The following is a 72089-nucleotide window of genomic DNA, read 5'->3' as shown; positions in this document are numbered from 1 at the left end:
TCCATTGACATATTGCTTTCATACATGTATTTTGCTTCTTAACCAACATGACCCCAATGTATAAACAAAAGCAGATAACTGTATCAAGCATTTTGTAACAATTATGGCCTTTTTTTCACTAAGAATAAGCATATAATTGATAAATCTATTTTAAAGTTTGCGTACCACCTTTAAATTGCCACAACTTTTTTATTATGCTCTCCCCAAATTTTTTAAGGGGGGAGCATATAGTCGCCGCTTCGTCTGTCCGTCCATGCACAATTTTTGTCCGGACTATTTCTCAGCAACTAATGACTGGAATTCAATTTAACTTAATGGGAAGCTTCACTACCAAGAGGAGACATGCATATTATCAGCCGGTTCTGGTCAGATGATTTTTCACAGAGTTACAATGTATGGCCCTATGAAATTTTCCATTAACTGTACATATAACGCGATCTACCTGTTGGCGTATTCGCTATTACTGGGAAAAATCTAGTTTTTGATTAAATCACGAAAAAGTGGTGTTTTTTATTGCACAATCGCTATAAACATGTGGCTTGGCCGGAAGTACATGTAGCCTTAATAGCAACCCCAAGACAATTCACCCCCAGGAGACAATTGACGGGCTAGACAATTCAAATTAGATTTTTCATACCCCAATTTTTCGATTTTCGTAATCATTTTTGTCGTACCCAAATGTTTTTCGTACCCAAATTTGTTCGTACCTAAAAAAAAATTCGTGCCCATTATTTTCGTACCCAAATGTTTTTCGTACCCAAATTTTACGTACCCAATTTTTTTCGTACCCCTTTTTTTTCGTGCCCAATTTTTTTCGTACCCATTTTTTTCGTACCTAAATTTTTGTTCGTACCAAATTTTTTTCGTAACAATTTTTTTTTTTCGTACCCATTTTTTTCGTACCCAAATGTTTTTTGTTCCTAATTGTTTTCGTACCCAATTTTTTTTTCGTACCCATTTTTTTCGTACCAAAATGTTTTTCGTACCCAAATTTGTTCGTACCCATTTTTTTTTCGTACCAATCTTTTTCGTACCCAAATTTGTTCGTACCCAATTTTTTTTTCATACCCATTTTTTTCGTACCCAAATAAAAAATCGTACCCATTTTTTTAGTACCTAAATTTGTTTCGTACCCAAATTTTTATTTGTACACATTTTTTTCGTACCCAAATAGTTTTCGTACCCTATTTTTTTTTGTTTCCTTTATTTTTTTGTACTCTAATTTGTTTTCGTAACCAAATTAGTTTTTTTTCCTGCCCATATTATGTTCGTACCCATTATTTCTTCGTACACAAATTTGTTCGTACCCAAGTTTTTTCGTACCCATATGTCGTACTCAAATTTTTTTCGTACACAAATTTGTTCGTACCTAATTTTTTATTCGTACCCATTTTTTTCGTACCCAAATAGTTTTTCGTACCTTTATTTTGTTTGTACCCTTTTTTTTCGTACTCAAATTTGTTTTCGTACCCAAATTATTTTTTTTTCGTACCCACTGCCCACATATTTTTTCGTACCCAAATTTTTGTCGAAATAATCGGCTTTCAATTTGATTTGATCTCCCCACTCATTCCATCCCGCGAAACCCTTAAGGTGTCGCAACTCTAGTATGGAATGAGTGATATATTGGACGTCATCATTGATGACGTTCAATCGAACGAATGATAAAGGGGGCTAAGTTTTATTAAGTTGGTGCATATAGTCGCGATTTGAGAGTCTTGAAAACTGGTCGGTAACTTTTGCTTAAATTTGACATGTATATGAACAAGAATGCGATCTACCTGTTGGCGTAGGCGTTATACCTGGGAAAAATCTAGTTTTTGATTAAATCACGAAAAAGTGGTGTGTTTTTATTGCGCAATCGCTATAAAATGAGTTCTCGCCTGAAGCCGATTCACCCCAGGAGATAATTCACGCGCTAGGCAATTCAAATTTGATTTTAAATACTGTGAAACCATTTATTTTCGACAGCACAAAATTTCGTCATTTTTAAAAATGAAGATTTCGTCAGCACTTAAATTCGCCGATTTCTGATTTTGAATCTTAAAAAAATGCGTCAGTTAATATCCGATTTGTGTGTAATACATTTTCGCGATCAATCGCAGTTGCGAAAAATCGTGGTACGAATGCGGGAACACACTTGAGAATCATGCCAATTAACTAGTCTTTTGTTATCAAGGGACAGTAATGGAACCTCTTAATGTATGCCATTCACACGTTCATGGTTATGATTAGGGGACAAGTGGGATCGAATAACCGTTAACGAGTGTTTGTTAAAACGAAGCCAATTGCCAATTAGTCTTATTCTATTATTATAAATGCCATACTGATAACAATCGTACCTTTATCGGCACCAATTAGGGAAGGTGCGAACAAATTTATAAACTCTATGTGTGTGTTTGTTCTTAAAAAGTAAACTACTGGTATATAAATCAATAATGTCAATAATTTTAAAATAAATAAATTGATACATATAAAATAGTAATAAGTGTGGTTAAACGCAAACAATCAAACAACAAACAGCAATTAAAATATTCTTTATTAATTTGTGATAAATACGCATGTTGATCACACATCGTCATCTTTTCATTTGGTTTATTGTCTTTCATCGGCATTCGCTGCGTGATGGCTAATATGCAACACCCCTGAAAAGCACAAAGCACCAAATGGGTAATAAAGTTATAAACATTTAGCGCTAATTCATTACCATTCTACATAAACGAAGTCAACGCATTCGATACAGCTGTACTGCACACGCGTTTTAAAGAAGTGTCACGTGTCAGTTTAGTACCTTGTGTAATCTACATCCCTTTGTGTCAAAACCGGATTAATCTTGATTACGAAACAGCAGTGAATGTGTGCATGGATTATGTTGGAATTTAATGCCTCGTGTATACGGTAAAGTTTTTAAATATTGTTCAACTTAGTGTTTGCTTTTGTTCAAACACAGAGCATGATTGTTCGTTAGGATCTTAAATTCGCCAATCGGTCGACTGACGAAATTTATGAAAATTAATGCCTGACGATTAATAATGGTTTCACAGTAATACATATTGCGTTTTATTCCCAAATTAATTAATAATTTCATCTTGCGTTTAACATACATTTTAGAAAATATTAACAAAACAAACAAAAACCAAAAAACCGTTAAATTTTATTGTTGTAAATATGGTAACCTGATTACATATCCACTAGCGTCTATGCATATTTACACATAAAAAATAGTTTGCAAGTAAGCAACAAACAATCAAATTTAAACGCAAATTATTTAACAAAATATATAAATTTAAGCTAGAAATCGAAACTTAAATACGATTTCTGCACTAAAAACACAATACCAATAGTTTTTCCAATAACACATTCGACATGTACATGTATCGATACTTCCAACAACACGCCAACCGCTATTTTCAAAGCGACATTTCAAACAATAAAGACAAAATGGAACTGGAGTTTAACGTAGTGCGCAATTCGGAAGTGATTAGAGTAATTTATTTTTCAACTTGTCAATCTCCGTAGTATATGTTTAGTTGTGAGATGTTAACCGTTTCCCCCCAAAAGAACATGCCTTCGCTGCGAAGTCAAAGTGGGTGGGGAACGAGACTGCTTGTGGATTTCGAGTTGCTGGAAGTTTGTAACGAAGCTGCTTTTGTGCAATATTCAGCGATTTTGCAAGCTGTGTGTTTGAAGTCGGAGATATATATTGCTGACATTAATGATGTTGTGTACGTTCTTGTGACCACTGATCTGCATATGATACCAGTGGGAGAGCATACTGAATCCCACATACTATGTGACATAGTCTGCAACAGATGTTTCCTGGTCGAGTGGTTGGTAAGTTTCATCGTTATACATGCATATTACACATTTTACATTATTTGTGCTATTTTTGACACCCATTTTTCATGCTGATGAACCAACATTCAGTGCCAGTAGTCCTACTGTCATTGGTCTGTGTGCTTGTTGAAAGTACATGTAGAAAGGGTTGTTTAGCTCCAATAAGCCATGTTGCTATTTTTTGGATAACATTTATGGCAGTGGGCTTTTTATCTTTGTGCAGCAACCTCTGCCGCCTCATTTTGTGAAAACATTAGGCGCACACTGTTCATATTGTGGTAAAAGGAGTCGCGCAATGTTCAAAGTGAGAAAAATTGGTGGTGACTATTCAACATTGTGAAAATTTTGTTGCTCATTGTTTAAAATTCCTAAAATATCAGTAGCAAACTTTTAAAAATTGTGAAAACAAGTGTCTCGCAATGTTGAAAATTGTGAAATATGAGTCGTGCAATGTTGAAGATTAAAAAAATGAGCCTCGCAATCTTGACAATTATGGAAAAATAAGTTGCACACTTTTCAAAATTGTGAACATATGAGTTGTGACTGTTGAACATTGTGAAAATAATTAATTGAGCATTGTTCAAATTTGTGAATATATGAGTCTCAGTAACGACATCAGCAACCATATGCCACTCAGCGTAACAAAATCAGCATTAGTCGCTAACTGTTGAGAAACGTGAAAAAATAAGTTGCACGCTTTTTAAAACATTGACCATTTGCATCGCGAATTCCTATAATTTGTGCAAAAACAGCTATCACTATTAATAATTTAGGAAAAAAAAAAGTCTATTATAAAAAAGGTTTTCAGTTTAAAGAAATTCGTAATTATTTTTTATTTAAAGTTGTTTACAGCCATTTCATATCACTATCATATTTTTTTATAATGATATTGTGTGCCTGTCTAATTTGTAATTTGTTCAAGTTGTGCTATAAAGATGTTATTTTAATAATCTTTATTTTGACATTTTGTCTCATGTTGGATTATTTGTTATATTTTATTATCATATAAAAATGGCATCGCATGAACCAGTAGTCATAGTATAAGCAACATTGAAGCCTAATATGCATTCATCTATTATTATTTGGGCACAAATAATTTTACCGTGTGAAGACCCTACATAAAAATGCTGATTTTTTTCTTACTTGGTACCTGGCGACACACATTTTCAAGTCTATTTCATTAAATTTGGCATATATATTAATAAAAATGGCATTGTATGAACATGTCGTCATAGTATAAGCAACATTGAAGCCTAATATGCATTCATCTATTATTATTTGGGAACAAATAATTTTACCGTGTGAAGACCATACATAAAAATGCCTATTTTTTTCTTACTTGGTACCTGGCGACACACATTTTCAAGTCTATTTTATTAAATTTGGCATAGATATTTATAAAAATGGTATCGTATGAACCATTAGTCATAGTATAAGCAACATTGAAGCCTAATATGCATTCATCTATTATTATTTGGGCACAAATAATTTTACCGTGTGAAGACCCTACATAAAAATGCTGATTTTTTTCTTACTCGGTACCTGGCGACACACATTTCCAAGTCTATTTCATTAAATTTGGCATAGATATTTTTAAAAATGGCATCGTATGAACCAGTAGTCATGGTATAAGCAGCATTGAAGCCTAATATGCATTCATCTATTATTATTTTGGGCACAAATAATTTTACCATGTGAAGACCCTACATAAAAATGCTGATTTTTTTCTTACTTGGTACCTGGCGACACACATTTTCAAGTCTATTTCATTAAATTTGGCATATATATAAATAAAAATGGCATTGTATGAACATGTCGTCATAGTATAAGCAACATTGAAGCTTAATATGCATTCATCTATTATTATTTGGGCACAAATAATTTTACCATGTGAAGACCCTACATAAAAATGCTGATTTTTTTCTTACTTGGTACCTGGCGACACACATTTTCAAGTCTATTTCATTAAATTTGGCATATATATTAATAAAAATGGCATTGTATGAACATGTCGTCATAGTAAAAGCAACATTGAAGCCTATTATGCATTCATCTATTATTATTTGGGAACAAATAATTTTACCGTGTGAAGACCTTAGATAAAAATGCTGATTTTTTTCTTACTTGGTACCTTGCGACACACATTTTCAAATCTATTTCATTAAATTTGGCATAGATATTTATAAAAATGGCATCGTATGAACCAGTAGTCATAGTATAAGCAACATTGAAGCCTAATATGCATTCATCTATTATTATTTTGGGCACAAATAATTTTACCGTGTGAAGACCCTACATAAAAATGCTGATTTTTTTCTTACTTGGTATCTTGCGACACACATTTTCAAGTCTTTTTCATTACATTTGGCATATACATGTATATTAATAAAAATGGCATTGTATGAACATGTCGTCATAGTATAAGCAGAGAAGCATAATACGCATTCATCCATTATAATTTGGGCTCATACAATTTTACTGTGTTAGCACCATATATCAAGTTGCAGATTTTTAAAAAATTCGTCACATACCCACAGGCATTTTCATTAATATCTCAGAAAAATAGACCTATATATTAATACACATGGCATCTAAAGAACATTTTATCATAGTTAAACATGGTTCCCAGCTAACCTGGAAATCAGGGAAAACCTGGAAAAAGACTTTCACTTTTTCCAGTCAGGGAAAAGTCAGGGAATTTGGGAAAAGTTCCTGAAATCAGGGAAAAATCAGGGAATTTTGCTTGGGCAGACTTTCCCAACTTGTCTAGAGAAGTCCATACAATTAAAACAGCAAATTATTTCCTCTGCATGGCTATGGTGACTTTGTAGTATACATGTAGCTTTAAAAATAAGTTATGTTTGCAACTGCTATTTATTCAGGGTGTCTAAAACAAGAAATAGGTCGAAATTATGATCCTGGACGTTTTATTTTCCATCAGGGAAAAATCAGGGAATTTTGTTCATACAAAAAGCTGGGAAACCTGTAATAAAGCAATCTAGAGGCATGAAATGCATTTTTCTATTATGATATGTCCACAAATTATTACATTAAGTGATGACCCAGCTTGAATATGAGGATTTGTTGAATATTTCATGCTACATGTAACCAACATACATTTTTAGTCGTATATCAGGATTCAATACCTATACCTTAGTGAAAATGGCATCGGAAGAACATTTGTTCATTGTACTATATGGAATGAAACATTATATCTATCCATCTTATAGTTTATTGCAGTTTCAGTAATATTCTGCCTATAAATGATTTCAACATGATATAATTATAAATCATTGCTAGCAAATGTGTATATATGGAAAAAAATAATAAAAATAGACGGTTTATTTTTCCCCATTTATGTATATATATCTATGTATACATCTTTTGTTGTAAACAGTTATGCGACATGTGTCAGAAACGCCCAGTACAAATATATGGACAGAATGATTTTTTCACTTATCGGTATCTGGGTGTATGTTGGCTCCACTTCACAAGATACAGTCATTGTAGTTTAATTGAAAAATGCATCTTACAATGTGAGATGAGTTCTGGGTTCAAGCCCCAGCAGTGGCCTATCATGTGTGATATACAGAGCCATTATGATTAAATATACACAGTTATCTTTTTATGTCCCCCACTATAGTAGTGGGGGACATATTGTTTTTGCCCTGTCTGTTGGTTGGTCTGTCTGTCTGTCTGTCTGTCTGTTTGCGCCAACTTTAACATTTTGCAATAACTTTTGCTATATTGAAGATAGCAACTTCATATTTGGCATGCATGTGTATCTCATGAAGCTGCACATTTTGAGTGGTGAAAGGTCAAGGTCATCCTTCAAGGTCAGAGGTCAAATATATGTAGCCAAAATCGCTCATTTTATGAATACTTTTACAATATTGAAGACAGCATCTTGATATTTTGCATGCATGTGTATCTCATGGAGCTGCACATTTTGAGTGGTGAAAAGTCAAGGTCAAGGTCATCCTTCAAGGTCAGAGGTCAAATATATGTGGCCAAAATCGCTTATTTTATGAATACTTTTGCAATATTGAAGATAGCAACTTGATATTTGGCATGCATGTGTATCTCATGGAGCTGCACATTTTGAGTGGTGAAAGGTCAAGGTCATTCTTCAAGGTCAGAGGTCAAATTTATGTGGCCCAAATCGCTTATTTTATGAATACTTTTGCGATATTGAAGATAGCAACTTTATATTTGGCATGCATATGTATCTCATGGAGCTGCACATTTTTAAACAATACAATTAAATATAAGGAATAATGTTAAAGGGGCATTGCTGCTTAGCCATTTTTGGGATTGTATTGTGATTTTTGGCCAAATTTGACACTGAATAACAGGGTTTATATACATCACAAGCATAAATGCTTCTAAATTTGTATAAAAAAAACAAGTCGAAGTGTGCAGAATATTAAAAATTTGCAACTTTTTGATGTCTAAAGGTCATCAAATGCCACTTAAAGTTTACATGTTTTGTACAAAATGACCCATTTTGTGCTGTCCATTATTGGTTAATGTTTTACGCTGTCAGGTCCAAAAACGCTCATTCTGTAGCTTGTTTGGACTATAATCTATAATGTGGCCAAGTTTCAGCAGATTGGGCCCAGTGGTTCTGATTTTATACGCCGTGCCTAGCTTTTATTAGTCCACTAGCGGTTTCACCGGAGGGGACTTATGGTTTGCGCTCTGTGTGTCCGTCAGTTAGTCAGTCAGTCAGTCTGTCACACTTTTCTGAATCCTGCGATAACTTTAAAAGTTCTTAATATTTTTTCATAAAACTTGAAACATGGATAGATGGCAATAAGGACATTATGCAAGTCATTTCATTTTGTTCCTACGTCAAAAATTCTGGTTTCTATGACAATAAATAAAAACATAAAATAAATTCTGACAATGGTGGAGCCGGAAGGGGACAAATTTGCTTGACAATAGTGTTGTTGAGTATTACTCACTGACTTATGCATATGCGCTCGGCTGTTTTCGGAGAATACCTGAGGTATTGTCATAGCAAGCTCATCGTGTCGTGTCGTGTCTTTTCGCCGTCCGGCGTCCGCCATGCTAAAACCTTAACATTGACCCATTGTACCCACAATTTTCGTACCAACATTTTTTTTCGTAACCAAAATTTTCGTACCCACATTTGTTTAGTACCCAAAATTTGTGTTCCCACATTTTCTTACCCAAAATTTTCGAACCCACATTTTTTTAGTTCCCACTCATTCCATCCCGCGAAACCCTTAAGGTGTCGCAACTCTAGTAAAAGACTTTTACACAGGAGCTCCTGAACTCTGTTCCATACGTGGCTGCTGATAACTTGTGGGACAGGAAGAAGCTGATTGCTCTTATGCAGCCCCATGTGAAGACTGTCTGGCCAGACAGGGGAGGGACTATGGGATTGATGAGGAGACCTTCTGATGGACAATCCTGTCAGTGAACAGGCAAAATAAGGATTAAGAGACAATATGGTAAGGTGGACTACAGACTGAAGAAACTAGGAACACTGTACGCAGTCAGTAGGTAAATAATTTTACAAACGAGCCAGGAGCTTAAGTAAGGGATCGATTCCATCATTTAAAGGTTTCAAGGAAGCAACCCAAGCAAACACAATGTTGAACTCAACTGAAGTTAACTTATCAGAGAAAATTACATTGTGGGGTAGATCAGAAACAAGAGATGGCTCAAAGAAAGAAGAGAAAGAGACTAGACCTGCTGAAAATATTCCTTGTGGATGCACGTCTGAACAAGATTGCAAGCTGCAGAGCAAGTACCACACTTCTGCCTCAAGTTGATCCAATTTTTCATCACCTAGATGATAATGCCAAGTGGAAAGAGGTGGATGAAGACGGTACAGGGGACCGTTTCAATAAACATCGCAATACACACAGGGTTTTTTTTTACTAAGAAAGTGACGCGGATATTCGGCGTCTTCCCCTACCAGAATTTTTCCCCTTAAAATACAATTTCCCCACCAAAAATATCATTTTTCACCAAAATATAATATTTTCTCTCAAAGAAATGTTTATTTTTCCTTGGGGCATTCGACAATTATCCAATTTGCACCATGTACAACGAATTCGCGCTCTCTCTCTCCAGATGAACACACAACATCTGGGAATCCCAGTTATTCTAAATATAGCTCTTAAATAACGTCATGTAAACTGGGCAACTAATCGTAATAATCATGTGACTATTTTACTGGATACCGGTCTTGCGCGAGAAGGGTGTTTCGTCAATTAATTACCGGAAACCAGTCGAATTTTCATCCGGGCTATGTGCAAGCCGAGGTATAAACGTGAAAACAGAAAAAAATGTCTCACAATAAGCGTTCTTACACAAACAAAATAAAACATTCGAACTCGGAAGATACTGAACGCATCGAGGCATTTTTTAAGAAAGAATCATCGAAAACCGTTATAACCCAGCAGGATTCCGAGGTAATCAACATCGAACATTGTGAAAGTGAAAGTAGACAATCGGCAGCTGCCGCTCCTTTCCCTTCCAATACTGTAGCAAATCAAGATCGTCAACCCATTCATCATGAAATTGAAATCACAAAGTTGACATCGTCCCCCGGCCCCAGTACAAAAATATAGTTGAAAACATTTCCCATTATTAGATCTAAACCTGCAACTTTATTAAGGACTTTGACTTTAATACCTGTTAAATGTGTTTAAGAACAAAAAGGACAGAGACAAGTCTCTTTTGATGAGTTATAGACATTGAAATGAACAGTTTTTATTTTTTCCCCTAATATCTCTCTTTCGCACTCTTTTTTTCACCTTTCACCCAGCGTCCAGCGTCTTCCCCTTTCTCTAAAAAAAACCCCTGACACATTTATGATACGATACATTTTTCGAAGATGCATAATTGCTAAAGTCCATATCATAGGTTTATAAATTTTCAGTACTTAATTACTTACGTTGGCATCTCTAGCGCCGTATATATTTGACGAGCAAAGCGAGCTAGCTCGTTCATTATTAAGGTTACAAAATTCTCTCGTAAGTTAACATTGTTGTACGATCGTTTATGAAACAGCCCCGGGAGTTTGGAGGTGCTCTCATAGCACACCTAGGCAAGTAGAGTGCCCAAACCATATAGCAATATGAGTCATTCTAATAAAGTCTTGAAAAGCTAAGAATAAAGTGAATTGCTACTTGGGACTGAAAAGTTAAAGTTCTTTTCATCATGACTCAATACAACCTATTTATTTGTTATTTATTAAGAAATTTTTTAGTAATCTTTTAGTTTTAGCAGACTGTAAGAATGATGAAAGCAGACCATGCGTATAGGTTAACAATATTTGGAAAACAGTAAGAATAGCTTATAACCAGGTTGAATTCACCAATTATCAATAATGAAACTGTTTGTGTTCCTTTTTTTCATTTTTAAGGTGTGTGTGTGGGGGGGGGGGGAGGGGGGTTTAAACTACAGAGTTACTTTAAGGTGTAACATTTTTTCAAGAGTAAGAGTTAAATTATTTCTAAAAGGGTTTGGAAGCATTTCTTCAACAGTATAAAAGCAAACAGTACAAATAGCTTACGAACACCAGGCGGGATAAGTTGAAAATGGCACTTTTTGTGTTGCGTGTTTAAATGTTCAAGGGGTTCGGGTTGTTTTCAAGCTACAGAGTAACTTTTAGTGTCAAAGTTCTTGCATGGATAGTGTTAATCAAGGCAAAAATGTGTGGATTGAAATTTTGAACTTAATGATCATCCCTACATTATTGACATTTTTAGAATGTTATTATGCTTTAAATAGCAAAGGGACTACTGTAGACAATGCAGTGTTTTTCCTCCTCACTTTGGGAATGGTACCGGTACAGGTAATATTGGGAAAATACGCTGCGTTGCCTCATCCAAATTGGGAAATTTATTAATTATGCTGAAAACTTTTTTAAACATGTACAGATAATCAGTTGCACAATAACATCAAAGTCATGAGTGATTTCCTGTGAAATCCCGTTTCTATTAACACTAAACAATGAGTTTATTAAACTTAACACTCTTTTAACTGAAGCCATACTTGAGAGTATAAGCAGTCTAAATTAGGACTCTGAGCCTCAGGTTCCATAGGATAACCTTTCTCTGTCTGAACAAGGTTTGTGTCATTAGACTCTACCCTCAATTAAACGTTGATATAATCAACATCTGACAGCTATGCACTAGACTCAATATTTGATACTTAATCAACTTGTGAACCAGTTTTCAGGATGAACTATATTGAGAAATTTGAGCGCCTGGTGTTGTACATTGGGGCCAGAAATGGGCATTCCTTCAGTTCGAGCCTTAGTAGACCAGGCTATTACTGCCTTCTTTACTTCAGTATCGTGAGCACTCCAAAAGAGTTTGCATATCTAGTCTGCAATGTCCATTTCAGACAATGCTAAATCCTTTGTTATCGATGATCTGGACTTAACCAAATTTTATCCTAGCTTTTATCGTAAGCTTTTCATTTAATCATGAACAGTTTTTGTTTACAGCAGACAGTATTGCTTAATTGTTGCCATATTTTATATGTATATTGTGTATAGAGACAGAATTAAATGGTAGTCAAATTTAATGATTTATAACCTTTTAAACTGGCATAATTACCTTATTAATTCATAAGAATTAAAAACAGCACCAACTGTGTGCAAACAATACTGTCACAAATTGATTGTTTTTGTGCTTCACTGTGTGTTATTGCATATTCTTAATAAATTGGCAATAATTAAAAAAGTTCACAAACAAAAAGTTTATCCAACCTACCTACCCTACTTTATTTGGCAATATAAGTGGAAACCAATAATCTGAACCCTACATACATTATATGCATTAAGCTCCATTTTCCCAGAATAAGACTATTCAATACATTCAACAGAGCAAGTTTTGAATGCTATTGTTTTGACATGAGCATGTTCTAGGAAATCCGCATGCTGGTCTATGATTCTTATATTCATGTTGACTTCGGAAAACAAATTTACAAGGTCAGTTCAATTTGCTATAATTTTTTTTAATCAACAATTCCAATATGACTATGTTCCAATCATTTATTAGGAGATTGGATGTATCACCAAACCTTACATGTGCAGATGTTACTTAGTGTCATGTAACCAAAATATTTCAGAAGTAAATATCTGTCATTGTCTGATATTTCAAACAGATTCCCATAATTCTTGATCGTTACATGCCTGTCAGAGTAGACACACATGTTTTAATGATAGGGAACAAACATTTCTGTATGAAACCACAGAGGCATTAAATAGTCTCATTTTCAGCCTCACTGGCTACGTTCCATTAGGTTCCTCTGATGATAAATAAATGGAAACGCACACCAGAATGCCAGAAAAAAGTGCCACAAAACAAGTAACAAACATTTCACATAATGGGATTGTTGTAAATTTGATCTGGTAAAGAAGGTTCATGTTCACATAAACATTAACAAGTACATTGTTTGTGTTTGATGTCAGGATGATATAGGAGGACATCAATAGAAAATGAACGAGCCATGATAATTAAGGCACCTGTAATCCAATAATGTTCCATTAAAATGTCTTCTTTCATCTAATTGAATTTCATAAGCCAAGTTTTCAATGTGTAAAATTACTTTGATTGGGTTTTTATATACAGAACAATGAGTAAAATGCACACAAAAAACATAGCAAATAATTAAAATTATTACCAGCTCCACCATTGTCAGAAATTCCACCATTGTCAGAATTTATTTTTATTTGTTGCCATAGCAACCAGAATTTTTGACATAGGAACAAAATGAAACGACGTGCATCATGTCCATATTGCCATCTATCCATGTTTTAAGTTTCATGAAAAAATATGAAGAACTTTTTAAGTTATCGCAGGTTCAAGAAAACCACCATTTTCAGCAGTATTTATAGTCTATTTTTTGCCATAGCAACCAGAACTTTTGACATAGGAACAAAATAAAATGACGTGCATAATGTCCATATTGCCATCTATCAATGTTTTAAGTTTCATGAAAAAATATTAAGAACTTTTAAAGTTGTCGCAGGATCCAGAAAAGTGTGACAGACAGACAGACGCACAGAGCGAAAAAACATAAGTCCCCTCCGGTGAAACTGGTAGGGGACAAAAAAAGGCCGTGTCCATATGCACATGCATACCAAATATGAAGGTAACATCTGAAGCGACATAGAAGTTATGAGCATTTTTCGAAACCTAAACGCAGATTTCGAAACCTAAACGCATAGCCTAAGTTCAAGGTCAAAGTCAAAGGGGTCAAAATTTGTGTGCGTATGGAAAGGCCTTGTCCATATGCACATGCATACCAAATATGAAGGTGAAACCTAAACGCAGATTTCGGAACCTAAAGGCCAACCCTAAGTTCAAGGTCAAGGTCAAAGGGATCAAAATTGAGTGCATATGGAAAGGCCTTGCCCATATACACTTGCATACCAAATATGAAGGTTACATCTGAAGCAACATAGAAGTTATGAGCATTTTTTGAAAAGTAAATGGGGACCCTAACTTCAAGGTCAAGGTAAAAGGGGTCAAAATTTGTGTACGTATGGAAAGGCGTTGTATATATACACATGCATACCAAATATGAAGGTTGCATCTGAAGTGACATAGAAGTTATGAGCATTTTTCAAAACATAAATGCAGATTTCCAAACCTAAACGCGGACCCAAAGTTCAAGGTCAAGTTCAAAGTGGTCAAAATTTGAGTGTGTATGGAAAGGCCTTGTACATATACACATGCATACCAAATATGAAGGCTACATCTTAAGCGACATAGAAGTTGTGAGTATTTTTCGACACCTAAACGCAGATTTTGAAACCTAAACGCGGACCCTAACTGCAAGGTCAAGGGGGTAAACATTAGTGAGCGTATGGAAAGGCCTTGTCCATATACACATGCATACCAAATATGTTATGGGACATAGACATTATGAGCATTTTTCGAAACCTAAACGCAAAGTGTGATGGAAAGACAGACAAACGGACGGGCTGTCCGATCACTATATGCCCTCCTTCGGGGGCATAAAAATACATTATAGATTCAGCTAAAATTTATTTGTCTCTCCAAAAGCATGAGGCTTAGCGAGACATTCTTAAATCCAATTTCATGGGTAGAAACAGTACTTAATTTGATTAGAAGAGGACAGTCCCAGACAAGATGGTTACCACAGACTTCTTCAATTAAACCTCAGATTTACATAATATTTCATTATAGCATGTTTAAACTGTGTATCAATTAAATAGCCTGGCCATTTTTAAGCCACATTTTTGAGACCATTAAACAGACCAATTCCCAAAGTGAAATTCCATTTGCCCAAAGCTATATGAAACAAATCAATTGGATTATGTAACCATTTACAAATGCAACCATGTGTTATTATTCACAATGCAACCATGTGTTATTATTCACAGTGCAACCATGTGCTATGATTTACTATACAGCCATTTGCTATTATGCAACAATTGTCTTATTATGAAACATAAGAATGAATATGAACTTAAAATTGGTCATCTCATGCTTAATTGAGAAGTATGTACTTGTCCAAAGAACATGAACATAACTAGGATCAATCCTTTTATGCGGCCCATATACAATTACAAAAAAATACCATGTCAAATAAATATACAGATTACTATCTATGGTATTTGTATATTCCAAGAAAAAATTCCATTAGACCAAAAATACATCAGGATGACCAATAGCTGATCCCAGGCTACATGACACTAATATCAACATATCACAGCATGTAAACAGTGAACATATGTTCTCCTGCTACATAACTGAAGAAATCTATTGAAGGATGCAGCTGTTGACAAGAGGCTTGGTTAAAGAGGCCAGTATGGACAAATATAGAGAACCAATAGATTTATAGCACTTGCTTAATAGCAGACACAGTGAAACGCCTCACAGCTTGTAAAATGTCCCTGCCACATATCCATGACATTTTATTGCAGAAAGAACACCAAATGACAACTTGCAAGGAAATGAATACTGTTTGAAGCTTTTTGGTGGCATGGAGAGTTAATCGGTTTGATTTGGTGTTTGTTTTTTCCACCTCACTGTTCATTTTACTGTTTAAAATTTTATTTATGAAGTGTGCAACAGATATTCATGTATTTCATTTGTAAAAACAATTAGTATAAGCAGATAAATTATGTTTATAACAAATAATATCAAAATTGAAATGCAGCCTCAGGCAAAGAAAGACCTTGTTAACTCTTTAATACCCCCACACACACCAAATTTAAACCCATTTATGCCTAGCGTCTAGAAAAAAGGCCCAAGGCAAACAGCATAGACCCTGATGAGACGCCTCATGATGCGGCGTCTCATCAGGGTCTGCGCTGTTTGCTTAAAGGAATTTCTGTAAGAAATATTCTAAATTTAGAAATAAATATACTAGACATCCCTAATTTTTGAAATAAATTGATCCAATTTAGAAGGATGGGAGAGTCCACTAGGCATAAATGGGTTAATACAATTTGAGGCGTCACTTTTGTCTAACTTATATTGATAGTTCTGTGAAATGCAATCAGCAGAATACTTTTGCAGCTTAACACAATGTCAAAGAAAAGGAAAGCTGAGAACAATTATATAAATATCACTTGTTTTCAACAATATATTCAAAGATCATCATTATTTTTGGTCAAGCTATCATCATACATTATGAGATATAGTTAACCTTTTCCCCCATAAGAAGCAATTTTAGTGGGCATGTCTATGTACAAACAGCATAAAACCAGAACAGCCTGTGAGTAACTCGCTGTCTGTTCAGGTCTTATGCTATTTGCTGCTTATCAGTATCTAAGGGTTGGAAATGAAGCCTTTCAAACTTGAAATGTCTTTAATTTAATTTAACTTTCTAAGGGCTACAATTGCGTAATAATACATACCTAAGAGGTAAAGGGTTAACATACATGCCTTACACTAGGCTGCCTATATGGGGAGACTATATTGATGTTCATTAACTCAATGGGAGAATTTCCGGTAAACTAATTTAACAGTTATTTCTGCTCTAGGTTTTCCAAAGAAAGAGGTCAGTCAGCTGCGAAATTTCATGATCAAACACACATAGTTCCATTGAAATCGTGACAAATAAATTGGAATTATCTCAGTGTCCCAATATTGATTTGGAAAACAATGTGATTTTCTATTGATCAGGTTTCACTGCCATTAACACAGACATTCATCATTTGTCGAAGTGTGAAATAACTGTACAATTATAATAAGGTTATGCCTGCAAGTTAAAAGAAAACTGTGGAATTGAAGATGACAGTAGCAATATAAGCAAACACAAAGCAAGTACAATATAATTGTACATAGCATCCTGTATATTATTTTCAAAGGTGTGAAACTGGCATGCTTTGATTAAGCATGGATAGTTAATTTAAAACAATTTTCTTTTGTCTATTGAGCATATACCGCTAGCTGGTGATTATAAGCCCATGTATTGGATCATGTTGTACTAAGGTTAGATAAGGTCAAGGTCAGACTGGAACGCCATGAGAGGCGTTGTGATCTGGCTGTTAAATGCGACACATTGTATAATGGTGAGGAACGTTTGTGCCAAGTTAAATGAAATTCACTTAATAAATGACAACAGTATTTTCTGGACACGAACAGGATGGAAACATTGTACCATGCACTTTACCTAAGTGTGACCTTGACCTTGGAGGTAGTGCCTGGTTGTTTAGCGTGATACATCGTCTAACAATGGAGAACATTTGTAGCAAGTTTAATGAAAATGGCTTAATAAATGAAGTTATGCTACGGACATGAACCGGATGGAAACATTTGACCACATAGACATTTGACCTATGAGTGTAACCTTGACATTGGATGTGACACATCGTCTTATGATGGGGAAAATTTGTAGCAAGTTTGACAAGAGCACTGCATAATGGGTGCCAAGCTCGGCTGCGAAAGCTTGTCAGAATTTTTATTTTTTTTAGAGGTCACAGTGACCTTGACCATTGACCTAGAGACCCAAAAATTGGTGTGGCATGTAGAACTCCTGAAAATGATGCTACATATGAAGTTTCAAAGTTGTAGGTGGAAGCACCTTGATTTTATAGCAAAATGTGAAGGTTTTAGCACAACGCGGACGGCGGACAACGACGGACACGACAAGCTGGCTATGACAATACCTCGGCTCGGGTTTTCTCCGAAAACAGCCGAGCTAATGAAACTGGCTTTTACAATGATGAAGTTATGCTCCGGACACAATCAGGATGGACGGATGGTCGCGATTCCCATATCCCTGTTGGTGAGGGATAAAACAAGAGCACCGCATAACGGTTGCCACTCTAAGCTGCGAAGGCTTGTCAGAATTTTTTTATTTTTTACTTCTTTTTTTAGAGGTCACAGTGACCTTGACCTTTGACCTAGTGACCCAACAAGAGATGTGTTTGTCAGAAACACAATGCCCCCCACTGTTCCGCATTGAAATGACATTTCAATTCATATTGAATTTCTATTTATTATTTGGCAGGTATAGATATCATCTCCCTTTAAAAGTTATAAATTCCCTTGGGGGGGGGGGGGGGGAGGGGAGGGGGAGGGGTCTCACAGTCAATTATGACCATGTCAGACATCACTGAAAACCAAGGCCAGTGGTTTAAAAGAGATCATAGACAGAGTTTTTTTCTTTTTCATAAACAGAGTTGATCATGTATCTATGGACATAAGTCCACAGGTATGTAATGAACATCAAAGAAATTATAATAATATCATTAAAAAAAAACTTTGACAAATAAATCATTTGGGTTATAAATAATCAAAATAATAAATCTGTACAGTAACTGTGAAATGAACTTCAATTCTTGGTAGGGAAATATATAATATGAGATTTATAATTATATAAATTACTTCCCTTGAAAATAATTGTCTGTAACATATCTCTATTTTAAGTAGCAAATAATAAAAAGCCACTACCGTGACTGTAGATTCACCACTCAAAATGTGCAGCTCCATGAGATACACATGCATGCCAAATATATAAAGTGGCTATGTTCAATATTGAATAATTTTCTCCCTTTTTAAAGCTTATTACTTCCCTTAAATCTGTATTTTTTACCATAGACCGTAAAGGATGACCTTGACCTTGAACTTTCACCACAATGTGTTTGTCAGAAACACAATGCCACCTTCTGTGCCGCATTAATTTATTTAACAAAAATATTTACGTGGGCAGGTCAGATAACTGTCCATTCAAAGCTCATTACTTCCCTTGACTTTTTTTCAACCCTAGACCTTGAAGGATGATGTTCACCTTGAAATTTTACCACTCAAAATGTGCAGCTCCATGAGATACACATGCATGCTAAATATCAAGGTGCTATCTTCAATATTTAAAAAGTTATGGCCAATGTTAAGGTTTTAGCACAACGCCTACGGCGGAAGACGAGCTGGCTATGACAATAGCTCGGTTTTTTTCAGAAAACAGCCTCGCTAAAAGTCAGTGTTTTATGCGATTGCAGGGGTTTTTCACCAAAATTTGTGAAAATGCCAAAACCTGGTCATTTTGTGAAAAGCGGGTCATTTTATCAAAATATAAAATTTGAGAAACACAGTTGTGAAATAAAAAATATCCCGGAAAGAGAAATATAATGCTTTTGAATATCAACCGTACTTTCGTTTTGACAGCTGACGACAGGAATGATTCGATTTATAATGTAAATCTAAATTGATTTTTATGCAGATTTGTTCATATGACACAAAGACACTTATTTTGTTTCACGGGTCATTTCGTTATGTTCAAACAAGTAAAATGGTAAAAGTCACAAATCAATAAGATATCATATTATTTTATTAAAGTGATATGTTGAATTGAGCTGAAAAAATTAACAGGTCAAAAGAGTTTGTTAAAATATGGTTAATGACCAAATATATGCAACGCATCTTGCTACCAGTTGTTTATAAAAAATATATATATTATATTCGATATTTTACGTGACTGGTGAGTCCTCTTAGTCGAAATGATCAGTAAAACAAAATTTTAACACAGTCTGTAGGTATCACATGCAACTTTCTTGTTAGGAGCATGTGCAGAGTTTTTGACAGCCGTAGACCATCCGCCTAGCGCTTTGTGCATTGTTGTGTTTCTTTGCTTGAGTATTTTACTCTTTTTTTTCAAAAATGTTTGATTTGCATTAATATATTATAATGATTTATTGTAATATATTATATTAAGCATTTTCTCCCATAAAATCTATTAATCATCAAATACAGACAAGAGCAAGTCCTTTCATGCTTGATCACTCATGTATTAATATATTCATACGCTAGTTTACGAAACAGCTGTTTCGCGCGTTTTCTAACAGAAAAACATGTCGCCCTGTACCTGTCTTCCTTAACCCCTAACCCAGATATAACAAGGGCTGTTTGTAAAACATGCATGCCCCCCATATGGGCTGTCCATTGTATTGGCAGCCATTGTGTGAATATGTTTTTTGTCACTGTGACCTTGACCTTTGACCTAGTGACCTGAAAATCAATAGGGGTCATCTGCGAGTCACGATCAATGTACCTATGAAGTGTAATGATCTTAGGCAAAAGCGTTCTTGAGTTATCATCCGAAAATCATTTTACTATTTTGGGTCACCGTGACCTTGACCTTTTACCTAGTGACCTCAAAATCAAAAGGGGTCATCTGCGAGTCATGATCAATCTACCTATGAAGTTTCATGATCCTAGGCATATGCGTTCTTGAGTTATCATCCGAAAACCATTTTACTATTTTGGGTCACCGTGACCTTGACCGTTGACATAGTGACCTCAAAATCTATAGGGGTCATCTGCGTGTCATGATCAATCTACCCATGAAGTTTCATGATCCTAGGGGTATGCGTTCTTGAGTTATCATCTGGAAACCATTTTACTATTTCGGGTCACTGTGACCTTGACCTTTGACCTAGTGACCTCAAAATCAATAGGGGTCATCTGCGAGTCATGATCAATCTACCAATGAAGTTTCATGATCCTAGGCGTATGCGTTCTTGAGTTATCATCCAAAAACCATTTTACTATTTCGGGTCACCGTGACCTTGACCTTTGACCTAGTGACCTCAAAATCAATAGGGGTCATCTGCAAGTCATGATCAATGTACCTATGAAGTTTCATGATCCTAGGCCCAAGCGTTCTTGAGTTATCATCTGACAACCACCTGGTGAACGGACTGACAGACCGACCGACAGACCGACCGACATGAGCAAAGCAATATACCCCCTCTTTTTCGAAGGGGGGCATAATAAATAAACATGATGGGTATTGCAGATAATGTAATGGAAAGTTAATCGCTTCATCCCATCATCAGACGTGCATTGTCGAAATAAACCACTGTGGAATAAACTTTCCTCTATTTCAGCAGTGCTGAAATATAGCTGTCACGCGCTGCGAAGAATGGTCATATTACATAGTTATTAAATTATTACAATTTGTACATGAGATTAATCATAATTTCAGTGTTGCCTTTTCTTTATCTCTTTCAGCGCTGGAACATAATTTTTAAGGCCTTAGCAAACAGTGTGGTGTCTCATCAGGATCCAAACTCTTTGCTAAAAATAGTATTCTATGAAAAAAGATCGAAGAAAATGATAGTTTTAGAAATTCAGCAGACGACATTTTAGCAGACAACAAATTTCCCAGCATGCAAAGGGTTAACAACTCAGCCATGAGACAGACCTACCTTGAGACAGCTCTTGAGCAGTTTCCAAACCAGCCTAAAAAGAAGAAAATTACTATATGCTCCACCAAAAATATTTCGGGGAGCAAAAAAATTGCAGCACCATTTCCAGTGACAAGCTGTGAATGCGAAAGGACCATATCAACGTTAGGGAATGTCAAAACAAGTTGTCGCCCAACCATGGGGGAAGAAATACTGACTGGTCTGTGTCTAATGTCAGTGCACAGGGACATTGATGTGAACCTTAGTAACATTGTCCAACAAAAATGCAAGGAAGAATCCAAAACAAAATGAAACTGCCTTGTATTTAAGAGTCTGATTTGAACAATGAAGAGAAGTCTCATCCTAGCACACCCCGAGGTTAAGACAGAAAGGTTCAGGTTTAACCCTATTGTTAAATAAACTGAGTTCTTTATAGTTTATAAAAAGTGTTTGGCCAATTGAGCTTTGAAGCACTCAATTGACCCCGCAGATACTATGTCATACTTTCTATCAATCCTGAAAATTTAGTGTAACTCTATGTAACTCTGTTAGCCCTGGGCAGATAATTTTGAGTTATTTAAAATGTCAACTACAAATATCACTATTTTATGTGTAAGGATTATACTTGGTTAATAACATTATATTTGTTTACAGAAGTTACTTCCCATTGTGTCATTCAGGTACTTCAACTTTCATATTCAATTTTTTTTTTAATGGGAACACTGAATTTTTTAATATTACATGTTTCTTTATTTTAGCAGTAGCAATTATTTATCAGTGGGTTTTCTACGTAGGCTAATTACTTGCAATAGGCATTGTGGATGATTTTTTACTAGATTATAGGATTTGTGAATGCCTTCATTAAAATGTTTCGTTTTTTCTTTAAATTAATAGAATTCATGGTTTGGCCTTTCAATGTATGTTTAACACACACACTGCGTAACTTTCTGTTTTGTGGCAAAAAAGCATTGTATTATGCTTATATGCTAATAAAGGTTGTTGTTGTTGTTGTTGTTGTTGTTTTAAGTTTTCATTGGGTGAATGGATTTCTGTTTCTGGCATTGGACCTAGAAATAAACTCTATTTTAACCATTTTCTCTATATTATAGTTTATTGTTTTGTTCTTGTCTTGGACTTCTCTAAAATAGCTGCTATGTAGCTTCAAAGCGCAGTAGAGGGTCATTTTGTTTTACAATCACAGGTCTTGTTGGAATTGTATCATTCTCAAAAAATAAAATAACAAGAGGGCCATGATGGCCCTGTATCGCTCCACTGTTTTTTCTTTGCAAAAAAAACGTGTAATGCGCATGGGTTGAAATGTACTCAAGCATGTGACTTTCTCTTTCTATCCCTCGTCCCACTGGGTGCTTAAAGTTGGAAGGGTGAGCATTTTTATATATGGAAAAAGTAACTACCGTGTTACCTACACAGACTAAAAAGCCTGGGAATTGTTGCACAGGTCCTTTGCTTATAACGTAGGTACATTTATCTCTCCAAAAGATATTGGCGTTCTTTCTATTTCACATATTTTTAGATGCTGAAGATCAAATCTACGCATTTGATTTGAAACAGATTCACAAGACCCATAGAAATCAAAATGCCTTAACCCTTTACCAAACAACACATTTTGGACTTTCCCAATTTGAAAGAGGTTGCAGACTTCAATTGAATTAAAATGGAATATGAAGGAAATTATCAGGTAGGGTAGAAATAATTGTGATAAAAGGAGAAATTGCTCATCAACCCACACATCCCTAAGACCAACAGGCCTGAGAATATGATGATAATCTAAAGATTATTTCTTTATATTTATAAATGTATTTAATTAAGTAATACATTTGACTTCTAAGATCAATTCATAACTTATATTAAGAAAATTATAAAATGGTCAGAAATATTTATGGATTGTTGAGCAATTGACAATCATTTCAACAATTCATGAGTCACGATTCACAAATGGAACAATGAATCATAAGTTATTAAAAAGCAGCATATACGATAGTTAAGAACATTGCACTTCATTAATTTCAACACTGATTAATTTCTCTTTGATACAAAGTTTGAGTTTACTGTGCAGTATCATATATTGACTTTCCTTGAAATAATTATGTTCATGGAAGTTGTGTTTTTAAAATCAATAATATATTATTAAACTAGTTTTAACACTACAAAAAAGACATGAAATTAACATGTCATCCAAAATATTTTCATCCGGATATATGGTCACTTTCGACATATTTAAATAAAACCCGACTTTTTTCAGTTTATAAGAAAAACATTCATAACACATGTTCTTACTTCAATGCCTTTGTAAGCAGTCATCATCTGACCCAAATTGGCACTAAATGACAGGGTTTTATCTCATGTTTACAAGATGTTGATGTTGTTGTTGGTCACAGCCAAACGGCCGCAGTAATCTTCACTGGTAAATGTCATATGTTCAGTTTTGTGAAACCATAATCAAATTTCAAGGGTTTGGAACTAACTGATTATTAGCACCATGTGTCGAAAAGAGAGCCCAGAATAATGGAAGAACTAGTTCAGGCAATTAAAGCTTTCTTGACAGACCACATGACAGTTGAGCAGTGCAACCTGTACATATAGACCACTTGTACAAGGTCGTACCGATTTGCATTAGTTTGAATGGATGTGATATCGGTGACAACCACAATAGAATGTACAATCTAGGTACAAGTCTAGGGGAAAATCTTCCTTTCAAAACCCTCTGGACAATTATAAAGAGACACGTGCCAAAGCTTCACTTCAAGTTCATAATCTATGGATTCCTAAAGTGAATTACTGTAAAACTGTTATTATTTAAATTGTTTTTTATTACTTGATATGGAAGTTGCATGCACATCCTTTTAGTGAACAAGAGGTTGCCAAGCAATATGGTCCCCTACCAGCTCCACCATTGTCAGAAATTCCACCATTGTCAGAATTTTTGTTTTTTTGTTGCCATAGCAACTGGAATTTTTGACGTAGAAACACAATGAAATGACGTGCATAATGTCCACATTGCCATCTATCCATGTTTCAAGTTTCATGAAAAAATATTAAGAACTTGTAAAGTTATCGCAGGATCCAGAAAAGTGTGACGGACAGACTAACAGACAGACTGACAGACAGAGCGCAAACCATAAGTCCCCTCCGGTGAAACCGGTAGGGGACAATAAATATGAGCCAAGCTCTGACAAAAGGGGGTTTAATGACATTACAAAGGACAGGAGGTCCTGGAACTAAAATTTTCCGGACCTGACAAGCTTTTACCGGACCTCGTTCTTCTTCAACCAAACACAAACGCAAGAAAATACCATTTATAGAGTTTATTTTATATAATTGTGACGATCACAAGATTTAACAGTTTTTAATACAAAATAACAAAATAAAAACTTAATTTAAACCCGTTTAAACATGGCAAACATCTTTCGATCCGGGGGCATAAAAATATACTTCCAGACTTGACTTTCAATTAAAATCCATGTGTGCAGATTTAATATTTCCCACTCCAATTTTAAGCTAGAATATCCTGCGAGGGGCTGCGAAATCCAGTTAAATCAACACAGCAACCCCAATCCAATCTAAGCATCCTGAAAGATGGCAGATAAGCAAATAAAGACAGCCAAAACATATCACAAGCTTGACAGCTTGCAACCATGTATCCTTATTAAATTGTGATTATTTCCGATTCAATCACTTTTCTGGCAAATGAAATTGTTACTTATAACAAGATGTTGAATCAGTCTTCATTGGGACTTTTCAATTTGGATTTTCTTTTAAAATTATGGAATTATCATGATAATGCTAAATACAACTAGAGGTTTGTCACAGACGTGACGAATACCCCCACATGCAGCACATAATATTTTGCATGTTGGCTTCACAAAAAACAGCGGACACCATGTTCAATTTTTAAAATGCACTAAGTAACCCCTTGACCTAGTTTTTAACCCAGAAAGGCCCATGTTCTAACTTGGCCTTAAGATCATCTCCATAAAACTTCTGACCAAGTTTGGTGAAGATCGGATGTAAACTACTTGAATTAGAGAGCGGACACCATGCTGAATGTTAAAAATTGCCCTAAGTGACCCTGTGATCTAGTTTAAGGCCCAGAATGGCCCATGTTCAAACTTGTCCTAGAGATCATTTAGATAAAACTTGTGACCAAGTTTGGTGAGGATTGGATGAAAACTACTTGAATTAGAGAGTGGACAACATGGTGAGGTTTAAAATGCACTAAGATACCCCGTGACTTAGTTTTTGACCCAGCATGACCAATATTCACACTTGACCTAGACATCATCTAGATACAACTTCTGACCAAGTTTGGTGAAGATTGAATGAAAACTACTTGAATTAGAGAGCGGACAACATTGTGATGTTTAAAACGCCCTAAGTGACCCCGTGACCTTGTTTTTGACCCGGCATGACCCATATTCAAACTTGCTCTAAACATTATCAAGATACAACTTCTGACCAATTTTGGTGAAGATTGGATAAAAAACCACTTGAATTAGAAAGCGGACAACATGGTGAGGTTTAAAATACACTAAGTGACCCCGTGACCTAGTTTTTGACTCTGCATGGCCCATGTTTGAACTTGACCTACACATCATCTAGTTACAACTATACTGACCAAGTGTGGTGAAGATCGGATTTAAACTACTTGAAAAAGAGAGCGGACACCATGCTCAATGTGTAAAACGTACTAAGTGACCCTGTGACCTAGTTTTTGACCCGGCAAGGTCCATTTTCAGACTTGGCCTTAAGATCATCTAGATACAACTTCTGACAAAGTTTGGTGAAGATCGGATGAAAACTACTCGAAATAGGGAGCAGACAATATGCTGAATGTTTAAAACGCACTAAGTGACCCCGTGACCTAGTTTTTGACCCAGCAAGGCCCATGTTTAAACTTGACCTTAAGATTATCTAGATACAACTTCTGACCAAGTTTGGTGAAGATCGGATGAAAACTACTTGAATTAGAGAGTGGACATTCACAACATTGTGATGTTTAAAACGCCCCAAGTGACCCCGTGACCTTGTTTTTGACCCGGCATGACCCATATTCAAACTTGCTCTAGACATTATCAAGATACAACTTCTGACCAATTTTGGTGAAGATTGAATAGAAACTACTTGAATTAGAGAGCGGACAACATGGTGAGGTTTAAAACACATTAAGTGACCCCGTGACCTAGTTTTTGACCCAGCATGGCCCATGTAAACTTGACCTACACATCATCTAGTTACAACTTTTGACCCAGTGTGGTGAAGATCGGATTTAAACTACTTGAAATAGAGAGCCGACACCATGCCCAATGTGTAAAACGTACTAAGTGATCCCGTGACCTAGTTTTTGACGCGGCAAGGCCCAATTGTTCGAACTTGGCCTAGACATCATCTAGATACAACTTCTGACCAAGTTTGGTGAAGATCGGATGAAAACTACTTGAATTAGAGAGCGGACAACATGCTGAATGTTTAAAACCCACTAAGTGACCCCGTGACCTAGATGACCTGGCAAGGCCCATGTTCGAACTTGGCCTTAAGATCATTTAGATACAACTTCTGACCAATTGATGAAGATCCAATGAAAACTACTTGAAAAAGAGAGCGGACAACATGCTGAATGTTTAAAATGCACTAAGTATCCCCGTGACCTAGTTTTTGACCCGACAAGGCCCATGTTCAAATTTGGCCTTGACATCATGTAGATACAACTTCTGACCAAGTTTGGTGAAGATCGGATTTAAACTACTTGAAATAGAGAGCGGACACTTAATAAGGACCGACAGACAGACAGACAAGCTCACTCCTATATACCCCCCTAAACTTCATTTGTTTGGGTATAATTACAACAAGCAAATTCGTTGAATTGATATCCCCCGCCAATATGCTTCTTGACACAAAAGTATTATATTTGACACTCAAGAAAGCATTTTTTCAAGATACAAAGGGCCATAACTCCCTTATTAACAGATGGTGTACAACGCCATTTGTCGTGCATCATCCTCTTATCCATATATACATGTATACTAATACCAAGTTTCAATGAAATCCCCCAAAGCACTTCCAAGATATGGCTCCGGACACACAAATAAAGCATTTTTTCAAGATAAAAAGGGCCATAATTCTGTTATTAACTGATGGTGTACAATGCCATTTGGCGTGCATCATCCTCTTATCCATATACATACTCAAACCAAGTTTCAATGAAATCCGCCAAATCACTTCCAAGATATGGCTCCGAACGGACGGACGGATGGAAAGACGGACAACGCCAAAACAATATCACTCCGCCTATTGCAAGGGATAATAAAGCCTTACACTGCCCTGGTTGTTAAAAAAAAAACATCTTCATTTTGAATACAAGTCTGGCACTATGATACAATGCCCAAGATAACACAATATTATATAGGAAAGTAGGGACCTTCAGTATTATATATTCATGTTATTGAAAGCATATTTATTGAAGTACTGTAAGTGACACTTAAATTGGCGTCTCATCGGGATCCAAACTGTTTGCTATTCTGATAGTATTCTTAAAAAAAATTGAAGTAAATGCTAATTTTAGAAACTCAGCAGACGACATTTTAGCAGACAACAAATTTCCCAGCATGCAAAGGGTTAATGTCAGGTCCTGTGTTGGGGAAAGTTTTTCCACTTTATAAGGGAAAGCACTCGACATTTAAGCCAAAGCATCACTCTTGATTGATATCCCTTTAAACAAGACATAGAATATTATTATAGAAACAGTAAAATGCTATCATGTCGCTAAATTCACCAACTATTTATTGCATATCTTTACATGGAAATCACATGAAAATCAGAGCATTCAATTGTAGCCATCAGGTTCCAATTTCTCAGCTATCTTGTAATGACAACTGGCTCAAGTCTGGTATATCATCATTTGAAAATAACATAACTGACTGAAGAATTGCATACATATAGCCAGAAATTTACTTTTTGACGATGCTGCGAAGCATCGTCTAAGTTATCATATCATGAAAAAATTCTTCACAATGGCAACCTATGTAAAAGACCGAGCCAGTCCGATTGAGATAGCTCGATTTTTCTAATCTGGGAAAAGATTTAATAATAGTTTGAAAACGTTAATTTTAAATCAGTTATATTCAATCCATTATATGTTTATAGATCAATGAAACAACTATGCATTTTCTGTATTGTATTTGACATTTGTCGTGATTCAGTAAATAAATTGCGAATTAAAACGTGTATAATTAACTTTCAACGTGATCATGAGTGTAAAAAAAAATGAATTATTTGGAACCTGCTATTTGTAAACGTTGTAGCGACTATGGTATATAAACAGCATAATGGCCATATCATATCTGTGATACTCGCTCTTCTGCGTGCTTTCTCATTTTGCATATTTAATAAACTTTTCAAACATAAATTACAGAGCCACATCAGTGTACATACTATGTTTGACAATTCATTCGTTTGTTGGATATTGTTTGCTGTTTTAAACACATATTATGTCATATCGCGGAGATTTAGTTAACCTTACCATGTGTTCATGGGCGAACTCACGTATTCAAGTGCTCTTACAACTATGTGCTCATACTCACTTTCGATCGGGAATCATCATGAAATTATTGTCGTACTTAACGAACAAACATGCCTAAGCTTATTGAATTAGAGAAACAAAAATCAAAAGAGAAAAAGTATATGTTCATGCACATGGGATTGTGAAATCACGTCCGTATCATTAACTTAGGAAAGGAAACAACGAAATATAAAGTTTGGTATGATTTACATGTGAAATTAAAGAGCATGGTGTAATTAAAGAGCATGTCAACCCGTACGAAATAATGGGGCGGATTCCGGGCGTAATCAGGGCGGAATTGGCACGTAATGTTGGAATTACGCCCGTACAACTGGCGGAATGAGTTTTACGCCCGGAACTAAAATTATTTCTGGGCGTAATTCAACTGTTTTTTCCGGGCGTAAAATAAATCCGGGCGTATTTTTATACTTAGAATTTGTATGATGGAGATTTGTGGACGGAATTTTGCACTTTGTTTCTTTCGTGGGGCAGAATTTCAAAATATTTGTGAAGCCACATGACGGAATATTGAACTTAGTAGTTTTTATAGAGAGTAATATTGGACTGAACAATAACTTAATAAATTTAATTTAAACCAAAGTACTGAACAAAATATTACCAGTAACTGATAACTTAATAAACGTTTTTTAAAAAAATATTTAATTTTATTTATACATTTGTACAATCAATGAACATTCATTATAGACACAACTATTTCAGTCACAGTATAATTAATTCAGCATAAAGCTTTGATCTAATTTATGATTTTCATGTTCAGATTCTAAAACATATTTTGTAGTATTTTTATACTTAATTTGTGAGAGGCTGAAAAGGAGACAGACTTGTGAACTTGTGATCATGAATTATACTCTTAGATTTTGCATTATTATTGGCAATATTGCTGGTAAAAAAAAATAGGAGATAACAATAACACATTTTAATTAAATAAATTTTATCTATTGCTGACTTTTACAGTTTCCACTTTTAATTTTAAGTCTGAGGGATGACCATGCATTAAAAATCTATATGCACCTATTTTTTTAATTCACTTCTTTAATTCTTCTTCTTTTTTGAAAATTTTGCTCATTTTTAATAATTATTTCATAATTATAATAATGACTGTAAAGTTTAATAAAGAACAAGACTTGGTAATGTTTTCATCATTTTAAGGTTTCCTTTTACATTAAACACACAGCAGTCTAGTTTAATATTATTTGTTTATATCACCAATATGAATGCAGTTTCTCTGCATGTTACTCTATAAATTTTTTTTATAGTAGTTAAGATTTCCCCAGTCTGAAAAGACCATAATTATGTACATAATTATACCAAACCAATGTTAATTTAATCTCAGATAAACACTGACAACCTGCTGAGTTGATCTCATGTATTGTGCTGCCCATTCTACACTCACCAAAGGCTGAGTCACATCTGTACATGTTTATAAACCATCTGGGCTTATCAGGCTTCAGTGGATTGGTCAGTGGTACAGGAAGTGAGTGGTAGAAGTTGCAGTTTGAAAACATTAGAGCGCTTAAGCAAATTACTGACTCTGAACTAAATTGTCAGTATAATACTTAAGCAAAATGAGGACTAAACTGTAGTGAAAAAATGTCTTGCAGGGAGTACTGTGTCAAAAACAATTTGTATTTAATTCACATAATGTGGAAATGAACAATAAGTTTGTTGCAAAAGAGGTTCAAATTGGCTCAGGTTTAACTGTGATTTGGTCTCACCAAATTCCTGTGTTTTTGGAATACTGCAGAACAGCATAAAAGGTTTGTATTTTTTACTCCTTCATTCCTCTATTATTTAGATCATTAACTGATATAATTGTAATTGTATTTGTGTACTGTCCCAGTGGGAAATGTAAAAGGATGATGAAAAGTAGAAGGGCATCTGAAGGAAAAACAACACAGTTTGAAACTAAAATGAAATACACAAATTTCTTTAAAATATATAGTAAGTACTTAAATTAACATTTCATTTTCAGATTATGTCATAGGATTAGGGAGAAAGGTTGCTGGTGGCATAACAAATTTTCCCTTCTCGGACCTCAAAAGCCACATCACAAATTGAAGAATTTGTTTGCAAGAAAGCACAGTGTTGAAAAAAACATGTGAAAAAATGAACTTTTTTATATAAATTTTGCTCTGTGTGCGCGCCCGGATGATGAGCACAAAGCGGTCCTTGACAAAGGAAAGCTGGATTTGTTGATAGGTAAATCACAATTTTACTATACAAGTTATTGTATTATTAGTTTGAAATAGTTAAGTTCAAAATAAAGATTAATTCGAATTATACGATTAGTGATCCTCAGGGCTAGGCCTGTCAATAACAGGGTGTCTCAGTACCTTGCCGCACTAAGATCCAAACCTGCCCCCTTTGACCCCCTGAGTCATGTTTTTAATTGGTTCTGATCACATTATTTTACAGAATATTCAATGAATTTTCAATAAACTAATTTTATTTTAACAGTGAAACTAGTTTTATCAATTAAAAAAAATATTTTTATGCCCCCCTTCGAAGAAGAGGGGGTATATTGCTTTGCTCATGTCGGTCTGTCTGTCGGTCGGTCCATCCGTCCACCAGGTGGTTGTCAGACGATAACTCAAGAACGCTTGGGCCTAGGATCATGAAACTTTATAGGTACATTGATCATGACTTGCAGATGACCCCTATTGATTTAGAGGTCACTAGGTCAAAGGTCAAGGTCACAGTGACCCGAAATAGTAAAATGGTTTCTGGATGATAACTCAAGAACGCATAAGCCTAGGATCATGAAACTTCATGGGTAGATTGATCATGACTTGCAGATGACCCCTATTGATTTTGAGGTCACTAGGTCAAAGGTCAAGGTCACAGTGACCCGAAATAGTAAAATGATTTTCGGATGATAATAAAAGAAGGCATATGCCTAGGATCATGAAACTTTATAGGTAGATTGATCATGACTCGCAGATGACCCCTATTGATTTTCAGGTCACTAGGTCAAAGGTCACGGTGACCCAAAATAGTAAAATGATTTTCGGATGATAACTCAAGAACGCATATGCCTAGGATCATGAAACTTCATAGGTAGATTGATCATGACTCGCAGATGACCCCTATTGATTTTGAGGTCACAAGGTCAAAGGTCAAGGTCACGGTGACCCGAAATAGTAAAATGATGTTCAGTTGGTAACTCAAGAACGCTTTTGCCTAGGATCATGACACTTCATAGGTACATTGATCGTGACTTGCAGATGACCCCTATTGATTTTCAGGTCACTAGGTCAAAGGTCAAGGTCACAGTGACAAAAGTCGTATTCACACAATGGCTGCCAGTACAACGGACAGCCCATATGGGGGGCATGCATGTTTTACAAACAGCCCTTGTTAAAATGAAAATGCATGTAATATTAAATAATATGCGCATATATTGCACATGTTATTTGAAAATATTCCACAGGGATAAATATCCAAGCACATTCAAAAGTGTACTTAGTTGCCAAATTTGGACCCTGTCTTTTTCAAATCCTAGATGGGGCCCTGGATTAGATAAAAAGTTTGAAAAAGCAATTAATTCTACATAAGTTGTTAACAGTATTTGCAATAGGTGAACTGTAGTTGTACTTAATATCAAATTGCATTTCAGATTATGACATAGGATGGGGGAGAATCCTGGACCTGAACAATACTGTGATAGAGAGGAATTCCTACTCAAGAAAGCAGTTTAAAAAACACAGTCAATGTGAAAGAGTGAACTTTTTTATTTTGGCCGTGTATAAGAACAGTTTGTTTTTTAAAAAGTGCATGTCTATCAAATTATTTTTTATGTATATATATTGAATATTTTTGTTGTTTGTCTTTAAAAGCTACATTGTATCTTAAAAGTATCATCAAAATGCGGAACGAAAATGCATACATTTTCCGCATAAGTTCCACATTTTTTGTGACTGCGGAAAACATGCGGGGATTTTCAGCATTTGTTCCGCATTTGCAGAAGTATAAAATGGTGATCCATGTTTTTAAAATGTATTATCTTAAAATAAATATAAAGATACTATGTTAAATGTATCTTGTCATAATTTTGACTTGTTTTTAGCTAAACTGAGCACAAAGTGCTCATGGTGAGCTTTTGCGATCGCCTTTTATTTTTTCATATGGCCTGTCCTTATATGGGTATATGGGTATATTTACAATATGCATGTAATCCGATTTCCGCCCGGTATCTTAATTACGCCCGTAATCTAAGTTACGCCCGTAATTTTAACATTCCGCCTGTAATCTGAATTCCGCCCATAAACTGCTTTCCGCCCGTAATTTAAAATTCCGTCCCACCTCATTTACATATTTCGCCCCTGTTTTCCGCCCGGATTACGCCCGGAATCCGCCCGGAATCCGCCCCTCTTCTTAAAATCATATATAGAAAAATACGCCTGGAAATATTTTTTACGCCCGGAATTTAGTTTGCGATTCCGTGCCGATTCCGGGCGGAACATTTCGTACAGGAAGTTTTGAATTTATATGCTGAAACGTAATGTTATAACCAACAAACATTTTACTGTGATAGACAGTTTTTTAAGATAAGTGGTACAGAAAATACACATCGAATACATTTTTAAAGATATTTCTTGTTATATTTGATCGAGAATGTAACCCACCTCCCAGTTTCGCTGAAAGGATCAAGTCCCCCACGGGTACTACTTCCCTCTACCCCCAGTTTTTTTTCGTACCCTAAATATTTTGTACCTTTTTTTTTTTCGTACCAATTTTATTTTCGTACCCTAATTTTTGCTCGTTACCAATTTTTTTTTCGTACCCAATTTTTTTCCTACCCAAATATTTTTCGTCACCAAATCTTTTTACGTACTTAATTTTTTTTGGCATAATTTTTGTACCCAAAATTTTCGTACCCATTTTTTTCCAACCCAAAATTTTCGTACCCACATACACAATTGTGTTGATGTAGATAAACTTAAATAGATGCTTTTATATCAATCCTCTTCAAAAGCATCGTCACACCAGTACTGTCAGTACTTTGATTCATTTTTTTTTAATCAAAGCTGGAATATGACAAAAATACACCAAACTATCAGTCGTCAAAATATGCACTAGTCAGACAGCAAAAAACTAGTATTTTTTCTTTCAGGCTTATAAGAAATCTAATATTACAAGCCTGACGTGCTTGTAAAATTCACAAAACAGAAAACGAGTTCCACTTTCATTTTCAATATTTGTAATCAAAGTTTTGAGCTGCTTTTTATGTCTTTAACATATTGCGCACACGTGTTGCGCAATCAGCTGATAATTGGATTACTGCCCATAAAGCGCAATGGTTTTGTGTTTCCCGAATTACTATTATGTAAAATAAATGTTTTGCGTTGCATTCCGGACACAGAGAGTAATGGCTGAACAGTTGTTATTGAAGTATGTCAGGGGAGCGAAACCAGGGAAGAGAACCTGGCACTTAATTGCTTATATATTTTCTGGTGGTTCAGGTTTGTTCTCTCTTTCACATGGATATATGGGATACATCTGCTAATTTTCTACCTAAACTTTATTTATGTATTTATATTTCTACCTAAACTTTATTTATACATTTATCAGGGATTTCAATAGATTTTAAAAACTGGACTGAAATTTTGAGGAGTCAAATTGAAAAATGCTTGGGTCAATTTTGAAGCGCATTAATTGTGTTTTTGTCTGTATTATTCAATTTTTTAGGATAAACATATGCCCTAAGAGTAACACAATATCTTAAAAAGTTATACTGCTTTATTTAATAACAATACCATGATACACAACACAACATATTTTAATGAATTGGTACATTAAATATACTTCCTTAGGCCACGACTTTTTTTTTTATTGGTTTACAAAAATTATTTTGAAAATGGTCCATCGGGCGGTCGAAAAAAAAAAAAAAAAAAAAAACATCATTAGAAAAATAAGTTAATACTAATAACATCAGAACAAAGACATCGTATCTTTTATAACCTTAACACAGAGACGAAAAATCAAATTATGCAATGAAACACATCTATATCTTCAAATGAAATGAGTCACCTAAAAGCACCTTTGTAACATCAGGCAATTTTAAACACTCCATTAAATGACATGCGTACTTCTCCAATTAAAACGAAAAACTGCGCTTCATTTCCGTAATTCGATGCGCACCATTACGCAATGCGATGCCCGTTGCATAAATCTTATATAAGATAAACTACTCATACACAAAGTATGTGTTTGCTCTTATTCGACTTATGACGTCGTCCATGAAAAAAAAATCGAGGTAGATCGATCCCCGGGTCGTCGCGGTAATGTTTGTTAAAGTTGTTGTTGTCATGAAAACTCGTTGATTTACAACGCAAAACGTCTTATTTGAACTGACGCGAATTAATACAATCATATTTGTCATCTTGGCTTTTGCTTTATTTTGATAATTTAATCCAAAGTTTAATGTTAGCAAGTGTTTTTACTTGAATTGTAAACAAGGAGCCAGTTAAAGTCTTCCGAAAATGTGCAGTCTGTGTGAATTGACAGTTTGACGTCATCAAAGGAAAGCCTCTTGCTTTCTGAAGCAATAAAGCGACAAATTTCGCGCCGACAAAATTGGCTTCCTTTGTCTAGCAATCAACATGCCGAACCAATCGTGCGTTTGTTTCTCAATTGCAATCCTCCAATTTAATAATAGCATGTGCATAGCTCCGCCTTCGAATCTTTTGCAGAGAACAGAGGCCGAGTTTAACGGTTAATTGAGCTAGTATTTTACGCAAGTTGAGTTCCGATTTGCCGAAATTACTCGGCCCTAAGCATTAAAACGACAAATACATTTATCAGTGATTTTCCGAGATATACCGATTTGTTCAGATTTCCAAACTTTCTGTACAGTTCCTATAAACTATGGCGGACGTGTTTACAAAATTCCTAAACACATATATCGTAAATAACGGCAGTGTTTTATTGGATTATTTATACTAATTATCAAATTGCAAGGTAATACTTTTTCATCTACTATAATATCGGGTTTGTTTAATATAATAAACATGTTAAACAATATAGTTGCGTCACAGACTCGGAAATAAATTTTGATGCGGTCGACATTTTACTGACGCTGATTTTCCTATTGTCTGTAATTAAATAAATTTTGAGAAGTGCCCATAAAAGGACTGGTACATACTGTGTCACATTGAAAAATATCCCGATCTCTGTAATATATGTGAACCAATCGTTGATTGTACTTACTTGATTTTATTCGCAACCGTACTCAAACCGGATCGTTTTTTTTCTTGTTTCGCTCGTTTTTCAGTGCGGTCGGGAATAAAATATATATAAAAAAGACGATTTTCCGATTTTATTTTTTTTCCCATTTTCCAAAAATTAGGGTCGGCGGTTTTGTAAACCAAGAAATATAAAAGTCGTGGCCTTACAACACATTTAAGTCTTTCAACACATTTAAGTAATTTAAGATATGTACCGGTAGCACCTTTTTATCACATATTAATCGCCATTATATTATCATCATCCCTATGATAGCTTTTCTAACACAACACAATCTAAATGCATGGAACATCTAGTATATCTATTACTGTTTATCCAAATACTATACATGTCCGAAATATGTACACTTAGGAATGCCTTACCTGTAGTAGTTTTACTTTAACAAGCAAATTCGTAGAATTGATATCCCCCGCAACATATGCTTTGTTTGAGGATGGGTGCAAATGGGACGGATGAACATACTGACAGATGGACGGACGGAGGAGGCGGGGGATATATACTCATACCAAGTTTCAATGAAATCCGCCAAAGCACTTCCAAGATATGGCTCCGGACACAAAAGTGCCTATAGTAAAAAGCATTTTTTCAAGATACAAAGGGCCATAACTCTATTTTTAACAGATGGTATACAATGCAATTTGGCGTGCATCATCCTCTTACGCATATATATACTCATACCAAGTTTCAATGAAATACGTCAAAGCACTTCCAAAATATGGCTCCGGACACAAAAGTGCCTATAGTAAAAAGCATTTTTTCAAGATACAAAGGGCCATAACTCTGTTTTTAACAGATGGTATACAATGCCATTGGGCGTGCATCATCCTCTTATGCATATATATACTCATAGCAAGTTTCAATGAAATCCGCCAAAGCACTTCCAAGATATGGCTCCGGACACAAAAGTGCCTATAGTAAAAAGCATTTTTTCAAGATACAAAGGGTCATAACTCTGTTTTTAACAGATGGTATACAATGCCATTTGGCGTGCATCATCCTCTTATGCATATATATACTCATACCAAGTTTCAATGAAATCCACCAAAGGTCTTCCAAGATATGGCTCCGGACACAAAAGTGCCTATAGTAAAAAGCATTTTTTCAAGATACAAAGGGCCATAACTCTGTTTTTAACAGATGGTGTACAATGCCATTTGGCGTGCATCATCCTCTTATGCATATATATACTCATACGAAGTTTCAATGAAATCCGCCAAAGCAGTTCCAAGATATGGCTCCGGACACAAAAGTGCCGGACGGACGGTCATGATCCTAGCGTAAGCATTCCTGAGTTATCATCCAAAAACCATTTTACTATTTAGAGTCTCTGTGACCTTGACCTTTGACCTACTGACCTGGAAATCAATAGGGGTCATCTGCCAGTCATGATAAATGTACCTATGAAGTTTCATGATCCTAGGCCTAAGCGTTCTTGATTTATCATCCAAAAACCATTTTACTATTTCGAGTCACTGTGACCTTGACCTTTGACCTAGTGACATGAAAATCAATAGGGGTCATCTGCCAGTCATGATCGATGTACCTATGAAGTTTCAGGATTCTAGGCCTAAGCGTTCTTGAGTTATCATCCGGAAACCATCTGGTGGACGGACCGACATACGGACCGACCTACCGACTGACTTACCGACCGGCCGACATTTGCAAAACAATATTCCCCCTCTTCCGTGAAGGGGGGGCATAATAAGAGAGTTGAATTGTATTCTAAAGATTGAATACACAAATGCTTCTTTGGATGTTTTATGTTATGTTTATCTGCATTTTTAACAAAAAACGTTTGGGTTAGTAAAATCTGACTCCAGCTAGTACAAATTCCCATATTACTAGCCCGCTTTGCTTGTAGATTTAAATCTGAATTGAAATGACTGAACTATAACAATTTAAAACAATATTTTTGCTTGAAAGAAATCTTTTGAGATTCGAAATAACGATTTGTTTGCTTGAAAGAAATCTTATTTTAAGATTCAATATGTTAATATCAGATTACCTTTTAATATTTTTTTTTAAAGAAACATGGTGTAAAGTTGCAAAACTCAAGTTTAAAATATTTTTGCCACGCTGAAGGAAAACAACTCAGCGATTGAAAAACATCATAATTTATTTACAAGCATGTTCCATGAAACATTTTACAGATGTGTTTTTAAGGACGATTTTAAATCTTAAAGAAATGGATTTTTTGTCTATAATATTATGCATTATATTCACTATCACCATCAACATACATAGAAAATTGTACTGAAATTACAGTCATGTTGTTGGTAGTAATTTAAATTGACTATTCACATTAATAAAAGTTAATTAACAAACAATTAAATGTTTGCTTTTACATTGTGTTTTATTCATCAAGTTCCAATTAAACTAAAGGCTGCACTGGTTCAATAAATGTTGAAAACGAGAGCCATGTAATTTTTTACTCATTTTCCCATTTTAACAAGTCTTAGCCCCAAAATAGGACAATTTCAAGGTCAAAATGAGATCAGGTGATGTGTTAGGAATGTTCATAGATAAGATACTTTAAACTATCAAAGCTTTGTAGAAAGCATGATTATTATTTATTTTAAAAAACATGTCATTTTGGTTTAACCATGCATGGACAGGACAATCGATGGACAAACTACCCAGGTGAAATGATTACGAATAATTCATGAATATTCATGAATAATCCATGAACTGTTCATGAAGAAAGTTCATGAACATTCATCATCCAGTTCTTGAATTTTTCATGAATGACTCATGAAATTAAAATGAGACTATTCATGATATTTTAATTTTATTATTTATTCATGAAGCTGAAAAGTTCATGAACTTAAGAACATTCATGAACATAATTATTGAAAGTTCTTAAGATCATGAACTTTCCATGTTCATGAATAACTCAGGAAATGAAAAGATTATGAATAGTCTCATTTTAAGTTCAAGAGTTATTCATGAATAATTCAAGAACTGGATGATAAATTTTGTTCATGAACTGTTCATGAACTTTATGGTTCATCAATGTCCTTAAGTTCATGAACTTTCAATGTTCATGAATAATTCATGAACATAAAAAGATCATGAATAGTCTCATTTTAAGTTCAAGAGTCATTCATGAATAATTCAAGAACTGGATGATGGATTTTGTTCATGAACGGTTCATGAACTTTATGGTCCATGAATGTCCTTACGTTCATGAACTTTCAATGTTCATGAATAATTCATGAACACGTAAATATCATGAATAGTCTCATTTTCAGTTCAAGTCATTCATGAATAATTCAAGAACTGGATGAGGAATTTTGTTCATGAACTGTTCATGAACTTCATGGTCAGCAACTGCCCCTTAACAGGATTTTCCATATTATTATTTTTTTTATTTTGTGTCAAATTTTCTGTTTTCATTAATGGTGGTGTCTGAATTTTCTACAACAAAACAGGAACATCTGTGTTCCATTACATATTATATTTGTATTTCAGCGCTGTTCAGTATGCAATAAAAAACCATTTCGGGGCCTCTCAGCCTCAGGGAAATGAAACCAAGACCAGCAATTGAGCATTTGGATTTTTTTTGTTTAATATAACAATCTTATTTCAGTCTATTGTTCTCATTTGGATTTACTTCTCTTTTTATTTAAGTTTCTGATGATACTGGGGAATATATCCTGAATGCGACACACAGTTTACAAGACTCTGAAACAGTTTGTCATGAAATGGTCACAAGTGGTTCTTGCGATGAAGATGAAAGTGTTTCATTAGATGATGAAAAAAGATGGTCTTCTGATGATGATATTGTTTTATCTGAGTCATCTACAGGAGATGATGAAAGTGAAACAGATGATTATTTTAGTGACAGCGATGAAAGTACAACAGTTACGTTTGATGAAAGAAACAAATCTACAGATTCATTCACATTTTTGAAGGAAAGTTTGACAGAAACAGAAAAAATTGAACTAACATTATATATATACTATCCTGCTTTTTGGGGAATAAGATGTCAGCAAATGCATCCAAAAGTATATTGAAAACGTTTAAAAAACTATTTCCAAATTGTCCTGAACTACAGCAGGTAGAATATGAACATTTATGGATATGCTTTGATACAAACTTCTCAAATGATATCATTATTGTGAAATATGTAACGCTATATTCCCAGATGACACTGATCAGTTTGGTTGTTCGACTCCAAATTGTACTGGTTTGAGATACAAGGGAATTAATCAGAACAAAATAGGAAGATAACCAAGAGCAAAATTTGTTTTTGCAAACGTCAGAAGACAATTGAAATATCTACTTCAGTCTCCAGGTAAGCACAATAACACAACAAGGGCTGTTTGTAAAACATGCATGCCCCCCATATGGGCTGTCAGTTGTAGTGGCAGCCATTTTGGGAATACGTTTTTTGTCACTGTGACCTTGACCTTTGACCTAGTGACCTGAAAATCAATAGGGGTCATCTGCCAGTCATGATCAATGTACCTATGAAGTTTCATGATCCTAGGCTTAAGCATTCTTGAGTTATCATCCGGAAACCATCTGGTGGACGGACCAACCGACTGACCGACCGACATGAGCAAAACAATATAAACCCTCTTCTTCGAAGGGGGGCATAATAAAACGTTTATAGCATTCAGTGATTTAGTATTCGTGTACATATTAAAACACTATCTGCTGGAAATGAAGGAATACAAAAAATTTATATTGTCATTTGACCTGTTTAAAGTACAATGTATCGTGATACATTAATTACAACCCAATAATTGTGATATGGATCGGATAGTGAACAAGTGGTATTATTACACCCCTATTAATGTATACATTTTTGTGTAACCATCAATTGATGGATTGGTTATTTATTTTTTTTAATCCGACCGTGTTTAGAATGTGGTTTATTAACATGTTAAATTATACCTAGAACATTAGTGCAATTGTTAATTTGTGAATTTCTTGTTCTTACTATGGCCTTAATATTTGCATTTTTTAAATTTTAGGCGTATGGGAAAATGTGAAGAAGAACAAAGAACTTCTCCACGAAAAACACAGGCTACACCAGGCGATATCTGACATCACAGATGGCTCAGTATACAAGGAGTTAATGAAGGATCAAAATTTTTTAGGTGGTCAAAACAACACAAATTTGACAGTAATATTCAATACAGATGGGATCAATTTGTTTAGATCATCAAAAGTAGAGTTATGGCCAATTTTCCTTGCAATTAATGAGCTCAGTCTGAAAATAAGATTTGCCAGAGAAAATGTACTTTTAGCAGGAATATGGCGAGGTAAAGGAAAACCACCCATGGATCAGTTTTTGCAAGTTTTTAGTGAAAAGATGAATGATCTTTATGCAGATGGTCTGATCATGGATGTTGATAAACAAGAAGTTACAGTGAAGGTGATGGTCATATGTGGTACTTGTGATTTACCAGGAAAGCTTCAGTCTTGAATATGACTCTCTTTAATGGGTCTGACTCTTGTATTACTTGCGAAGAACCAGGAACTGTTGTATCTCAAGGTAAAGGTCACAGTAGGTGCTTTCCTCACAGGTTAGACGCTGACAGATTTCCATTAAGAACAGAAGAAAGTGTTAGACAGGATATGCAAACGGGTAGTGATAAGAAGAGATGTAAAGGGTTTAAAGGAAAATCAGGTTTGTCAACCTTACAAGGATTTTGTATAGTGGATGGGATGGTTCCTGACTATATGCATTGGGTTCTTTTAGGAACCACCAAAAATTTGTTGCAAAAGTGGTTTTCAGCAACGGAAAATAAAAAACCTTGTTTCATTGGTGACAAGTTACCTACAATATCTCAAAGACTGAAAAACATTAAACCCCCATAATTTATAGAGAGACTGCCAAGAAATATTGAACACAATTATTCAAACTTTCAAACCACAGAATTGCAATCTTGGCTTCTTTATTGTAGTATACCATGTTTAAGTGGTTTATTAGATGACGTATATTTCAACCATTTTGTATTACTCTCTGAAGGAATATATATTTTACTTGGAGATAATATAACTGAACCACAACTTAACAGAGCAGGAGAGCTTCTTGATCTATTTTATCAGCAATTCAGTCAGCTTTACACACCAGGTTCTTGTGGTTTAAAAGTACACAAAATTGGCTGTCATTTGACTCAGTTTGTTAGAAAATTAGGTCCGCTGTGGAGCTGGAGTTGTTTTCCATTTAAAGACTCTAACTCAATGATTTTGAAAACTGTACATGGAACAGGCAATGTTATGTAAGAAGTAATGAAAATCAAAGAAGCAGAGGCCCACCTCCGTAACAAATTAACGATAACAGATAGTGATAAAATTTGGAAAGTTGACAGAAACTTCAAATTGTTACATGGCAGGGGCAGTAAGTGGAATAAAAGAAGATGAACATACACAGCTAATTTTAACCAAACTTGATGCCGCTGATGTATCTAAAGTTAAAAAGACGAGCAGAATTATGATTAATGGAAAATGTTCTATGCAGAAAGTTATTCAAGGATGAAGAACAGAATCTGTCATGTTGTGCTCACAAATGAAGAAACACCAGTTCTTGTAAAGTACTTTTGTATGCATGAGGATAAGAAAGTTGTATATGCTGTTGTAAATCCTATTCATTTTGTACACAATGCTCATGCAAGCAGCTTATCATGTGGGAAACATCTTACTTCTGTTGGGATTGAGGAAACAATTAAGTTAATTCGTGTTGACAGATTGCGAGAAAATTTATTTTACATAGATGTAAATGACTCTTGTGCTAAGAAGTATATTGTTAGAATGCCTAACAGACATGGTCATTCTGTTTTTAAATAAGTTGTTAATTTTAAAATCCCAGGGAAGGTACGGCAGACAGGTGGGCGTGTGTACGCCTAAGCCAAACTGTGCCCGTACATAATAGTAGTGCTGCAACAATATACCGGTATATCGGTATATATCGCAATACGCAATCCGCATATTGTATTGCGATACGATTTTCATCATACCGGTACGAAAATTTTACAAAAATTCATACACATTCCGTCCAGAAAAGCCATCCGAAATAACGATATCAAGGTAAACAAAGCAAACGGTGTAAATACATTTTTACGTAAAAATAGCATTCTAAAATGTGTATTATACGGAGTAGCGTTGTTACATGGGAGCATTCGTTCAATGCTTTTGAACAGATTATCGTTAAATTAATTGCGCACAACTGTGAATGTTTCGTTCGATTCTGAATTGAGCATTTTTTATTTGTAATCCGAATTTCGGAAACACACTTCCAAATTTTAATGCTTACGCGACAATAAAAAAATATCGTCAAATAAAAAGTGCTTTATCCTTTGTTTCAATAAAAAGCGCGCGAAAATTATGCAGACATGTAGAACGTTGCATGGAAAGTATGGGTGTATTTTGTGTTGTATAAAAACGGGAACATCACATCAGGTGAATTACGCGTGTTCAGTGAAAACAAAAACGTCCCGGTAGGATGTTATTTCATCACATCTTTGAAAATAGTAACAAATGCCATAATGTTTTTGATACTTAAGAAAATTTGTGAATATTTGTGTTTCTTGTTATTCTTGAGCACATTTATAGTAAATATTTACCAGAATTTGTTTTAAAACTGGAGTATACAGGATTATCGGGTAATTGGCGAGTTATAATTCTGGTAGTTAGCAATATATTGCGATATATTGCGATACGGGTTTTTGTACTGACAATATATTGCAATACGGTTTTTGGCGTATTGTTGCAGCACTACAAAATAGCCTAACTCAAAAAGTAGATCCATTTCAAATTTGGATATGTTGCTTCATGTGACAAAATAAAGGACAAATTTAGTTTTCAGAAATATTGCTTATGTTGTTTCTAAGTGGCGGCTAAGTTCATGAAAATTTATATAATCAAGAAATTTCAGCAATATTTTTTTCAGGAATTTTTTAAGAACTTCTCATGAAACAAAAATGACCTTTAGACATTCATGAAAATTCATCAAAAATTCGTAAAAATTCATCCTGTCATGAAATTTCATGAATCTTTTTATTTGAGTAATTTTCAAGAACTTTTCATGAAATCAGATTGTTCATAAAGTTCATCATATGGTTCATAAACATGTCCTTAAAAGTTCATGAACAGTCCATGAAACTAGTTGATGAACTTTCATGCATTATACTGTCTAAATTTTGTCTTTATACATTCATGAAAATTCATTGAAAGTTCATGAAAATTTATCTAATAATGAAATTTCTGGAATTTTTTTTTCAGGAATTTTTCAAGAACTTTTCATGAAACAAAAAAGGACCTTTAGACATTCATGAAAATTAATCAAAAGTTCATAAAAATTCATCCTTTCATGAAATTTCATGAATCTTTTTATTCAAGTATTTTTCAAGAACTTTTCATGAAATCAGATTGTTCATAAAGTTCATCATATGGTTCATAAACATGTCCTTAAAAGTTCATGAACAGTCCATGAAAGCAGTTCATGAACTTTCATGAATATTTGGTCATGAACTGCCTTCATGAACCAATCATGAACTGTTCATGAATCTTCATGAACATTCATGAATGTTCATAAAGTGATCATTGTTTCGCCTGGGTAACAACTGAACAAATTGTTATACACTTCTTGGCATCAGTATGATGTGGGAATTGGGACATTTTGTTGAACTAACCAGAAACTAACTGTTGTTCAGTTATATATTTTACAAGATTCTGCAGAAAACTTAGAAAAATGCAAATAATGAGTGCAAAATAGTGTGTTTACAGTAGTCTCATATCAATAATGAAAACATCAGACAGTTGGATGCTAATGCATCTGATTCTAAGGCCTGGGTTGGTAATATAACCCAATTAACTATGGTTACTGGCATGGCCACCCCACCTGACCTAGGGTTTCAAACAGGGCCCATAAAGCATGGTCCCTGCATGATCTTCCCGGGTGGGTCGCGAGGGGTCACTCCCATCACCATGGTAACAACTCCTCCGCTTAAATTTTGGGCACTTACTCAAAAGTACTCAATATTGTAGATACATATTCATTTTTATTTCAATTATTTTCTTCCATTTGTTTTTTGGAATGATGCATACTGGCTAAATAATTCATGCCAAAAATTGTGTTGCCATGGTAACTAATGTTGAGGTAAGGTCATACTGCACCATCATTCAACCAAGGTTAAATGGCGGCTGTTTGACAAAGTTATAACATGCACTTTTTGAAGATTATATCCAAGTCATTTTCTTTCACAATTAGCAACTCAGTCTATAATAAAAGGATTTTGAGGTGTCACTAACAGGTTAATTTCACTTTATTCTGTAACCATATCAACTATCTTTATCTAACTAGTTAACTGAAATAAAATGCATAATCCTAAATGTGGCATCACAGAGTCTCCTCACCCTAGCTAATATTATGGTCTGCATAAGTTATCACAGGAACCATTTATTTTGACAGAGAGATCGAACAGACCCTGGCTAAACCTATAGGGGACAAATAAGAAACTGAATATTACAAGTCAAACGAGAAAATGAATGACGTTAACCTTACATATTGGTTCATAGAAAAAAGGAGTACAAAGTGGAAAACTGAACAAGAAAAACAAAACCAGAAAAGCATGACTGACTTTGTACAAAGCAATACAACAAAAATTGCTATAGAGCAAAGAGAACAATTAATAGTAAAACGCCTAAATGAAATTCAAAATTGTCAAATGTGCTGACAAAAAATGAAAATTCACTCAGCAAAACCATAATTAAGGGACCACTCAAAGAAATGAAAGAACAGTTCCTAGGCAGTTGCAGGAGGAGAAGTGAGAAATTATGAAGAAGTTTGTGGATGGCACAAACGCAGCACGACATAAAGTGCAGCCAAACATCCAGTCTAGACATTCTGGAACGCTGCAGAGGAATGAATGGCTTACAAAATTCTGACCTCTCCAACTACAATGTGGAACTATGCAGAAAAAGGAATAGAAATATATCCATCAGTTTACAATTTCTATCATAAATAAAGTTAATGCAGGGTCACGGGTCAACTCGCTAAGATGAAGTCATTGATAGCTTGTTTCATTTAAAAGCCATAACAACCACGGGGTCTAGTATCACAAAAAAAGTAAATATTCTAACTCAAATTTTGTTGATCATCATGCTCAATTTAGTTTTCACAGAAGTTTTTTGAGTCGGACTAAAACCTGAGTTTTAGGAGGCATGTATACTGAGTTAATACTCAATTTTATCTTGTGAATAGAGCAAAAATGTTTCATGTTACTAGGCCCAGGACTCCAGCCGAAACGTGTCCGATATAGAGACGGAGCCCACTGTCGGTACGCTGGACTTCTTTGTGTGCATAATTTTATTTTCTCAATAAGATATTACATATATACATACAAGCATATATATAAATGTATATATACATATATTTTAAATACAGGATTTGCACATGCATACTATTCAGTTTTGGTTGTTAGTATGTTCATCTATATCTTTTATCTGTAATATATTTAACATAAGAAAGTTTACTGAAGTGCTGAATTGCTGTTGTGAGGCTTGACTTCAGTGTATGAATATGATTTGAGCGTGAAAGTATAAAGTTAGGAAATGGAAATGGACATGGTGAGGTTGATTTGATTGTGAAAGTATAAAGTTATGACATGGAAATGGACATCATTATGTAGCATTATGTATTTGTATTTTTTTTCTTATTTTATATGTATGTGTTTGCAATCTTTGAATAAAATGAGTTAAAGAAGGAAAAGTCTGAAAAAGATTTGAATTGATCGCTCAAAGAAATCAGCTGTTGAGCGCGTTTTCTCACAGTCAAACATCATGTCTTTCAGGGAAAACTTCAACAAACATTTATTTATTGTAACTGGACCAGGGGTGAAAGAAGAAACACTTAGAGACAAATTTAGTGCGTTTGGAAAAATTATTAATTTGTGGTGTGTAAAGAAAAAGCGCACACATGATGATACAGATTTCCTATTTTCACTATGCTCTGATGTGGTGATGTGCTGACAAAAAATGAAATCTCACTCAGCAACAATGCCAGCAACAACAATGACAGCCACCCATTAGGAGCAACAATGCCAGCAACAACAATGACAGCCACCCAAGGAGCAACAATTCCAGCAAGGACGACGACCGCCATTAAAGAAGCAACAATGCCAAATACAATGACGACCACCATTCAAGAATCAACAATGCCAGCAACGACAACGATGACGCCAGCTTATCTAACTGCATAGAGATGCCATTCAAAGAAGCCTGATGTCTGCAATGAACCAGGTCATCAACAGCATTAGGATTATGCAGAGGGTACAGGACAGGAGTCGGCAACAAGCTGAAGCCCAGACAAGAGCCATACATGCACTAACCACTGAGTTAGGGGAGGTACCCTTCATGATGGAGACGCTGATTGGCATGCTTGTCCAACCTTCTAGACCAGAAACAACGGAACCGGTCAATTAAAGCCTTGTAATAATACTTTAATAGCGGTGTGTGACTACCAGAGTAAGAATGTTCAGGGTGGTACTTGTAGTACCCATTTTATGGATTTTGCTTGAGGGTAAATAACATATGTGATGTATTCTTCTTTTGTGTTTCAGAAATTAATGTTAATAGACTACCATTAAATGCGGGTGACAACAGCGAGGTCAGTTGAACAGGGCAATTAAAGCCTTGTAATAATACTTAAAGCGATGTGTGACTGCCAGAGTAAGAATGTTCAGGGTGGTACTCGTAGTACCCATTTTATGGATTTTGCTTGAGGGTTAATAACATATGTGATGTAGTCTTCTTTTGTGTTTCAGAAATTAATGTTAATAGAGAATCATAAAATGCTGATGACATTGGTCATCACGGGTTGCTCACCCTCTGTCATTGCGATTTATCAAGGTGGAAAGATCTCCTGGTCATGGTGATTGTCCACGCTGACAAAAAAATTTCCACCGTGGCACTGTGTTTTAGGCATATTATTAATAGCTCTAGACATAATGTAGATCATAAGTATGCTGAGCATCTAAAAACTTATACAGACAGATCCAATACCCTAACTATTGATTGGTAGCCAACTAATGTTATTCCTTCTAAAAAAAAAATATTTTTAAACACAGGCTCAGCAACAATCTTCCAATTTTTTTAGCAGAACTTTTGGAAATTTAATACTTTTTGTGCAGGATATTGGTCAATAAACCTATTAAAACTGCTATTCTATCAGAATCACCATCACCTCTTGAGTCTATCAAAAATAGAAATAGCAGACCTAGGCATGATATTTTATCAAACATTTTGGAACTCCACCAACAGTGCCTAGATAAAGATTTAAGTCACATCAGTATGGTGTCTAGCACATGTCGACATCAGTGGGAATGAGCAGGCTGAAAGGGAGGCTAAGGAGGGCTTCTTGAGGGGGCTCGTAGATGCTGGGGAACCCCTGGCGCCTACTGAAATCTACTCCCTGGAAAAGACATTTGTGGTGGGTGAGTGGAACCTCTGGACTAACAATTTGGCTTCTCGTAAACATACTTTTTCCAGACCTATGAAAACCCTAAGGTCACACTCTTACCCGATGGTGCAGGAAAGTATGTCCTTGGGTTAGACCATGCATGTCCTAGGTGCCTGGCACCCCTCACTGAACCCCACATGCTGCTACATTGCCAAAACTATCAGGCAAAGAGGGACCAGCTCCAAGCGGCATTGCACTCCCATTGACTACTTTATAACCTTTCCAACGTGCTAGACCCCCAAGGGAGCAGCAAGGGGTCCAGTCTTCTCTGCCCTTGCCAAATACCTAGGGCGACTTCGATCGCGCACTTAAGTCTGGAAACGCAGGTCTGGTAGGGTAAGCGATCGAATGCACTTTAGTTTGGATGGATTATTGAAGGTTACAGTATACTAACTATTTTGGGTATACTCTCTCAAAACAAGAACATCATACAGTACCAAATTATACACTGGAATACGAAGAAAATATTGACGATTTTCGTGCATACTATCGAGTAACAAGACATTTATTTGATTTATTGCTTGAAATGACAGTGCTGTTTAGTGAAGCTTGAAACTTCTTGTACATTTCCTGAATAAAGTACAACTAATTTTCCAGCGCCTGCTATCAAATAAACATGTTTTACTGAGTGTTTACTAAGTGTTTCTTAAAGAAAATAATGTAAGAAGACTTAATTAATCATTTAATAAATACTTGAGGCTCGCTCTGTAAAAAGGGGTTTTAATGCATGTACATAGTGTTGTCCCAGATTGGGCTGTGTAGTCCACACAGACTTAACATGTGAAATACTTCCTGTATGGCACGCCTGAACCACAAAAATGAGAAAAACTAAGTTTAAGTTACTTAAACTAGGTTTTTCTCTACTTAAATTCAATTTAAGTTACTTAATTCGAATTAACGCTGCTTAAAATGAATTTAAGTAGTTTTTGTGGTTCCCGCTGCGTTAACGCTAATTAAAACACCGAAAATGCATTAACGGTGCTTAATGGTAATTTTCTTACTTAAGTTGAATTAATTCAACTTAACAAGGATTTTCTCTATCAATTGTACTATTTTCAATTAAGTTGCGTTAAAATAGGTTTTTCTACTTAAAATATGTTTTTAGTTACACGAATTCAACTTTAGTAAGGAATTTTACTTAAGTTGTAAAGTCGAATTGTTTTGATTGGTCAGTTAATGATCCGGAAGACCTAAGCCAATCAGAAACGTCGTAACAAACGTAAACAGGAAAGGATTTTCTTCTACCGCCATTTACAATTTTGCAATGGATCGGTTACAACGCACGCATTTACCTACAGCTGACAGTGTTCTTGAAAGAGTTTCAATAACACTCAGAGATGTACAGAGAGGCAAACAGAACGGCAACCTTGACGTTTCTGCAGCTCGCACCCAGATCGCCAGTCTTCTTACAAACTTGCAGAGACTTGAGAATGACCACACCGTCCCAGATGATTTACTGAAGAGCACCATCCAGTCAGTAGTGTTAGTCAGAGATAGTCTCCCTGATTTGACTCAACATGCTCAACACAGCAGTCATTCAGTTGATCGTTATGGTGAGTAGAATGCTAAATATAACAAACTTTTTGGCCTGTCATGCATAAAGGGGGTAAGGAGGGAGTCCCATCCCGAAATCCTGTACCTATTATTTTGCTCCTTTGAGTCCTTTCCCGATTTCCTGGATTAAATTAAATTCATTCCCAAATTCCAGATAAAGGTATAAAAAAATGTTAGGCAAATTGTTTTAAATAGATCTAAACCGCAATGCATATCTTACAGTCCCAGCCAAACTCACAGGACCTCAGGACATGACTGGTAAAAAAATTGGAGGTCCAGTAAGGTGACCACACTTACAGGACCTCCTGACCAGTATAATATTTTCTGATGCAAAACATAAATAAAGGACCGTCCAGTAAAAATTTTTAAGGTCCTGTAAAAGTTTTGATATTACAGGACCTCCTGTCCAGTAAAAATAAATTGAGTTTGGCTGGGACTGATCTTAAGTTTTTATTCACATCAAATTTTCTGTTTTAAATTCTCACAAGAAACTTGTGTGTTTATTTTATAATTCTGATGTAAAATTTGAAAAAATTTCCAAATTCTGGATAGGAATCCAGATTCTTGATAACATTTTTCCTTAATTCCTTAAGAAATTTAACGACATTCCCAATATCCCGGAGTTAAAATTGCTTCATCCTTGAGTCCCCATGAAAAGCCTTCCCCTCGCCATGGATATACTGTTTATGATATTTTCGTGCATGTTCATGTATAGTCTGTTTTCAAAGGCTGTCCAGGTAGGAATACATGGGGTCCTCTTGTATTATATATTAAAGCTGGAAAAAAAACAATTTTTAACCAGGTGTTTCTCAGAAACCCCGTATTTTAATCAGTACAAACAGGTTGATCCACTCCCATTCACGTGTGGCCCGTCACGGATGAAGCCTGACTTGAAATGTTATTCTGGCACCACTATATTTCACAATATTATACCTCCCCATTTCCTGTCTTATCTAAGGCCAAAGAAAAAATGATTGTTGGTTTCCCCTAACATGGACAAAAAAATCAGACCCGGCAGGCAGGATTTTTTTTTTTTTTTTTTTTTAATTCTTAAATGGAATGTGTAATGCTTTATTTTTTTCTAAAGATGCAAATTAAACATGTGAAAGATATTGAATTGAAGTGTCAGTTTGCCCTTAAAGCTTAGTTTAAAACTAATATGACACAATTTTGTTTATGAAAACAACATAAATTACAACCTCAATGTGTAGAAAAGACCAGGCAGGTAAACTTTTATTTTTATTTTTTTCAAATAGCAAAAAAAAAGTTATGACCAGGCACCTAAAAATTGACCCGTCCGGGTTAGGGGAAACCAACAATCATTTTTTTTGGCCTAATAAAATATCTACTATATTATCATTTATGTAAAAAAAATTGACATGAATTTTATTTTCTGTTAATGTTTAACACAACAATCACATCTCAATATAATTATGATCATGTAAGTTTTGTTTTCACAACAACAAGCAAAGAGTATCAAATGTTTAATCAGTGACAATTAACAAATTTATAAAGAGTTCCATTCAAGGTGTTGATTATTGTTTAAAAACAATTGGGATTCATTCCTTAATTGTATAATCTTTTGATGTTAATAAATTTTCTTTGTCAATTGAAATATGATTGACTAATCAGGAGTTTGTTTGTTAAACAAAATGTCAAATGGAAATTTGTTTTCAAATTAGAGAGTTGGCCAAAGGTATCATTTCTTATTTCATTTACCACTTCTGTTTGTTTATTGAAAACAAATTAAGTGCCAAATGTATCATGTATCATGTAAATGTATCATTTAACTATTTTTTTTATTGTAAAAAAAATGTTTCTATAAAATAGTCTAAATTACCATACAAATAGTACCCCTCTGACAGGCTCTTTGTTCTGATATTGTTTGTCACTGATAAAACATCATTGGATAAATATTGGCAGATTATTCTTAGGCCAAAAAAAAAAATATGTGTGTTTCCGGTTTCCCGACCGACCCTATTTTTTGGCCCCGACCCTAACATTTTTTTCAGCTTGTCAAAAAAAAAATTGTGTTCATGTCCGACCCTACCTTATTTTAGCGCCAAAAGTTGTCAAACATCTTGTCTAAAGCTTTGCAGTATTTTTCTATATCTTTACTAATTATTGTCAAAAAAGACACATATATATGGCCAGTCTTAAAAATATCCTTGTTTGTCCTTCCCCTACTCACCAGGTTTTAGTTGAGTAGGTAGGTAGGTTTATTATTATATTTTTTTTAAAGTCTCAATTTTTAATTTTAATTTGAAAGAAAACTGTTTAAAACATGAAAAAAATCAAAGAAATAAAATTTGTGTAAGAACTTTGCAATAAAATTTTATGAGTAGGGGGGCAATTTTGGTGGGTAGGTCGGAGGAGGGCAAACAAACTTAATTTTATTTTAGGCCTATACCAAAATTATTTTTCATGGAGGGGCAAATTCAAAGCAAAATGCATAAATCAACACAGGTATATTTTCTCTTGTATAAACTTAGTTGTTTTTAAAATAGGAATATTCACTGAAAACGTTGAGAGAATATGCAAGGCAGAAATTTTACATGAACATCTAACTATTCCCTCCCCCCCCCTTCCCCAGTTTTTTCTTTAATAGATAAAAGTGCAAAGTAACATCCATACAGGTCAAGGAAGTACAAAAATACATACAGCTTGTACAGCATAAAAGACATATTTTACAATATTGTGATATTTGTAAAATTTTGGACTTGCATGGACCTATCACAGTTCTAACATAAATTGCTATAAAAATCAAATAAAACATTGCTGTCAAAAGTTGAGATCCTGGAGATAAAATACATTTGAGTTGTAGAAACCTTTAAATTGACTCAAGTAAGGATGCAATATTGTCGTTTCCAAAAAATGATTTAGTCCTAAATTCAAGTTTTGTTTGCTATCAAGTATTAACTTGATTTTAACATCAATTTATCAAAATGTGCAAAATTTCCTGAATTGGTCCCCCCCCCCCCCCGGAATATTCTTATACCTTCCAATGTGTGATCATTTATATGAAATTAAGCTATTTCCCGGGTCTTAAACTTCTCAAAAATTTTCTCCTACCTTTACTCCTGACTTAAGTTTTATGGAACTATCATTGATCATGTTTATTCTTCACTAATTCATTTATAAATTGAGTCTGATACCATATGATGGTAGTCGAGGGTGTTAAAACACTGTCTTTGCATAAATGTTTTTATTTTTTTTAATACGAATATGAATTTTCTATTTAAATTTATTTTATTTCATTAAAGGGATTGTCAGAAACTTCGAAGTCATTAATATTTGAATAAGTTTCTTCAACATTGTTGGCAACTATTAAAGGTCATGAAACTCACTGTATAAAAGCAATTTTGATCAAGGTTCTATTTTCATTCAAAGGATTCCTTTAGGATTCCATTACAAAAAAAAAACAACAACATGTGACTATGATTATCAAAAGCTCTCATGCAGGAAAATTACAAGCAGTGTTAACCCATAACCATATTACAGCATCTTTTAGCTGTTTTTTTCACACAAGGACTTGTTGGATGACTTGTGGAGACCACTATTTTTTTAAATTCCCTGTTTTTCTCTTGGATGGAGTGTGGTCTCTATGTAACTGATCCCATATAATATCTTTCCACTTGCATACTAACATAATATATATCTGTTTAATCATTTTATCGAAGCGTTATGGCTTAAGTGATGTTATTGACTAAATTTTGACAAAACTAAAACACCCAAAAAATAAAATTGCTACTTACCAACTGACATCTTGAATTCAGGATAATTATGATCAAGCAATTGAGTGGTGGTTTATTTATAAGAAAAAGATGAAGCCATACTATGACTTAGCTTGTGGAATGTCATATGGCCTTCTTTTTAAGAAAACAACCCATGTGTAATCAAGGGGTACCCTTCAATTAACTAGACAATTACCAATACTGTTAAAACAGGCTCTAGGAGAAGTGCCCCCCCGGAGAACTGCCCCCCCAAAGATTTTTCACTGGGCGGAGAACTGCCCCCTCACTGTTTTTGTATAGGGCGGAGAACTGCCCCCCTGCTGATTAATAAGGGGCGGAGAACTGCCCCCCTGTCAGAATTGATGACCCGGAGAAGTGCCCCCTAATTAAAGAAATAGCGGTGATATATAAAGCGAGTATTATAATGACAATAACGCCAGTAACTTTCTTGCTATTATGTATGGAAATTGAGTGAAATTTCAAAAGTAATATAAAGTTGTACAAGTAATAAAAGTTTTAAAACGGCATAAAATACCTACCTCGGCATGGACGTCGTCACGTCGCCAACTTTATAATCACGTGATTTTCGTCAATGTGAACAAAGAAAAACAAATAACTTTTTGCTAATAAAAAGTTTTCGCGGCTGAATTATTTGATATTTTCCCCGTAATAAAAACAAACAATTAGCATGCAATTTAATCCATCCTTATGCCAGCTGAAAACAATAATTTATTTGTTTGTTTTCGCCAATTACGGATTTGGACGGTTCAATATAATAAACCCGTATGCGGCTTTATTCAAAGCTAACAAGTTCTTAACAATTAAGGTCGGTCCGGTCTACCAATTAAAAGATTAAAAGATCGCGGTACTTATCGTTAACGGTAACAAGTTCTCTGCCTGCCTTATTAGCTGCTAATTAAAGCAACTGTTACCGATTTTGTTTGTTTGGCATGTCGACATGATCTGCTCAAAATGCAAACTGCGGACGACTCGACGGTCTGGCGATGCTACCGACGGATAAGGTGCTAGAAGACATGAATTAACTAAACAACATAAATAAATTGCTTATAAATTCAACTTCACTTCATTTTTTTCTTCAAGTCAGCTAAATTATTGCCTTTGCCTTGCCTATTAATTTACTTTTTTATATGTCAATTAACTTTTTTTCCATGGGTCAATACTATCTTTATAATGTAAATTAATTCCGATGTAACTTTTCCTCCATAAGTACCGAGTTGCACGTCTATATTTAGTTGCAACACATTGCCAGTATTAACACGCACGCGTTTCCTGTGTGGATCTCGACTATGTTTCGCGCTCTTATTAAAACACGACTTTTACAAGGCATTCATGTATAGTGAGTGGTGCAGATGCGTACCAAGGGCCTTAAACAGTATTATCACATACCTCTAGACAATTTGTGTTATTCAGTTCGATAAATGGTAATATACTTGTACTGAAATTAAATTGTTACCGGATAAAATGTGTACGGCGATAACGTAAAATTACCCGTAAGTATTGTTTTCACTACGTAACTAATAACTAATATGACACCGGGGGGCAGTTCTCCGCCCCTACAGATTTGATGGGGGGGGCAGATATCCGCCTACTAAATTCTGACAGGGGGGCAGTTCTCCGCCCCTACCGATTTGATGGGGGGGCACCTCTCCGCCACCTTTAAAATTAGGGGGCAGTTCTCCGGGGGGCAGTTCTCCGGGGGGGCACTTCTCCGGATACCGTTAAAACAACAACAAAATGTTGGTTGTTTTTAAAAAGGGAACTGAAATAACAAATACAGGATATGAAAGACAATTAACGAGCAATCACTGATCCTCATGACATTTTTAATACTGTATTATGGATTCGTTTGTTACCATTGCAATATTTACACACTCATAAAAAAATATAAATTGTTAACTGCTGCACTAAAACAACAATTAAATTCTTAATTAGGTTTATTTTGAATCTCATCAAACAATATAGGATAATATTTCGGAAGAACGAATGACATTTAACAAATGCATACATTAGTTCTTTTAATTAATATCTAAACTGGGAATATATACTGAATATATGTCTCTGTCTAAACTATTTATTTCTAAAGGGGAAAAATCAGAACACTTAAGTTAGATATGTTTCTAAATAATATGTTAACAGTACATTTTTTTCTTTTTTTACATTTAAAATTATTTTAAAAGACAATAGTGCACTCAGACTTAAAATATCACCTGGGTAATTTCTGATATGTGTACTTTTTGGGATTGTTTACTTATAAGTTCACTGCCAATACTGAGATACTGGAGACTGTTTTTTTCCATTTAAATACTAAAATCAAAGCCAAAATTTACATGTATAGAATATAATTAAGTTGGATTCGGTGACACGATATAATCTTTAATTTCTACCTGGGACATATAATATAGTCCCAGTTTCTACATACAAGCTGGTATGACTACTCGTATACAAGACAAGTTATTACTACAGGTAAATGCGATATGACCCGGAAATATATAGACGGGCGGATCGTTTTTGATGTTTATTGCATAGTTACTGACTGTCAGCAAAATTTGATGATGAAAGGGTGTTTTGAATGTTATTCCAGACTAAAACAAATTTTAGCTGACTTAAGATTCTAATCCAAATTTATAATATCTGTATTTTTTGCTCGTACCACATGGCAATCTTTTTCTTCCGACCTCGGGCATGAATTTATTAACAAACCTGACAACCAATCAAAACGCTTGTTTCATATGCTTATTTTCGGACGCGAGTTTTGACTTAACGATAATTAATAATTCAACTTAAGTAAAAATTGTATTACTTAAGTAATAATTAAATCCAATTAACGATGCGAAAGCACTTAAATTAATTTTAAGCAGCGTTAAATGCAATTTAAGTAACTTAACGGTAATAAAAATCAATTTTTGTTGTTCGGGCGCACTTAACGAGTTAAACTAAGTTTTTCTCTGCTTAATTCATTTTTCTCACATAAATAGAAAATAACTCTTCTTAACTACTTAATGCATTTAGTAGCGTTAATTCGAATTAAGTTACTTAAATTGAGTTTAAGTAGTGAAAAACTAAGTTTAAGTTACTTAAACTTAGTTTTTCTCTTTTTTGTGGTTCAGGCGTGCCATATTCCTGCCTTAACTGGATTTTTGCTCATAGAAAAATACTATAAAAGCGGAAAGTGTCTCCCTGATTAATGTGGACTGTACAGGCCATTCTGGTAAAACAATTTACGCATATGCATTAAGCCCTATATTCTCAGAGCAAGGTTCACCTTATTAGAGTATAGCCGTATAAATGCTCTTTAACTTTTGATTCATGATACAGTTACATGTAATAATTTATTATTTGTCCATTTAAATGATGCATATTTTATTGTTCTGGAATGAACTGAACTTTTATTTTAATAATGTGTTCACTCAACATTTTTGCAGTTATGTTTTGCTGTGTTATATAATTATATAATAATAAATAAAATTTTAACAACTAGCTTCTCTTTTCTTTATGTGATTTATTAATATATTTTAAACCAGAAGAACAACAAAATCCATAACATAATGAACGCAAAACATAATACTTAATATTCACTGAACAAAACTATGTTTGTTAAAATTCAGAATCAAGGTTCTCAATTTTCAAAAAAAGTTCCATCAATTATTTATCTATGAATAAACAGCACTTGTATCATATATATGTAAGGCTATTACAATAAATGGTTGTCACTCAGGGGTTTTTTTTAGAAAAAGGGGAGGACGCTGGACGCTGGGTAAAAGGGGAAAATAGAGGGCGAAAGAGACATATTTGGGGAAAAAATAAAAACTGTTCATTTCAATGTCTATAACTCACCTAAGACTAAAGGGTTTTTTTTTTAGAAAAAGAGGCATGTCTCTGACCTTTTTGTTCTTAAACACATGAACAAGTATGATATTAAAGTCAAAGTCCTAAATAAAGTTGCAGGGGTAGATCTAATAATGGGAAATGTTTTCAACTGGGGCCGGGCGACGATGTCAATATTGTAATTTCAATTCATGATGAATGGGTAGATGATTTAGATCTGCTACAGTATTGGAAGGAAAAGGTGCGGCAGCTGCCGATTATGTACTTTCACTTTCACAATGTTCGATGTTTATTACATGTACCTCCGAATTATGATGGGTTTAAACGGTTTTTGACGATTCATTCTTAAAAAATGCGTCGACGCAATTAATATTTTCCAAGTCCGAACGTTTTATTTTGTTCGTGTATGAACGCCAATTGTGAGACTTTTTTCTGTTTTAACGTTTATATCTTGGCTTTCACATAACCCGGATAGAAATTTGACTGGTTTCCGGTAATTAATTGACGAAACGCCATTCTCGCGCAAGAACGGAATCCAGTAAAATAGTCCCATGATTAATACGATTAGTTGCCCGGTTTCCATGACGTAATTTAAGAGCTATATTTAGAATCACTGGTATTCCCAGATTTGAGTGTTAGTCGGGAGAGAGAGAGAGAACGAGATCGTTGTACATGGTAGAAATTGGATAAGTGTCGACTTCCCAAAAGAAAAAAAACATTTCTTTGAGGGTAAAATATTATATTTTGGTGAAAAATTACATTTTTGGAGGGGAAATTGTATTTTTAGGGGAAAAATTCTGGTAGGGGAAGACGCCGAATATCGGCGTCACTTTCTTAGTAAAAAAAAACCCTGTCACTAGACTGATAAACAATGGAAAAAGATACATAATCTACAGATTATTGAGCATTGTGCTTTGATTTCATGGTTAATGTAAAATGAACCAATATCATAATTATGATGTACACCTCGCACTCAACATTGACTTAGGCAGATAATACCTAAAAGAGTCAACAATTCCTGTTCATGTTATTGACTCTTGATGAAAAATCTGGAAAATAGCATAGCCCAATGTTTATGCAGTTATTTGCAGGACAAGGTTTTCACCAATTATTCTGGTTCAGAGTGACCTATGATCAAATACTTTGTATCTTCTATTGTAATGACAAAACCATTGACTCGCCATATTTCATCACATGTCTCCAATAAAAAAATACTTAACACACTTAAAACTTAAAAAAAAAAATCAAGGCATCTCGTGGCACTTGTATGCGAAGTTCACGAGTATTTTAACACTGATATTTCAGTCCTTTGTTAATAAGCAGTTCAATTATTAAAATTAAATAAATTGTATAAAAAATTTATGTATTAGCACAAGTATTACGTTATGATGACAGTACCATAAGGGAACACATTTGGTCACGCCTCCACACTCAGGGACTGACAAAAATAAATTCAAGCATTATTTCAAATAATAAGGTCATCTACTGACAGTACAAAACCAAAAGCCAGGGTTAAATATATCCTATAAAACCATGCTGCCAAATTCAAAAAAATATACCAATGCATAGTCAACTATCATTAATTTTCTATGACAAGTTTTTATTTCATGATGTTTAAACAACATACCCTATGTACCAATTTCTATGAGTTAATCTACAAATTGTTTCTGGCTTGCTTGCCCTGATTCCTTGAATTCTTGGATACTAGCAGCTCCACAATTGCTAAAGGTGGATGATGGGCGATTGCAAAGGCCATCAACTTTGGAAAAGCTGGATCAACAAGGAACTTCGATCGGAGGGGATTTTACTTGTTGGATCTCCATGTACTCATTTTAAATCCTCGACATGCAAGCATGGGATGCATGTGTATCCGTTCTTTTCTTTGTTCATTGTAATGAATTGTAAACTGCCCAAGTGTGCAACTTTTCTTTTTATGTAAAAAGTATTGAATTAAAAATGTTGTTTTTAACCATGGTGTAAAATTTTGTTATTTTGTGTTTCTTATTTATGAGTTTGCATAAAGTAGGCGTCTCGAGCTCATTGCCAAATGAATAGTTTGAATAAGGTACGAGTTAACCATGGGACGAGTTGACTTGGGGACGAGTTGACCAAAATGAGGACGAGTTGACAACGGGACGAGTTGACTTGGAAACGAGTTGACTGTAAACCGAAAAGGGCAATAACTATTATGTAACAATACAATGTATTTAGGGTTATGGTTCTTGTGTATGTCACTTTTCTTCATTGGTATCTATACTCCCACGAAGTTTCATGTTGAAATATCATTTTGTTTCTGAGATCTATACAGCCCTGACAAGTTTGTGACAGACGTACGGACTTACGGACGGACATCGCCAAAAATATATCCCTCCGACTTAGGCAGGGTATAACTAGTCCATATAAACGTACTCCCAGAGTCTTTGTTGATTTTTGCTATGGCGGCTCTCAGCAACCCTTTGGGTTATAAAGCCGAGAGTTGAATTATTTCAACTAGTAGTAGTAGGCCTAACTGGGTGTCATGAACAGAATTCACATAATGAATAAACTATTAATTTATTTCACTCAGCCTGCAAAAGCACTCAATAAGTAGGAATCACAAAGCCACAATTTACTGGGTCCATGTCAAATAAAACGTTCAGAACATGGTTTTTGACCTAATAGCTAGACAACCGATGTAAGACTGAAATAATTCCACTTACCTGATGGTCCGCTTAATTTTTTCCTGAATTAAGTTTAATGTTAAAATTTGAAACAATCACAGACAGCATTTGTCTTTTCCCCCGCCACACCACTCTGGATCAGCAGACGATTTATTTCATTTATTTTACGGAGGAATCCGAGATAGCCGATGTATCACGATTGCCGCCACACGTGTAGAAAAAATCGAAAGTCTCGTGAAGCACAAGGAATCAGAATCGGTACTTATCGGCCATTACCGTTAACCGATTCCACTGGCGGGAACTTGATTATGTGAATTTTTCGGCGTAAGCTGTATTAAGCCAGCTTTTCACCTTAGCCTGACCTTTGTTAGCGTCCAATAGAATTCAAATAAAACTTCCCGCGGCCAAGTACAGATGAATACACTTCATTGACTGCATTGGCTGATTTGAGAATACGACCAGAACATTGGAAACATGTCCGCGTCTTTGTAACACTGTTTTACTGCGTGTTCAGCATGAAACAATTTTATTTCTAATGAAAAGGCTTAAAAGATAGAACAGTTTTACACTCAATCTCGACATCAATACAGTTTGTGCGTCCACCTTTTATTTTCAGAAGATTTTCAGCGCGAGAACGTTTGCACTTAAAGGCTATTTTCTCATATTTATTACTAACTTCCATATTCCTGTCAACATGTTAACATGTTAAAGTAAAGAGAGCAGTGGAAGCGAAGACTCACTTTAATGCATTGCATTTCAACTCGCGAGGTATATCGGGTCAATGTGCGGCCACTGTGTGTGGATGTCAGAGTTTACATACAGGTCATCGCTGCGTCTCTACCCTATGTGCTGATCGGAGTTCGCGGCCAGGAAAATAATCGTTACATAATAAAGACGCTATAGCGTGAACTAGGTGAACTGGAATTTTCTTTAGACCAGACAGATGTTAAATGAAGATATCCAGCGATATCATATGGTATGTCAATAATAGATTCTTAATGTGTTTTACAACAATACCATGATAAATATTATTTTTAATTAATTTAACAAGAATTATGCCATCACATTGACTAATGAATTAAGCATGAGCGCAATGATTCTCGATACTGTTAAAAATCGAATCAAATAGCAACGCCAGACAAACCACTAAAACAGGTTTGTTCGAAGAACGCGCGTATAAATATTTAAAATATATACGGATACTTCGCGTGTGGCCGGTTGACTCATATGTTTTAATTTCACATCCATTCTTCTTTTGGTTTTCTGTTTTGTATCTATACGTTTATGACCAGCAATATGTAATAATGTAAAATAAGCCGCGAAAACTCCGCGTATCATCCCGTACTGTGTTTGCTGCAGCTAAGAACTGCACAGAAAAAGACATTCGCTATCTTTGATCTCATTCATTGAAGTCTTTATCTTTCATTAACTGCAACCACAATCAACGCCGTATATCTTTTTAAAAGATATTTCTTGTTAAAAATGCTCGAGTTGTTTTTATGCCCCCGGATCGAAAGATCGGGAGTATATTGTTTTTGGCCTGTCTGTCTGTCATTGTGTGTGTATCGTACGTGCTTTTACTTGTTATTTCAATATCCTTGAAGTTTTCATTATTTCCATCTAGTGTAATCGGTAACGGGATCTTCATTTACGTACGATACATTATTTAGTTCTTAATAATTGATTATTCTGTCCATTACGGTCTTAGTGAATGTTGTATTTGTAGTGTTCCATTCTCAATTAGCATTAAATGCTACCGTTCTTCAATTTATGCAAATTAGCGTTAAGCGCTAATATTCTATGATCCATAATAGATGTAAATAATCAAAGAAGTCGACGGTGTAAACAGCCCATTTTATTCTCTGTAATATCCGAGAAAACACTGTGGTGAGTCCCCCGCAGTGTTTTCTTAAATATTCTTCCAGAGTCAACTTTCTGAAACCTGATCAGGCTTTTCCTAATACGTTTCTCACGTGATCCTATGAGGTCTCACGTGGTACGCTGATTCACCTACTTTTTTATATTTGTTCAGGTCAAAGTTGTTAACCCTTGGTCATGGAACTTTCCAGAAGTTTCTATTGCTTACGTTTGCGTTCTTGATTTGGTAAACAATTTAGATTGGAATGTGCTATTCTTTGTTAGCTTAGTAAGCTGTTTTCTTATAGTACATCAATATGATAGAGTTTGTAGCTCACCTGGCACAAAAAGTATTCCGGTGTGGTTTTGTGAAAACTGGGCTTATGAACTGCGCAATTCCTTAAGTATTTCTAACAATGTACAATAGTTATTCTAAACAATATGCAATAGTTATTTTAAACAATATGCACTAGTTATTTTAAACAATATGCAATAATTATTTTAAAATTTTGTTAATTGAAATTAATTAAAACTTTATTAATTATGATTAATTAAAATTATTAAATAAGTTAAAGTGAAAATTTAAATATTACAAATATTTCATAAGATTGTGATTTTAATTGGATTACATCTTCCCCTCCTTCTTTTTAATTAGAATTCCTATTCTAATATATAGGCTGTTTAAATTTAACTGCTGTTGAAAACAATCCCAGAACATTTAACTGTATAATATTAAAGCATGCATACATGAATCTAACATATTTAACAACAATCGAAATAGATGTAATATATAGATAATAGAAAAAAGAATTCGTAAACACACTAGGCATTAATCGTAAATGAAAATACAACAACTCTAAATATACACTCCGCCTGAAGTGTCTATAACAAAACAACAAATATAAACAGGGTTTCAAATAAACTATATTAGAGAATCAATACTAAAATCATTATTTGAAACATCAATAAGACAAAGATCAAGTACAACGTAATTGAAATGCACAATAATGACAAAGCAGTCTATATACATGTCAGTATTTGTTGGAAAACAAAAGAATTATCAAGTGTTATTTATACAATTGAAAAGTTTGTAAGTTAATGTTTAGCATAGGTGACTTTAATAGTCACATTTAGTTATACATTTTTATGTTGTTGTTTTTTTTTGTGGTTTTTTTTTTTTTTTTTTTTTGTTTTTTGTTTTTTTTGTTTTTATGTTCATTTGGGTTCCAACATATACTGTGTTATTTACAGATACATATACATGTACATGGATCAAGGTTTATTATGAAATAATTCCCAGTTGATACATTTTACAGCATGGAGACATAATTTACAAATTTTGAATCCGTTTTGTATAGTGTCATAGGAGCAGAAGATATGATAGGGTGTATGGCAACAAGGGGTTCGACTTAAGAATAAATGAGCAAGAGTATCAAGTTTTATGAATTTTGGACGACAATTTTTTAGCGAAGCATGACAAACTCGACAATATGTGTTGTCAAAATCGATAGGGATCGATTGGCATTTAAGGGATTGTTTGTAAAGGCGAAAATGTTGAGTCATTAAGTTATTGATTTGTTTAAGATCTGCATTTAAGATGTCTGTAATGGAAAAATTGGATAACGAGGGAGGTAGAAATTTTGATTGAAGAAATCTTTTGTGGGCTATTATGGATATTTGGGATTTTGAACCGAACCTAAAAATAATTGTTTGGCAGATTTGAAAATTTAGGGGATGGATTTCATAAAGTAGATGGTCGAGCATTTGAAGATAGAGTATATTTATGTCGAAGTAGTCTATAGCAAAAATTAAGCTTGAAAATGAAATGTTAGGATTATTTAACATGTGGGTAAATAGTAACTTTTTAGTGCGTCTATGGATTTTTCTTAATTTGGGAAAAGTATTTAAAAAGTATTTTAAGTGATGCAGTTGATGATGATCTAAAGGGAGGGAAATGTATAAATTACTAGAAGAGTTGCCATTGTATTTAAATAATAACTTGAAATAATTAGAGAACAATATAAAAAATGAAATGTTAATAACAATATCCATTTTATGAAAATAATGAAATGTAAAATTGACAATAGGGAACCAAAAATGTAACGATAAAATGATATTATATATACAATAGAGTATCAATGAAAATACAAATTTAAGAACACAATTATGAAATACACACTATATTTATATGAATGATGTATTGTCGTGTGCGCCTGAAATGAGAACAGCGAAAGTATAAAAAAAAATTGAAGTATGTATGTAATGAATAAAATCAAAGTATGTAACGATTGACATCTAATATGAGAAAACATGTAAAATGTAGTATTTAATAATGAAGATTAAATTAAATCATTTCAATAATCTTCAAAGTATTTATAATGGTTAAATGGGAAAAAAATGAAATATAACATTGAATAATTGACGTCAGAGTTGAAATCCATGCAAAATTTGACATCAAAGTTATAACATATTCAAATATGATGATGACAAAGTGATAACTAATGCTATTCCACTAATGCTATTCCATTTTTTTTTTTTTTTTTTTTTTTTTTTTGAAGTTGAAGTTCGTTTATGTACGTTCCTTAATTCCGTTATGGACCAAGAATAGTTCAGTGTGATAGTTTGTGTTGAGCATTTGTCGAAGTTTGATGTACTGATAAATGCCAATTGACAGAGCAGATGGTATTTCCATTATTATATCCCCTGTAGCGTTCCGAAACGAAATTTCCGTAGTGTTAATGAGCAGTTTTGGAAACAATCCAAAGCGTATGCTGTTTATGTTCAGGGTGACAGGTAAGTCAATGATCCATTCTGATCGACAAGAAACCGAACTGACGATGTTGATATCAATACAATTTAACCCATTTGATACATGTAAAATCAAAAGAGTGCCACGTTGTCGTTTAAATATTTGCAATTTGCGAAGAATTGTTATTAGCAAGAGAACGTGAATCATGGCCAGAAAGACAAGAAAATGTTCATATTTCAGAGACTCATTAAGACTGTTGGTAAATTCCTGAAGTGGTGATAGCGTGGTGGGATTGTCGTATTTAAGATGTTGTGCCGCTGTTGGTTTTATTAGTGTAATTGCAGTTAATAGAATGCGAATTTTTCGTGAAAGAAATATCAACATGAGCGTGTTTCCGATTGTGAGTAATATACCTATGATTGAAATTATATCAAAAGTGGATAAACCTGATTCAATTGAGATTTCACCGTTAAGCATTGCTTCTGTTAGGCTATGGTACACAATTTGGTTTTTCTTTGCTCTTTTCACAAAGGTTTGCATGTCAATTTCTAATTTGTGCGACCGAGTTAATATATCCTGTGTGTTTTGATCGAAGGTTTTAAATACCGGTAATAATACATTTATTGGATCATTGTACGAAATGTTTTTCATCAATTTATCCAAAACCGTATTATTAAAAATTGTTGGAGTAACGGTAAGTTAATTGGATATATTTGGTCGACAGTAGTATCGTTTGTCAAACATTTTGTGAATTGCTCATCAATACGTTGACTTTTTGAGACTAGTTTACATGCACATGGTACATCGATAATGCAGTACTTACAATCATCTATTGTTTTAGAACGATTTACACATTCCAATTTTAAATTTGATTGCATGTATGCAAGTACCTTAGAACTATTTAAAATTCTCAGCTCTGGTTTCAAGACGTTTCTTACTATCTTATATTCACATATATCTTTCGTTTTTGCATTGTCCCCGTGTTTCAAGAGTTCTACGAAACAATTCGTATTGAAATCGATTTCAAATATAACATTATGTTTACATAAAATTGTTGAACCTGCTGTCAAACAGTCTCTCAAGAATGATTCATCAAGAAAAGTGAATAATAGGTTTTTCCCATTATAAATTAAATACCGCGGTTTTGATGTGAATTCATTAGCATCTTTGTTTTTTATATCATTGTCAAGAGGAATTGGAAAGAAATTTAATTCATAAATTTCGTTATCCAAACTGTTTGTCAGTGGAAACAATACCATTATGTATATCGAATTATTGTTGCGTCCATAAATAAATTCAGCATGATTGTAGTAGAATGCCAATTCAGTGCTGACCAATTTATGAGTCGGATAGTTGATTTTTAACGACGAAGCTATTTCTGTTAACGTTTGGGACATTAGTTCGGGGTTTATTATATGAATCGATAATTTACGATTGCTCAGTGATTCAATTCCTATGGCTAGCCTATCAAACTGTGACCTTATTTTGATCATTTTATCATTTACATCTAGTATTAACTTTTCAGCAGTTGTATGTTTATTTGACATAGATTCCATTTCGTCCACAATTTTATGCCTGACTGCTGAAGCATTCGCAACGAATTCATCGAATAATTTCATATGCTCGTGAACATTAGTTGCAAATGATGCCATTTCGCCGAATTCGTGCGTAAATGTGTTTGTTAAGAGATTAACTCTTTGTGCCAATTTATTTGCATGATCGCGTAATCGATTAAGTTGTGACGTTGTTGCAATGCCAAAAAGAGTTGAACCTAATTGTCCTATAAAGGGAAGTAAGGGTTGTGACTCACGTGTCTTCCGTTTATCTGAGATTGTAGGAATCATGCTACGAAATTTGTGTAACAAAGATTGTATATCATGTTCCATTAAAATCCTTAGAGTGTTGAATTCGACGCTAATGGTACATCCTTTTTCGTAGAAATAAGTGTCTCTAAACAATGAATAATTTCTACCGATGTCACTATTGAAATGATAGTCCGGCATATCAAATCGAAAAGTATGCGTCCATTCATTATTCACGAAGTTTATTGTTTTTGGATCTGAGAACTTAACGCCATGGTTCATCAGCAATTGTTCGCTGTGTGCTCCCACAAGTGACAGGAAAAGTATAATGAATCGTGTGACCAACATCTTGCCTAAAAGAAAAAAAATAACAGTTAATTTGTTTATCATTTTACCGTTTTCTTTTGTGATTTTTCTTTAGAGATTTGTTTATATAAAATTGTTTAATAAGTGCTTCTGATGTGTCTTCGTCATTTGCCCAACTGTTCTTATACTTTTTGTTTGTCCATTTTATCAAATATTGTCTTTGATTATCTTTAATTCTGGTTTTTAAAATTTTGTCAGCTTTGTACCATTTCTTGTTTGAATTTTTTGTTGGAATATCATTTTGATTTATTGTATTTTGTTTGTCAGTTGCCGTTATATTTGGCTGTGTATTGTCGGTAACGGTTTGCGGATTGTTTTGATTTTCTGTGTTATCATTAGTTTCTTTTTCATGGAATTTGAATGTTTGAGATAAATCACGTAAATCCTTTTCATCATGGTATCTTCTTAATCTGTTGATATTAACTGGAACTTTTAATTCTTTGTTTGAATATCGTTCTCTCAAAATATATGTGCCATTTTGTAATATTTTGGTTATGTAATAGGGTTGCTCTGAAAATTTTCGAAACAATTTTCTGGATTTATTTAAAGGTACTTTTTCTTGTTTAATAAAAACAAGATCTCCTAATTTAAATGGACGTATTGCAGTTTTGCGATTGTAAAACTTACGCATAACGTCACGAGAATTATTTATGTTTTCTTGTGTGATATTCCATATAAGTTTAAATCTTTGTTTCAATTCCTCAACATAAGTGTTTATTGAAGGGTTGGTATTAATTGGTGGAAATAATTCGGAAGTGATGGGTTTATTCATATGTCGGCCGAAAAGAATGTAGTACGGAGAGTATTGTGTCGTTTTCGGACATACTGTTGAATTATAGGCTAATTGGACACTGGAAAGCTTATCAGGCCAATCGTTTTCGTCTTTTAACGATGTACGTAGTATTGAGAGTAATGTAGAGTGTACCCGTTCTACCATTCCGTTACTCATTGGGTGATAAGATGAAGTTCGATGCCTCTTTATTTGAAAGAATTTATAAAGAACATCCATTATACCACTTAAGAAGTTTTGTCCTCGGTCAGATGTGATACGTTTGGGCGGTCCAAATATTGCAAATACTTTATGATAAAGTTGTTCTGCGATTTCAATAGTGTTTTGCGTTTTTAATGGTATAAATAGTGCGAATTTTGAAAATGCGCATATAACGCTTAAAACATATTTATATTCTTTGCTCTGTTTTGCTACCGTAACAATGTCGATGTGTAACATGTCAAATGGTGCGCTTGCAATAAAAGGTTCTTGTAATGGATATGGTTTATAATTGTGATCTCTTTTAAATATTTGACAGTTTTTACAAGATTGAACATAATCTTTAACTGCTTGATACATTTTTGGAAAGTAATAAAAAGTTTTGAGGGTTGCAAACATTCTATCAACACCACAGTGACCATTTAAATCATGAAAACTGTAAAGTATTTCACTTCTTAATGACTCAGGTAAAGCTAATTGTTTAATTAAAGTTTTTTCAGTTTGATGTTTCTTAGATCTTGGTTCGTAAAAATGAAACAGAACATTGTCAACTATTTCGTATTGGGTGCTTATATATGGAATTCGTTTTGCTGAGTCTTTATCATCAGGTAAATGACCGTTCTTTAAAAATGCATAAATGTCGCCGAAGTCTTTTGATGAAGCTTGTAAGTTTATAATGTCTAGTTGATTAGTTGTTAAGTGCGCGTGTTGTTTGCGGTCATTGACTGTCTGGAGTTGTGAACCAGGTATGTGATCATTATCTGAGATAACACTGTTGTCAGGTGGAATGGTGCTAAGTTGATTGTCAGCAGAGATAATTGGTTGATGATTGGTGGGTGTTGTGTTGATTGTTTGTTTTCGCATTTTTCTTGTGAGAATGTTAACCTGGGAGCAATGATTATTTTGCGTTACTTGTATTGGTGCCAAGGTTTGTGGAGGTGTTAAAGGTGCGTTATTATTGGAAAGTGTATGTATGTTTTCCTTGGATTTAACGTGGGTGTCTGATTGAGAATAGTTAATTCTACTAAGGTAATCGCTCGGATTTGTCTTGCCAGTTTTATAAATGATTTCATGATCATAATTTTCTAGTTCTAAAGCCCATCTATATAGTCTGTCATTTGAGTGTTTTGCTGTATGCAAAAATGTTAAAGCTTTATTGTCTGTTATAATTTTGACATGTATATTTGATATATAGACTCTACATTCTTTCAAAGCGTAAATGATTGCTAATAATTCCAGTTCACAACTACTGTAACGTTTTTCGTTATCTTTTAAAGCACGACCCCCATATAAAATAACATGATGACGTTTTGGAGAATCTTCCTGACATAAAATGAATCCTACTGCGGAGGTACTAGCATCTGTATAAATAGTGAATTCTTGATTAAAATCTGGTAATCGTAAAATTGGTTTTGCCATTAATGCCCGTTTTAAATAATTAAAACTTTTGTCATGTTCCTCGGTCCATTTGAATATGGTATCTTTCTTAAGTAATCTATTTAACGGGGCGACAATGTGTGAGTAGTCTTTTATAAACCGTTTTAAGAAATTTGTCATGCCTAAAAAACTCTTTAATCCCTTTTGATTATTAGGAATTTGGAATTCGTTAATTATTTTCAATTTGTCAGGGTCCATTTGAATAGTGTTTCCTTCAAATACTGTGCCTAGAAATGTAATTCGTTTTTGTGCGAAATGACTCTTTTTAAGATTTATTACTAAACCAGCTTCTTTTAGTTTATGTAAAAATTGAGAAAGTTCTTTGATGTGGGTTTCAATATTGTCACTCATAAGTATACAGTCATCCAGAAAAAATAGAAGGTTTTTGAAATTGAATTCTCCTAATATTTTTGAAAGATACAATGACCAATAAAAAGGACTATTACATAACCCATAAGGAAGTACGTTAAATTGAAAACATCGTCCTGTTGGTGAATTAAATGCAGTATACTTTTTAGAATTTTCGGCCATGGGCAGATTAAGAAATGCTTGTTTTATGTCTATTTTAGTAAAGATAGTTGGCTTTTTCTCTGCGATCATATTTTGAACATCTACAATTGTAGGCATTTGATAATACATTTTCTTCGAAATTTTATTTAACAGTCGGTAATCAATGCATAACCTATATAATTGTTTATTTTCTTGTTGGTCTTCTGGTGAAATATCATCTGAATGTGTATGTTTTTTAACTAATACAATAGGACTACTCCAAATTGAAGTTGATGGTGAAATTATATTTTTATCTAGCATTTTCTGTAATTCATCTTCAATGATTTGTCTCGTTTTGGGGTTTACCGGATATGGTCTTGAACGTATGGGTATAGCATTCGGTATCAATTCGATGGAACATTCAAAATTTTTAACAGCGCCGACATCTGTTTCTGAATCACTAAAAATATCTTGATATTGCTTTAAGAGATCGAACAGTTGCTGATTATTCGCAAATTCTTTTCCTATTTTATTATGTAATATTTGTTCTTTTTCGGTTGTCGTCTTAACGTTTCCACTTTCGTTACATTTATCTAAATTATTAATGTCATATATTTCGTTTTCATTTAAAATATGTATTGAAGCTAAAATATCATATTTATTTATCATTTTTTCTGTATCCGAGTTATTGTAAATTGGAAATTGTATAGTTTTATTTTTGTTGTCTGTAATACATAAATCAAGTTCCATGGTATTTGTTTCATCCATAATATGTAAATCTTTATTCAAAAAACATTCTTTTAATTGAACAGGTATTTTCTGAAATGAATGAGGTTTAAGTCTTATCTTTTTATTAGCTTGAATACAGTGAATTTCATTTGTTATAAAATTGGTTTTGCATGTAATATTATCTTTATTTATTTCAAGAGTATTAGTCTCAAAATTTAATTTTGCCTCGTATTGCGAAAAGAAGTCTACTCCTAGTATTGCATTATTCGTTAAGCCTTGTACTATGTAAAACGGGTGCTCAAAGCGCGTGTTGCCAATTAGCATTGGGAGGTTAATGACCCCTTCTACATTGTACGAATTATCAGAAATGGCGGTCTTGACATGGAGATTAGATGGTAGGCATTCGTTTCGCGAAATGTTTGTGGAGGCGAAGAATGATTTGCTGATTACAGACATACTACTGCCCGAATCCAAAAGAATGTTTGTTGGGACATCTGCAATTGTTCCTGGTAAAGAATTATGAAAAAATGTGGATACTACCTTTAAAGCTAATATTTTACGTTTAGATTTAATACTTTGTTTTTGTTTATTTTGAGTTGTATGCGTACTTTTGTTAATTAAACCCTTTTTATTTATTTGTTCGTGTTTTACTTGGAATTTTGAATAATTTGCGTTGTTAAAATGGTACCTACTGCTCTGTCTTTTCCATCATTTTTTAGTTCGAAAACACATTGATTGGAAGTGATTGAATTGTTGGCAATTGTTGCATCGTTTATTGAATGCAAAACAGTTTCTACCCCCCCTACAAGAATCGTATCCGCATTTGGGGCAAATTTGGTTTTGTGCATTTTGTCTGTGTATTTGTAAACGTGGGTTAGATACGGATCTATCGACTATTCGCGGTCTTTGATAGTCTAACGGTACTGACATCCTATAATTTTGGTTTTGTCGTGGTTGAAATTGTTGATAACGGCTGTAAGGAACAGATGGCATTTGATTTGGAAACATATGTTGTTGAGCGTAAGAATTTTCTACCGGTATATTTGGTATTGGGGTTGACTGTAAAGC

At 34.4% G+C, this 72089-nt stretch overlaps 1 long non-coding RNA gene across 1 annotated transcript; it reads left to right on the top strand.

Annotated features, from left to right (window-relative positions):
• Positions 1-30709: 30709 nt before the first annotated feature.
• On the top strand, positions 30710-33120 carry LOC127856195 (uncharacterized). The gene is made up of 3 exons (XR_008037891.1): positions 30710-30850; positions 31066-31292; positions 32710-33120. It is a non-coding gene; the product is annotated as an uncharacterized LOC127856195 (long non-coding RNA).
• The last annotated feature ends 38969 nt before the right edge of the window (positions 33121-72089 follow it).

The sequence above is a fragment of the Dreissena polymorpha genome, chromosome 13 (genome assembly GCF_020536995.1).
Source record: "Dreissena polymorpha isolate Duluth1 chromosome 13, UMN_Dpol_1.0, whole genome shotgun sequence".
In the NCBI taxonomy this organism is placed as follows: domain Eukaryota; kingdom Metazoa; phylum Mollusca; class Bivalvia; order Myida; family Dreissenidae; genus Dreissena; species Dreissena polymorpha.
The sequence above is the reverse complement of the archived record's forward strand: the minus strand, read 5'-3'. Positions and strand labels throughout refer to the sequence as shown.